Source organism: Glycine soja, chromosome 10 (genome assembly GCF_004193775.1).
Source record: "Glycine soja cultivar W05 chromosome 10, ASM419377v2, whole genome shotgun sequence".
Taxonomy (NCBI): Eukaryota; Viridiplantae; Streptophyta; class Magnoliopsida; order Fabales; family Fabaceae; genus Glycine; species Glycine soja.
In genome coordinates this window covers 40,336,499-40,399,214 of record NC_041011.1, presented here as the reverse complement: position 1 = coordinate 40,399,214, position 62,716 = coordinate 40,336,499, and the positions used below count along the sequence as shown (strand labels likewise).

General features: G+C 31.4%; 4 protein-coding genes and 1 pseudogene across 5 annotated transcripts; 3 read left to right on the top strand and 2 right to left on the bottom strand.

Moving 5' to 3' along the window:
* Positions 1 to 20,510: 20,510 nt before the first annotated feature.
* Positions 20,511 to 24,638, top strand: LOC114371019 (zinc finger protein GAI-ASSOCIATED FACTOR 1-like). The gene is made up of 3 exons (XM_028328420.1): positions 20,511 to 21,015; positions 22,333 to 22,729; positions 23,301 to 24,638. Exons 1-3 carry the CDS (start codon positions 20,799 to 20,801, stop codon positions 24,289 to 24,291), a joined length of 1,605 nt encoding a protein of 534 aa, XP_028184221.1. The 5' UTR covers positions 20,511 to 20,798; the 3' UTR covers positions 24,292 to 24,638.
* A 1,919-nt stretch (positions 24,639 to 26,557) lies between these two features.
* Positions 26,558 to 28,239, top strand: LOC114372355 (psbP domain-containing protein 7, chloroplastic). Its single transcript, XM_028329862.1, has 3 exons — positions 26,558 to 27,105; positions 27,207 to 27,417; positions 27,714 to 28,239. Exons 1-3 carry the CDS (start codon positions 26,802 to 26,804, stop codon positions 28,024 to 28,026), a joined length of 828 nt encoding a protein of 275 aa, XP_028185663.1. The 5' UTR covers positions 26,558 to 26,801; the 3' UTR covers positions 28,027 to 28,239.
* A 13-nt stretch (positions 28,240 to 28,252) lies between these two features.
* On the bottom strand, positions 28,253 to 37,101 carry LOC114372354 (lysine-specific demethylase JMJ25-like). Of its 2 annotated transcripts, none has more exons than XM_028329860.1 (13): positions 36,272 to 37,101; positions 36,038 to 36,186; positions 35,841 to 35,940; positions 35,372 to 35,504; positions 35,209 to 35,263; positions 34,449 to 35,088; positions 33,981 to 34,310; positions 33,071 to 33,493; positions 32,889 to 32,961; positions 31,369 to 31,454; positions 29,139 to 29,258; positions 28,921 to 28,991; positions 28,253 to 28,591 (listed from the first exon to the last, which is right to left on the bottom strand). In XM_028329860.1, exons 1-13 carry the CDS (start codon positions 36,815 to 36,817, stop codon positions 28,492 to 28,494), a joined length of 2,826 nt encoding a protein of 941 aa, XP_028185661.1. In that variant the 5' UTR covers positions 36,818 to 37,101; the 3' UTR covers positions 28,253 to 28,491. The 2 variants fall into 2 exon arrangements, with proteins under 2 accessions (XP_028185661.1, XP_028185662.1); XM_028329861.1 differs by having other exon boundaries at positions 29,139 to 29,246.
* A 3,448-nt stretch (positions 37,102 to 40,549) lies between these two features.
* On the bottom strand, positions 40,550 to 47,853 carry LOC114372385 (DEAD-box ATP-dependent RNA helicase 16). Its single transcript, XM_028329903.1, has 15 exons — positions 47,528 to 47,853; positions 47,285 to 47,443; positions 47,116 to 47,205; positions 46,816 to 46,944; positions 46,442 to 46,542; positions 45,212 to 45,326; positions 44,620 to 44,751; positions 43,088 to 43,153; positions 42,721 to 42,900; positions 42,416 to 42,511; positions 42,102 to 42,239; positions 41,637 to 41,719; positions 41,501 to 41,538; positions 41,186 to 41,394; positions 40,550 to 40,916 (listed from the first exon to the last, which is right to left on the bottom strand). Exons 1-15 carry the CDS (start codon positions 47,696 to 47,698, stop codon positions 40,818 to 40,820), a joined length of 1,806 nt encoding a protein of 601 aa, XP_028185704.1. The 5' UTR covers positions 47,699 to 47,853; the 3' UTR covers positions 40,550 to 40,817.
* Positions 47,854 to 49,911: 2,058 nt separating this feature from the next.
* Positions 49,912 to 59,992, top strand: LOC114371752 (annotated as a pseudogene).
* Positions 59,993 to 62,716: the final 2,724 nt, after the last annotated feature.

Genomic DNA, 62,716 nt, shown 5'->3' with positions numbered 1-62,716 from the left:
GACTTCAGATATATTTTTTATAGGCTTTTTCTAAATTTTATGTAGATTTATTATGTGCAATAAATCTATACTCCAAAAGAAAATACAACGTTGCATCTGCCTAGCTATATAACTACTGTAAAGTGTAAATCACTAAATCCCCCAAAAAAGCTTTTGTAATGGATGACACTAAAAATGATTTCGCCATTCATTATGCCATTGTTTTTTACACAAACATGTTGGTCCAAAGTTGAAACTAGTAAAGAGTCAACAAAAGTTTATTCAAGTAATAAGATTAGATTGATATTTTATAAGAACGCACTTGAGATTAAACTTTCTTGTCAATGTGAGGTTTTATTGGTAAATAATATGCAAGTGTTTTTGTTATTCTTTAAACCTAGCTTAAGGTCTATTCTAACTTTAATGTGCATTGGTAAATAATATGTAACTCAACTCACTTAATATTTAGTTCCACGCTCTATCATGCAAGCTAATTTTGTATGATAATTATGCATTTTTTTACATCAATTTAAAATTTCAAATTACGTTTCAATTTCCATTAAACATTGATAACTTTGAATATTCAAGTCTGATCTGCTTCCTGTTAACTCCTTTTTCTTTGTGTAACTAGGAGTTGTATGGTTGCACGCCCCTAAAATGTACTTTTCATTGAGTGTAATTTGATGGGCCTGCAAAGTTTCAAATCAAAATGATTTTAAGTTAGTTGCAGATAGAGACAAGTATCTTAATGAAGCCAAGTGGACATCAAAATCATGTAACTAATCCTATTCAAAAACCATTCTTAGAAACAACAAAGTAAAACATTTCGTGGAAATTTCACACACTAGGTTCCCGCCCTAATATCTCACTTTCAAGATTCAAGTGTGAAGTGAAGGACATGCATCATGGGCTCCACCTGGCAATTTCGTTTGGGCCCCATGTCCTACATCTACTGACCTTCACGGGTCCAATATCATTCGAGGTTTTACCAACAAGGGAATCTATTCGGATTATCTCCTCTTCCATTATTAGTTTCTTTTTATTATTTATCGAAATTTTAGAATTAAGAAATTTGTGTGTGAAGATGCAACCCTTTTACTATTACCTTTTTCATTGATATATTTATGAAACACGTGAATGACATAAAGAAGGATTTTTGTTATTAGATTCTGTGGGATAACAAGTATAGCTGAAAGTTTGCTACCCCTTTTCTTTTTGTACGTACCAGAACTTTACATAGGCGCTTATATAATCTTTTAGCTAATATTTCAAAAGCTTTAAAATTTTATTATAATAACAATAATTAGTTAGGTGATAAATTAAAATTGAAAGCAAAATGTCGGACATAGAAGACAAGTATATCATGAATCATATCCAAAAGATAAAAAAGGATGACTCAGATGACGTGAACTTTGATAAATTATTGAAAGTAGTTTAATCAATAATATTTTACATACTTATAATTAAATTTATAAAATATAAAAGACACACCCTAGTTTAGGGGTTGCTGCGTAGGAAATGATGAGGAAATTTAATTTACTAAATTTATCTTATTAGTAAAATGCTCATTGTTCATTACATAGTCGGTATTTGTTTTTAGTTCCGTATAGCGTGCAAAATGCATCCCGTTGTAGCTTTTGAATAGCAACAATCGAAGTATAAAAATCGAAGACTTTGTCGTTGTCCATTGCATGTGTTTCATGCGAATGGAATTAATGTAACATTAGCAGTCAGAAAACATCTTACAACATCATTTAACGGTAGAATGTACTATAGTAGTTGGCTTTTAAGTGGGCTCACTTTTTTCTTTAAGGATACACAAGAGCGTTTCTTAAATTCTTAAATTTGGCTTCCATCTCACACTAAACCAATTTTGCAACTTAATTATAATAGCAATATATGGAATAATTAATAAGATGCTCTTTAGAGCTTAAATGCTAATACTCTTGAAGCATGATTCAGATATAGCAGGTATAATGAAATTTGTAAAAATGCCAACCTGGCATGCTTGTGAGTTGATGTATGTTTGCGGCAAATTGACCCCAGAGAGTTAGTTTTACAAACTAATTCTCAAAGTGGATATCTTTCTGGGGGTCTATTATTTACAAAGGGTTTCGCTATTGTCATTAGCGAAATGTGTGTGACGGTGTAAAACTAATTAATTTAACTTGTAAACTTTAAACGGGTGTAACTTTTGATAGAAATATCTGTTTGAGGCCCATAATATGTCAAAATGTTCGAAATTGAACGAGAAATTTTTTGGCAAAAATATCACACGCTAGTTATTTTTGTTCAAGTTTTTTATTCTCTAATAATGGAAAAATTTTGTGGTTAAATCTTAAATCCTATTTTTCAGCTACTTAGAGACGTTTTTTGGAAAAATGAATTGACCACATCCTTGGGGATTTTTTTTTGGGAAAAATGTAAATTATATTAAATCCAAAATGATACAACAATAAACGGGGCATATCCCGCAGCTAGAGAAAATCAAAAGCCTCCCTAATACAAGAAGGCCTATATCAAGATGCTAAAACAAATACAACATGTGCGCTTGTCTATACATAAGAACCTTAATCTTGCTAAAACAAAATTGATAATCTTCAAAAATCAGCTTGTTCCTAGACAGCCAGATGCAGTAGACTGTAATTGTTATAGCCAGACAACGTAATTTTCCTTGAACACCTGATGTGGATCTGCCCCTAATTAAAGAGTCAGTAATGCGCTGTAAAGAAGTGAAACGTCTGCGGAAAGGAACCAAATCACGAATGTGAGCCCAAACTTGGAGAGATTTCCTACAAGAAAAGAACAAATGAGCATTTGGCTTAGCCTCATTTGAACATAAAGGGCAGAGGGAACCCTTGTTCAAAAAAGCAACTTTGATCTCAATGACAAAGATGTTTAAGAATGCTAAAACTGTAACTAGATAGATTATGCAGAGTTGGGACTCGTATATGAATGATTGAAGAGAGATGATGAAAGTATTATAACATCCTTGGGGATTTGCCAGGGCATTTCATGTTCAATTTTGAGCATTTTTCCAGGGGATTCCTCATTCAATTTTGAGCATTTTGACATATTACGGGTCTCAAACGAATATTTCTATCAAAAGTTACACTCGTTTAAAGTTTACAAGTTAAATTAACTTTCCGTACATGCATGTATCGCCAGTCAAAATGGCAAAAACACCACCTATTTCACCAGTGACAATGGCGAAACGCCACGTATCCGCGTCAACACCACCTATTTCACCATTGAAAGTGATGAAACGCCACGTGTCCGTGTCACATGCATTTCATCAATGGCAATGGAACCCTTTATAAATAATAAACCCCCTCCATGATTTGTTTTGAAAGAGACTCAGTTTGTGAATTAATTTGTATAACTAATCCTTTGCGGTCAATTTGCCTATGTTTGCAATAGTACACTCATCCACTCCACGTACTACAGAAATCCACGTTAGCATTTGAAAGGTCCACTCAGAGTTGTTTGTAATAATCAGTGTACTGAAAGCATTTGCTCGCTGAATATATATATATATAGTAAGACTGATCGTGACCAGATTGGATTGGGTTGATCTTGTTAAAAGAATAAAAGTTGAACTGATTAAATTTAGTTTAGTTGAGTTTGATTTTTTTTTTTAACTTAGATGATCGACTCGGATAGGGTGATCCTATTATGAAAAGAAACCAAAATGGGTGTTGGTCTTTATATTAATTTTTCAAACAACTAAAATAATAGTATTATTTTATATTAATTAAAACTTCAAAATAAATATAATATATTAATACTTTTAGTACAGACATATAGTAGGTTAATGTAATCAATATAATCTTTTAATTTTATATTTTGCTAAAGTATTGTGTATAATTACGTGATGCTTATGACTTAAAAGGGTTAAATCACATTTTACTTGATTTTTAATTACAATCTTTCAAGTTAAGCTATTTGATTTCAGTTATACTAAGTTTCTCCTTTTATGAATAAATAAATTTAATTTATGATTTTCATAATCCCAAGATAGAAGCTCTTTTAATTTGACTCGCTCATAAAATTCATTAATGTTTAGCGTCATGGAAATAGAAATTGATGATTAACTAATTATTAGCTTAGGATTTTCAAGCGTTTGTATCAATTATCACATATGTAATTGGGTTTTGTCCTTCCCACACCAAAATATTTTCCATACACATGATCAAAGACTGACTACCTTTCTCCTAAAAAAACAAACAAAAAACTGACCACATTAAAGAATTTGTCATGTAAAATAAAACGTGATCATAGATATGATAGGTTACAACTTCAAGGTCTTACTCATTTTCTTTTTAATTTGAAATATAGTAAATGTAAGTATTCCAAAAGTTTTTTTTTATAGTTAGAGATTTTTTATTTATTTTAAACAAACAGAAATTACATCTCATCCTTTAAATTTTTTAGTTACCATTTTAGTAGAAGAGATTTTGTGTTGTGTTCAATGTTCTCACAATCATATTGGTCATTGAACTTTGAAGATACTAATTCAAGAATCAATGATTCAATCCAGATCAAGCTAATTTTAATAATATATATATTTTTCTAATATTTTAATATAATATCCTAGTAATATTGAACAAAAAATAATATAATATGCATAAATTAATAATAATAAAAAGTAAACTTCACTTAAAATTATTATAAGTTATAATATTTCTTTTTTAAAAAACCAAAATAACGTCATTTTGAATTATTTTTTTTAAAAACAATTTTAAGCGAAACCAATTAATCCATCGAGTTTATCGATTTCGACCGATTTAGCGGTTTTGAACCGAGTTAAGGACACACCAATTTTCAAGGAGTGTTGGACCAAACACATGATTGGTTCCTGTTCGAATTGATCGGTCCATTATGGGTTTCAAAACAATCGGAGTCAACCCAATGTATTTAGAGGCCAAAAGCGAATTTTAAAATGAGGTCTTTTTTAGTCTAATAATTTTTTTTGAACAAAAATTAATATTTTTACTAAATATTTATATTTTAATTGAAAATTTATTTTTCAAGCTTTTAAGGATGGAAATTATTTATTAATTTATTATAATCTATTTTCTTTAATATTTTTTTTCAATCAATATTAAAGCTAATTCATTCAATCTTTCACTACTAGATATTATAGATTTAACATCGCTAAGTTAACATTGGTTTTAGATAAAAACCGATGTTAACAAAAACACGATGACATTCTTGTAAATAAGATGAGTTTATTAACATCGGTTTTGTCAAAACCGATGTTAACGAGGTCATGTTAACATCAGTTTTTTGGAAAACCAATGTTAACATTAGTTACTTAACATCAGTTTTTTGAAAAACCAATGTTAAAAACATGACCTCGTTAACATCGGTTTCTAATAAATCGATGTTAACATGACCTCGTTAAAAAAACAGATGTTGTGTTTTTACTTAAATTAAAGATTCAAAAACTATTTTTTGCCCGTGCTTAGTCTCGCAAACCCACCCTCATCGCGACTCTAACCTCCTCAGTGTCGTCACTACCATCATCTCTGACCCCCATGTTCGCCTCACGCTCACCATTGTGTCCGTTGTCACGCTCATTGCCGTGTTTTGGCTAAGTTGTGTTGAACGAAGTTCAACTGCAAGTGAAGGTCTACGAGTTCAAGGAGATACAGTTGAAGTTCGAACGTCACTATTGGTCTACGAGGTGAGGTCATTTTTTGCACTGCTTCCATAATATCCATTGATAGTTGCTTGCTTAAAAAAATCATATTTGCATATATATGCTCTTTAAAAATGCATTGTTTAAGTGATTGGTTTGGGGTCTGAATCACGTTCGTTGCTGATCCTTTAATTTAAATATTTTCTGTAGGTGTTTATTGTGGCTTTCCTTACAACCATTCCACTGGTACCAAAGCATCTTTCTCATAGGGCTTATCAGCTTTGTTTTTTGGGCACTCTTTGTTCTTCTTTGTACTCATTGTACTCGCAATATGGAGTAAGATTTTGTTGTGATTTTACAATAAACATTATCTTCTGAATGTTTTGATTCTTCCATCTCTAATACACTGTTACTTTGTCTTGTGCTATTGCAGAAGCCAAGAGCATGGAATTTGAAGGCCTTGCAAGTTTACTTTCAGTCAATAATTGCTTCAAAGGATTTTATATACTTCATTTACTGCCTTACATTTGTTACATCTCATCTTTGCCTTAAATGTGTGTATTCCTTTGTCAGTTAATCCCATATATTCTTGTTTGCTTCTTCTTAAAGGGAATTTATATTACCATTCCTTTATGTCACTTCCATGTCCTATCTTTTTAATCTGTTTTTGTTATGTTGCAGTTGCTTTGATCCCCATCTTGTGTTGGTCCTTTGAACGTGTTGCCAAGTTCCATAGACGTAATTTAAGTCGCTCTACCTTGTACAGGTGAATGATCTTTGAAAAGTTTGTTAGATTTTCAGTAACATACAAAGAAAATAGTATTCCTAGAAGAAATAACATTGCTCTCATTAAACATGGACTAGTACTGTCTGAAAACAGACTGAAAATTATATGATGTGATTCTACTTTTAAATTTGTAGGTTAATTTGGGATAATTAAAAAAAAATAGACAACACATTAAAAATAATCCAAAAATCAACATCGATTTTTACTAAAAACCGATGTTGATGTTTACAAACAACATTGATTTTCACAAAAACCGATGTTAAGTTGCACTCACAATATCAGTTTCTATAAAATTGATGTTATTATTGAACATATAACATCAGTTTTTACCAAAAACCAATGTTGGTTATCAAACAAAAACATCATTTTTTGTTGTTGGATGACAACTAACATCGGTTTTTACAAAAACTGATGTTGTATGTATAAGTTAACATCAGTTTTGGTAAAAATTGATGTTGATGTGAATATATAACATTGATTTTGGTAAAAACCGATATTGATGTGAAGATATTTGATTTTTTTTTTTATAATTCTTACTATATAAAATCAGTTTTTTAAAAAATCAATGTTGTCATTTTTATGTTAACATCGGTTTTAGAAAATCGATGTTAACGGTATTACTTTCAATGTCGGTACTTTCAACATCGGTTAACCGATGTTGAAAGTCCTAAATAACCGATGTTAAAACTCTATTTTCTAATAGTTTTTCTTAAGACATTGTTGATCTTAAATAAGATTTAACTAATTTTAGTTTTGAAAAACTTCTTTTCATCGAAGCAGCACTTACCGAAATTGTTAACATTATTCTATAAACAATAAAAGCATTCAAAAAAGAATCAATTATTTTGATATAATTAAGTATGTCAATCGATGTATCATTTTCTACTTGTATAAATTTTCTTACAATTTTTAGTTCTGTAAATAAATCTAATCCACCAATATTTGAGTGATTATTATGTTTTAATGAACGTTCAAGGTTAAGACAATAATCTTTTAAATTATTACTATCCAAAGACTTCAATTTCTTAATGCTAAATAAAAAACAAAAAATATCTTTATATATTTTAAATTGTTCAAATCTATTTCTTAATGCAATAATTGTTTGATCTATTATATACAATAAGTAATTATTTTTAAATGATTCTTTAGGCGATTTTACAACTTCATTATCAATATTTTCATCAAATTGTTTTTTTCTACGAATAACATATTTTTCACGAAACTTAAGTTCTACATCCATTTCAGTAGCAATTTCTTTGATAGAAATTATAGCATTTTCAAATCCATCTTCTATATATTTTTCAAACAAAAGAATAAGACCTTTTAATTGTTCTAAAGCAACATTCATACCCATATCTTTTAATTGTAACTTTTTATTAATGGAGTTTACAACAAATAATATATCATATCAAATAGTCATACTTAACAAAAACTCAAAATTTTCAAGTTCATAAGTTTTACCTAATTTTAATAAAACATCTCTTAATTATGGAGTTCGAAATCTTAAAATTTTTATACTTTCAATATGACTTTCTTATCGTGTTTGTGACAATGGTTTGAGAGTTAGGCTAGGAATATATGATCTTGTAAAAAAAGAAATTCAATACGACTTTCTCACCTTAATGTTTTCCTTTCATATTTGATCCATTATCATAACCTTGTCCTCTTAAATTACTAATATCAAGTTCAATATTATTTATTTTGTTCATAATATCATCAAAAAGGCATTTTCCAGTTGTATCATCCACTTTTAAAAATTCTAAAAAATATTTAAAAACTTATATTTGAGTTGAACAAACATCTACACATTGTAATACAAAAGATATTTGTTCTTCATGACTTGCATTAGGAGTACAATTAAGTATGATTGAAAAATATTTTGCATTCTTAATATTTTTTATAATATTTGTTTTACTTTCACTTGCTAACAAATTTATCAATTCATATGTCCAAGGTAATGATTATGAATTTTATTATCTTTAATTCGACAAATATGTTCTTGTATTATATGATCAAATTCTACAATCATTTTAATTATACTTAAAAAGTTTTCATTACTTTCTTCGTAAATTCTTTCATTTGTTCCACAAAATGCTAAGTTATTTTTTGCAAGAGTTTTAATTTAACAGCCACAATAATTCTAAATAAAACATTTATCCAATGTTTTCTATCTTTATTTATTTGTTCTTGAACATGTTTGCTAATTGTTTCATTTTTTAGCAACTTTGTTTCTAAGTCAATCCATAAACTCATATTAGCAATGTGCTCATTACTTATCTCATGATTCCTCAACTTATGATTAATATTTCTCCAATTCCTACTACCTTCATTGGTTAATTTAGTTGTACTAGGAACAAGATTAAACAATTTGCGACAGAAATAAAAGACTTTATCTAAATCTTGAGAATAAATTAACCATTTTTTTCATGTTGTTCACCATTAGACAACTTCTGAATGTAAAATGATGAAGAAAAATGCCTTGAGGTTCATCCTTAGGAAAATCTATATTAGTAATTTTAATAGGACCTCTTTTTAGTAATAAATCTCTCAAACTTGTGCTAATATTTGCTCATTGACTTGAATCATATATATTTTTAATAGTTATTTCTTTTAATTTATTAATTTTTTTTCATTTTGAGTTTGGTAATCAATATAATCTTGTTCATTAAATAGTAATTCTTGTTCATTATCTTTATTTTCATCAATTATTACATTGTTAACATGTTCATTAACTAATATTTCTTCTTTATTTTCATTTTCATCAATTTCTATATTGTTAACTTGTTCATTCAATGAGCAATTACTTATATTTTCAATTTTATTTTTATCTATTTTGATAAATCTATTTAGAGCCCCTTTTTGTGATTTAATTAAAGCATCAACTTTTTTAAAAAAGTTTTGAATAATCAAATTCAAATTTTTGAGTTGACATTTTGAAATAAAGCAACTAATGTATAAAAAAATAAATAAAAATTATAAATCAAGATTATGAAAAAAATGTTAGAACAACAAAACCTGATTGCCAACTTGCAAGTGGATTGTTTTATATACTTCTTTGAGTTGAGATACTTAAGTGCAATGCTCTTTGTACTTTGAAACTAATAAATGTAAAATAAAAATATTTTAGAATTTTAAGAAATTATACAAAAATAATATTAGAACTGAATTATATAAAAATATAAAAATTATAATCATATCTCAAAAAGCGAAAAAGAGTATAAAAGATTCAAATGATTTAGCCAAATGGATAGAAGAATTATTTAAAAAAACATGCTTAGTACCTTACATGTAAATCGGGATAGGAGCAACAAAGTCAAGCCACAAACCAAAAGCAAAACAAGGAATATTGAGGAAAAAAATCAATAAACATACTTAATCAAATGAAAGTAAATGAAGGAATAATCCGCACTAACAGAGAACCACATAAAGTATAAATGAGGATAAGAGTGATATTTAAGCTGATTTGGGAGAAAATAGAGAGTGATTTTTTGATTCATTTCGGTAATTAGAGAAAACAAGAAAAAAAATTAGATTAATTTTAATGAAAATTAATATATTCAGATTGAGAGACCTTTGATATAGTCAATCAAGAGACAAACTAATTAATGAGAATTATGATGAGTAATTAATTTTAAGTGGAAACTAACAATGAAATTATGAATTTTATAGGAAAATATGATTTTTATGGGTATTATAAGAAAATATGATCTTATAATTATTAGTACATAATTTTTTGGAGGCCTAAAGCAAAGACTTTAGTTGTTTTATCTTTAGGCCGATCCTAAATACATTGGTTGTATTAGAAAAAATATCTCCAATGTAAAAAAAAATTAAATAAAAGAGTCATTTTGACTTAATAATATCCAAAATCGTTTCCTAATAAATTAAATTTCTATACAAGTATTTAATTGCCTGATGATTTAAAATGTACATGTAGACCTTTTAAAGCCACTCAATTGTCCCAAATCGTCTGTTGAGAGGAGACAACATATATATATATATATATATATATAGAATCTAGGGTTCTGTTTAAAAGTATATCCGCTTTGCTTAATCATTCATTATTTTTTTTACCACTTTTATAATTGAAGTATGATCGATATGGAGGCCAGGGAAGGGGAAAAAAAAATTCAAATTTGAAATAACGAAGAACTAAAGAGAGTGTAAAAGGCTAAAAGCTTTAACCATCATTGCACATCCAACTCAACGCACCGGGGTTTCTTTTTATCATTATTTACCAAACGGCAACAAAAAGAACTCATACTCTCCATGTCATGTGGATCTACCATGGCATTCTAAGTTTGATCATATTTTGCAAAAGGAAAAAAAATCTGAAACATCTCTTCTCTTTCCCCCACACCCCATATACCAAAAGACAAGGGAAGAGAATGATTATCAAATTTATATATATGTAAAAAAGGAAAAGGAAAAAGCCTTGATGGAAAATGTTACTTTTAGCAGTTCAAACAAAGACGTATAAGCAGTTGCACATGACGAGGAGCATAGCATTGGGCAGATTCATATCATTTGCAACGAAGTCAGTCCCACTTGGGGAACAAAAAGAGCCTCAGAAAAGGTCACCAGCGCTATCTATACATTTTTAGTGATCAGTAGTGAGTGTTTTTACTCATCAACTTAACCCTAAATTATTTGGACCTTATTAGGGTTTGGGAATTATTTGCTTGCTCTTTGTCGGCAAATGCACCATCTAAATGATAAAATCATGAATTTAGTAGTTGTTTTTCTATAGTCATATCGTACAGGTTGATGTATGAGATTATATCAAAAAGAAGAAAAGATATGCATCTTCATAATTATAAAACCCGCTGTAAGCCATTCATGCATGTGATAATATATCACTTTTTGTCCCCCTTATGCGTATATATAAGTCCTTTAATTTGACCTTTTCTCTGACAATTATTTCATTTATTACTCTATACTTTTCTTTTGCTTTGAGCTTTCAAAAAATGACCCTATAAACCACTTGGTATCATTTTCTGAATAGCAGGTGCACAAGCCCAACAACAAACAAATTAAGAAAAACTAGTGAATTCCTCCGCTAACAGGGAAATCGATAAGAAATCAACAACTCAGGAGTAGGGTATTAACAAAACATGCTTGATTTGGGTAACTGTCAGGGGGGGACAAAAAAATAATTTAGGGCAGAAACAGCAATAACATTAAGTTGTTCAAGATTTTTACATGAACGGGAGTGACAACTTAAAAATGCATTTATAGATTTTGTTAATATTAGTCTTTAGGATTTGATTTTGAACTATACAAAAAAATGCCATTTATGAAGAATTTCATATATGTTAATATAACTTTTGTTTAACAAAAATTAAAATGTTAGTATTAATATTGTAAGTTTATACTAATATGATATATAATACTAATAAATAATTCTATAGAATATTAATGTATATTATCAATACATTAAACATTTATATATATAGCAAATCATAATATTAGAATAGATTTTCAAAATTTATATTAAAAATTTATTTTTTATTAAACAAAAATTATACTAATGAAAACATTTCTTACACTTGATAATTTTTAAAGTTTAATTTCTATGATAAGCATAACTTTTAAGAAGATTATTTAAAAATATATATATTAGTATGGACAAATATTAGTATAGACATTTCAGTGTAAAATAATAAATCATACTGTTAACTAAAAAAATATGATAAGTATAAATTTTAAGATGATTATTTTAAAAGTTAACAAATTTATTATATAAATTAGTTTGTAATTGATTGAGAGTGTAAATTTACACGGTTAGTATATATATAATTTTTCTTTAATTTTTTTTGTTAGTAAATGATATTCTTTTAGTAGTTTTAAGAAAAACATTGTTTAATATATATATATATATATATATATATATATATATATATATATATATATATATATATATTAAAAACATAAAGTGTAATAAATATTTTTAATAACATATTTTCATTTTTAATTATTTACAATAAATCTTTAATGGCTAATGATGTTAATAAAAGCTACTGTATATATATACACAGAATGTGATCTAGAGAGACAGATAGATCGAGGATGGTACACTGGCTTTAGACATGAATAAAGTTTATCTACATACAAAAAAGAAAATCTCCAGAATTACCCCATATCCCAGTGATACAACCAGACGAATGTCCCACATGTGCTAAGTGCAACTTCCTTCTCATAATTAAATTCTGCATGAGTGAAACTTTTGCTTAAAATGATTGATGAGGATCTTTCATCCCATAACACAAAGATTGCCTTTACAGAATTACAGTGCAAGCAGGATAAGAGCGCATTATACCCTGTACCCTCAACCGATGCACGTGAAAAAACAAAAAAGAAACAGTGACATCACAGTATATACATATTACTCATGCTTAATTTTAAGATAAAATTATAGCCATTTAATTATAACTAATAATATAATTAATTAACAGGACAACAAAATATTGTTAATTACCCTCTACATTAATTGAACAAAAGAATATAGGTAACTAATAATACAAACGGATTAAACACGCAATCTCCTAAGAGGGCACAGCAAGAGAGAAAAAACAAAGCTGCTGGTTTATTTGATACATGTCAAATGCCCTTCTTTGTATCATTGTATGAATTGTACGTGAATCGGAAGTTTCGTTTGGTCATTCTTCCTTTGAATTTATGTTATTGTTTGTATGCATTATATAGATTGAGTGTGCTATTCTATGTCTTCTTCTCTCGCCAGGCCAACGATCATTGATAATAACAAAGCCATGATTTGGAAATAATGACAAAGTATGCGAGCAATGAAACTACAAAATTGCCGTTACTGGTTTGGTATATATGTAGAGAGCTTGACCCCAACTTTTAGAGCTTACCCATTTCTCATCATTCCATTGTCTCATTCTCTCCCTTTTTTTATTTATTTTCTCCCTTTACCATATAAATAACTTGTCACTAGCTAGCTCAATACAATAATGCGCAACAATAGGTTGCGTCAATATTATATATATGAAGTCTGATCTATGCAAACGACAACAACATCGGCTACAGGCTTATAAGTAAATGTAGTCTCTTATATATATTATTGTTGCAAGTGGACGACACTAAAGTTTCAATCTTAATCAACGGGACCTGTTGTTCCAAGTTTATCAGAAATTAGTGGGGACCAATGGGTCATGCCATATGGCTAAATTACAGCAAATCACACCATCAATGGAGAAAATTTAAAAAATTCAATTTTTATTTTTATATAAAACTAAATTTTAATTTGTTTGGATAATAACTGCTAAAAGATCAACAAAATAATGTTTTTCATTAAAAAATAATAAGTTTACCATTGTAATAGTAGTCGTCGGAGTTGTTTTATTTCATTTAATCAATTTCAATCCCCGCCTTTTGCAATTACAATATTTTTTTACAACAAACTCAGAATTTCATTCATATTCAAATGAGCAATACATCGTGGAACTAAATAAAAAAAATTAGAGACTAAATATTAGCCTGCAAATTACTTCAAATTTTCATCATTAATGAGCCTAAGATAACTCATGAAAAATACTATTTATATATTAATTTTATTTAATTAACTTTTTCTTACAAAAAATATAAAGATAAATGATGTGATTAAAGAGATAAAAGTGGAAGTGTTATATAAAAACTACCTATGTTTTTTTATAACATAATCTCATTATATATGTATATTATATCTAATATAAGTCAAAGTAATTATTATTTAATATTCCAATTAAAGCAAGTTCTCTATTCATATAATATATATGGAAGAATTAGAGAAAATTAATTAAACAAGACAGCCATAGTCACTAATGAGTTGAATAGACGTAAAGGGTTTCATTTTGTCAACATATTTCAAGGAAAAGAAGGTTGAAAACAATCCTTCACCTTTTCATTTATTGATAGGAATATTTACTATGTACAATCCATATGTAAATGTCTGATATATTTACTATAAGTAGCTTCTACCCGAAAATCATAACAATAAATTAACGAAGTAGAGGGCACCCGTGGGAATTATAAAGTCATCGGATTGTAAGACGGAGAAAGACAGCAATCCAATGTTCATATATGCAGTTGTGGGCACATGGATGCAAGAAATTAGTGTATGCATATGCTTCAATTATTTGATAGTAGTACGAGCAAAAAGGTGTAATCATGGTTGTTGAGAAAATGTTTAGAAGTTAAGAAACCAATGCTTAATTAGACAGGCAAATCAAAGATTTTATGGGCATTAATTGTGACCGATGTCAATAGATCTGCACCTAAAATTTTGGTTTTGGTTGACTAGTTTCAATTGAACTACTTTTTATAATCAGTGCCATTAATTTTAAATAATATGTTAGCACATCTTATAAGTAATAACGTTTACATTCTATAACAACTTAAAAAGAGACAGTGAATGAAAGAGGTAGTGTTGTGTAATAATCTTTCCTTATTTTAATGAAAGAGAGAGTTTAACAAATTAATCCATTGCATATATTGTTTTAACCTAAAAAATTTGAATAAATAAGGACATTTTTAAAGAAAAAAATTAACGCAATAGACATCTTACTTTGGATCATATAAAAAAGATATAAATAAATTTCTCAAAAATTATACTTTGAAATTAAAGGATTTGAGTAAAATTTAAAATTAATTAATAAAAAACATGAATGAGTCGCTTTTGTTTAATTAATTTTTCTTGAAATTATTTATTTTATAATACATATAATATATTCATTTCATATTTGTTTAAGATGTTATTCAATTTATTTTCTATAATATTATGCTAATTTATTGCACAATGGTGACAATACCATACACACATCATATCATCGTCAATTTAATTATAATTACATAAATTAGTATTTTTCGATTATTCATAAGTATTTATTATCATCATGTCAATTTAATTATAATTCTTAGTCATGTCAGACTAGAGAAGCACAAATTAGTATTTTCAGTGCTTCAGTAAGCAATACAATTTTAATTTAAAACATTATATATGTTACTTATTTCACATGCAATCAAAGTTTAAAATTTTAGTCATTCACAAAAGTCCATAAATATTTCACTCCAACAACTTAGTGACCCAAATATTATATATTACATTGGTTATAATATTATATATATATATATATATATATATATATATATATATTTTATTTTATTTTTGCTTTTTTAGTATTTCTACTTTGGAAATTCAAAAACAGTTGTTTTCTTTTCTTTCAAATATCACTATATAATCATGATATGTACTCGCAAAACACGCATATGAAAAAAGAACGTAAAGGACGGAAGACAGCACGTTAGATGGAATAGTCACTTTCTTTCGTTATTTGAAAGTGCTATTATATGTATTTGTTGAATAAATTAGAATAGAATTTTGAAAATGCTTCAAATTTGTCACTTTCAAACAGAGAAGTGAAGATAGACACAAAAGCAGGAGCCAATAAGTGGTTCAATATTGTTCATCATGTACCAAAAAGGCGTACGTGACGATAATATATAGCAGACCTGCAGTTCCAAAGTCCCATCAATATGATATGATACATATTTTATTTACTTACTTAACAGTTAGCTCCTAAATCCTAAGTGAAAATACCCTCTTTAATCCAACAGTATCATGTATAAGGGGAGCAAAGTTATTGGCGAGTTTACACGTCAAAACTTTAAATAATTTTAATATTATAAAATAATATAACGATGATAAAAAATTGACAGAAAAAATTCAAGCAAAAGTATAAAATATTGTTGTTTTTCTTTTTTGTGTGTAGATAGACTTACGGTATTCTTTTTTAACTTTACAGTATTTCCTGTACCGTCGACAATTAATATATATGCAACGATGGTGTAAGAATTTTTTTAAAAAATGACGATATTATTATTAAATTTAAGTGAAAAGAAATATTCTTTACCCTCTTGCTTTTTTTTTAATTTTAAAATTGTGACAATGACAAATCGACAATACTCACTTAATTTAATAGATTAAATAATCAAACAAAAACACTCCAATTTGCGAACCCAAAAAGAAAATATCAAATTTAAAACGTATATTATTAAAAGTAACTGTAATAATTAAGGCCTTTGTTTTAATAATGATACTATTTTGAATTGATAGTTAGAAATTAATCTTTTCGAAATGAAAAATTATTTAAATATTTTTTCTTTTAGAACATTTTTCATACATAATTAAAAACCAAATTTCATTCACTGTACTTGAAAAAATAAAAAAAATAAAAACAATTAAGGATGCATTCAATTAGGATTTGAAAGGATTTTAATGAGATATTTAATTAATATTTTAAATAATAGAAATAAGTCATATGATATACAATCAAGATTATTATGATTTTTTAAATAATACAATAAAATTTGTTGGTATTCAATTAAGATTTTTACAATTCAAAAAAAGTCTTCTAATATTTAAAAGTATACAAATTTTGATGGATTCATTTTTTTAAGTTGAAGTTTAATGGATTTTGTAATACACCGTGTGAATCACACTGCAATGAGAGTGATCTAGATCTTGTGTAGGTATGGAACTGTACTGTTGAAAATGACTTAAAGAAATTAATTGGTGTTATCTATATAATAAAATGCATCTATTTTCGATAATTTATCACTTAAAAACTCTATAATTAAGTATGTTTGGCTTGAAATACTTATGAGATGAGTGACCTTCTGAAAAGTTTTTCAAAAAATGTGAGTGAGGACAAAACATGCTGAAAAATGTCTGTATTGGTCTGTGAGGACAATTATTGATCATGAAAGCAGCTGAAACAAATTGTTAAGATCTCAAAAAGAGCTACCTACAAAGGTTTTTGACCAATAAGAATATTGAGTAAAATGTCACCATGTGAAATGTCGTAATGTTTGAACCGCCGAGAAGTCGATAATCAGGGGCGTTACTTATTTCATGAAACTTTTTAGTAAAAAAATACACATCAAACAATCTTATTTAAACCCTGGAGATTTCATGAGACTTTATTTTTTATTTTTTTTGTTAATTGACATGTTTTTCTTTTTCATCATACATAATCCATTGTCTCTTTGTTGAAAGTGATAAACATTCATATTTTTTTTTTACTCTTTCAATCAATGGATAACATGGCACAAACGTGTGATATGAGAGATCTTTTCGATTTTTTGAATTCGTAATTGGGACATCTTGATTACGTACTTGTACATGAGAAATATATAATTTTAATGAACATGAATATATAAATAGGGTTTGAAATAATTGTTGGACATATTTTTTTGCTAATTATATGTAAGTGAACGTGAATATATATGAACATGAGAAATATATAATTTTAATAAACATAAATTTATATATAAGTGAACCTCAATATATATGAACATGAGAAATATATAATTTTAATGAATGTGAGAAGTTGGTTAATGTATAAGTAGATAAATATATAAATAGGGTTTGAAACAATTGTTGTACATGTTTTTAGTTTGGTGAGATCGCTATTGTAGAGGTAACTACAAATATCCATGTTACAATGTCAATGCTACTGGTGGACATTGCAGTATATATTTTTTCTAAAATTAACATAATGGATGATTGAAGGGGAATGTATTATTGTACTTGTAAATATGATAGGAGAAATTAGTTTGTTATGTAACGGGTTTAGAGTTCTTTGTATAGGATGAGTTTTATTTAAAGTGTTAAGTAAAAAAAAATCATGAATTTTTATTAATAATTTTAAATGTTTTTAAAAATTCACAAAATCCTTTAAAATCTTAAAAATTCATAATGTTAATTTGAATTCTGTGAATTCATATTTTATAAATTTATTAAAATTTAAACTACAAAATCCTTATCATAAAAATCTTTTAAAAAATATTAAAAATTATTACATTCTTACATAATCTTTTAAAATTAATAAAAAAAATTTACACTAAAATAATCTTTTAAAATCATAATCCTATACATTCCCGTTACGTACAACTTCGTTCATTCATGACGACGATGTTTGAAAATTATATATGGTCACTTGTGAATCTTGATTCTTGACTTTTGCCGTTCAAATAATATTTACATCTAACAATATAATGTTAAATAAATACATAAATTTTTGCATATAGTCAGTTAGCTTATATGAAAAATATAATATTTTGTGTATAATGATGATAATGAAATTTCAACTTAAAATCTCATAAATTATTCAAATCCTTTATTACTAGACTAATTCTAGTGAGTTGGAATATATAATATTGAATAACAATCGCTGAAAAAAAAACATATAAGGATAGTTAAAAATGAATAAACACAACCCAAATCTTTGATCAAATAATGTAAGTAAGCTATGGTTCCTGACATTTGTTTATTGGAATCCCCCACTTCAACTTTAGAAAAAAGATTTAGTTTCGCTAATTACGACTACTAAATAAATGAGTAGCTAATGACGTGAAATAACTCAAAGACTAATAGGAATTGAAATATTGAATATCCATTCATTTTATTAAGTTCCTCACTCAGCTTCAGTGAGAATAATATTATATTTACTCGTTTCATTTTAGTTTAGTTTCGCTCGCCAACGGTTTATAAAACAAAACGTTTTATATATAATGAGACTAAATATCATTCATAAATAATAGAAGAAAGAAAGAAATTAGAGGGACAAATTGCTAAGCATGCTTGAAGTTAGACCAAATTACAAAAGGGCTCTATGTTTGAATCTTAATTTCAAAGTTACCACGGAGTCTGACCCATCGGAAATTACCCCGAACACACGTGAACAGAAGAATTTTTGTATTATTATGGGGTCATTTTCGAGAATGATTCGATCAGAATCAACCCGTGACGGGGTAAGGTTAAATCGGTAACTACATGCTCTAGGCGGCTGAGTCTTCCTCATAGTAGCATTTTTGTGATTTCAATTAAAGGACAGGGGTGTTTTGGGAACAATATTATTCCCTTTAAAATATCCCCAGAAACAGACAAAGTTTCCAACTTGAAGCCCTCGTCCGCTAGCTTCGTCAAATAAATTAAACTTTTAAAAGACAACCACAACTGAAGTACCCATAATACCCTTCCTTAATCCTTATTAAGAAGGAATACTATTTGTTAATATTCTTTATCTTTCTTCTCATACAATTTTATACAATTAACTATTTCAACAAAACAAAAATTGAAGTGTGGGAATCAATTTATGTTCATTTCAGTCCTTTCATAGTATTTTTGGATAAAGTGAGCTTCACCATAGTAGCACACGTTTTCATACACTTTTTGACGATCAATTTTCCTTCTCTCCAATATATATGGTAACGTTGTTAAAATTTAAAAGAAAAAAGAACTTATTCGTTGATATAGTCAAAACAAGTTAGAAGTTGCTATATTTCTCTTTTTTCACAAACAACTAATCTCATTAACATATATTGCATTTAGGTGAGTTAAATTTTTATGCCCTAAATTTTATACTATCAACCAATTAAAGTCATAATAATATAATTTTTAAGATAATTATTATAAAAACCAGTAAATTTTTTATATACAATAATTAATTTTTAATTAAAATAACAAAATATAAATCATTTATACAATAAGTACATACACTGTTTACTCCTTAAGATTTAAATATGTGATTATGCTTGTACTTACACAGCATATTTATTTATGGCCAAGCCAATCTTTAATTTAAGAAAGATGTTGAATTAATGCCGAGTCTTGATCGACCCCCATTTTTCAAACACTTTGTGCGATAATTTATTTTAGGGAAATGTTTGTTGTAATTACACTTTTATTCTTTTTCTTACACGTATATATTTAAAAAAGAAAAATTGAAGCACATTAAAATGTTTATTTCTCCTGATTGATTTAAAAAAATATAAAATAATCTAACAAAACCGATATTAAAATTATTTTTTTTTATTATAACAATACAATGGTATTGCAATTGTCCTTTTTAATTACTTAATTAATTAATCGTAATGAGAATATATACTGTAAGCAGCTAATTTTATACCTGGAAAAATAAGTGAAGGGCTTTTTATTAAATACCAAGCATTGCTGGGGGCATATCTATAGCTACAAACAACAGTGCCTAAAAGAAGTATAATTGTATATTTTTTTTAATTACATTGCAAATCCAAGGCAAGGTTCTTGTATTCTTGTGCCAGCAAACACCCTCATCTCTACACCATAAAAGGAGGAGAGTTTCCTGGTTTTTGTCTTCCTCTAGTTGCACAAATCCCATCTTTTCTGTCTCAATTACCTCTCCTTTAATTTTTTTTTCCTTAGTTTTTTTCTGAACAAAATTCATCTTGCTGCAGCTATAGCAGCTTCAACAAGCTGAGTGAAACAAAACAAACAAACACTTGTTTGTAAAATTGAATAAAGGGAATATTTTCAACAGATTCTTCCCTTTTCTTTGGCTACCTTCAATGTCAAACATCACAAGTTGTGATAGTGGGAGCTTCTCTACAGAGAATACCAGAGAAGATGCAGCAGTTAAACAACAGCAATCTGAGATGCTTGGTCAGTTCCACAGTCCACATTCTCACACTTCAACTACAACAACAAATAATAGCAATGGTTCCAACACAAATTCACAACCACCTGCACCTGTTAAGAAGAAAAGGAGCCTACCAGGAAATCCAGGTAACTTTTCTAGCAACCATCTCAGAAAAAAGTTTACTCTTTTTCAGCCCCATTTACATATATATTGGTGAATATTCTTTGTTTTCTTCTTCTTCTTCTTCTTTTCTTGTCTTTGCTTTCTGAGCGTTACTAGTTTAAGTCACACTTTCTAATTATTGGACTTTCAAATATTTTTTTTCAGATTTAAAAAATGGATAGTCAAATTAAAGCTGCAGACATAGATGAATATTGTTACCCATGGCCAGCACATGCTAATTCCTAGAATATAATATAACAATATCTTTCAATTCATGGAAAAAAGTATATTCAATTTTCTTCACCCATCTCGTTGATTTTAAAAATGAAATAATGATGCATAGTTTGCTTGTATATTTACTAAAAAATGGGGTTTTGTATAATAAAATTAAGAAAATGATATCCCACAAAAGGTCTACATTAAATTTCTGGATGATGACATGCTTAATTAATTTGAGCACATTTAATTAAGATATTTATGTATAGGCTCCATGAAATTAAGAGGATAGGGCCTTGATCTGGTTAGAAGTCATCATCTTTCAAACGGAGACAAGGATCTGGGTAGTTTTTAAGCCAGAATTAGATAGCAAAAATGATGAATTATTGGGGAGTATAGTAACTAGTAGTAGAAGAGGCTCAATTATTGCCATGAAGGGCTTTACAATCATTGCTATTCACTGTTGACTTTGCTTGACTGCTAGTTCTCCTCCTGTTTCCTTTGTTTTTTGTTTCACAACTGTTTCAGGATAAAAGGACCATATGCTTTTATATATGAAATACCCTCTTGCTCTTTATGCGGTGTCTGTTGAGTATTCTTATGTCTTTGTTTCCTTGTGTCTGTATCTGGATATGTGTCAAAAAAAAATATGATCGAAAGGGTTTGTGGAAGAAGAGACAAAGAGAGAGAAAGAAGTCTTGGAGTTTGGCTATAATTTAAATATAAATATTCTATCTTTCTCTCTTTTCATTCTTCTTATCTTGGTGGCTGAAGTGTGAACAAAGAATCAGATAGCACCCATTTTTTCTTCTTCTTCTTGTTGCTCCTTCTATCTCCATTGTTATTATTATTACAATTATACATATTCACTTTCTATGTTTTGTCACTTTCTTCCTTTCCATAATTAATTAAATATCCATTGAAACAACTTGAAATAATAACAAGTATTATCCTTGGTTTGGGTGCATATATATATATATATATATATATATTATTGCACATTAATAATTAATGGTGAAGGAACTAGCTAGAACTATATGCATAGTTTAATTTAATTACTTGTTTTGGCACTCACGTGTGTGCAGATCCAAGTGCTGAAGTTATTGCTCTATCACCGACCACACTAATGGCCACAAACAGGTTCATATGTGAAATCTGCAACAAAGGGTTTCAAAGAGACCAGAACCTTCAGTTGCACCGGCGAGGCCACAACTTGCCGTGGAAGCTGAAGCAGAGAACAAGCACGGAAATTCGAAAGAGGGTTTACGTGTGTCCAGAACCTTCGTGCGTCCACCACAACCCAGCAAGAGCACTCGGAGATCTCACTGGCATCAAAAAGCACTTCTGCAGAAAGCACGGCGAGAAGAAGTGGAAATGTGATAAGTGCTCAAAGAAATACGCTGTTCAATCTGACTGGAAAGCCCACTCAAAAATATGTGGTACAAGGGAATACAAGTGTGACTGTGGTACCATCTTTTCCAGGTTGATACATAGTTACACACATGTATCTAAATTTCTACGTCATATCTTATATATATATATATATATATATCAAATTTGACTCATCAATCTATATTCATCCATGGTTTCCGAGCATAAGTGGCACGCAGCACTTGTCCTTTTATAATTAAAATGTTACATGGGGTCTTTCCTTGACCACACAGCCTTGTTGACTTAAAAAAAAATATGAATTACTTCTCATCTTTGAATTTATTTTCGTATATATACCTTTAAGTTAGCTTATCTGTTTTGAAAATTTTTCTCTAGTTTTCATAAACCTTTCTTTATCATATGCGAAGATAATCAAGGGTATACGCAACCCTCGATTAATAATCAACACATGCAATTAAGCAAGTAGCATCTATATATTAGGCTCAGTCAAAGATTCCACCACTTTTTATTTGATGATAATAATACCCATCATGGTCCTCATGAACAACTATATTGGCATTATTTATATGCAGTTCCCCAAACTCCTATCTCTTTTTTTTGCTTAATGCATGCATCATTATTACTTACTGAATGCTTCATATATATTGATTTAACTTTGCAGAAGAGACAGCTTCATTACGCACAGAGCTTTCTGTGACGCACTAGCTGAGGAGAACAACAAAGCCAACGAAGGACAATTGCCAAAGATAGGTCCAAACTTGCAATGTCAACAAATCCCAAACCTCGTTTCATCATTACCAATCAACACCAACAGCATTGTTCCCAACCCTGCACAAATGGGTGGCACCACCTCGGAGTTCAACCATGCTGATCACAAGCACCCACTATCACTCCCACACGAGCTCATGCCAATGCCTGCACAAAAACCCTTCAACAACAACATGGCTGCAGGAACAGTGTTCACGAGAAGCCTGTCATCAACCTCTTCTCCCTCTCTTCAACTAAGCTCAAACATGTTCGATGAAAACGGGCTCCACCTTGCTGCAGGGTCGCCACACATGTCAGCCACTGCGTTGTTGCAAAAAGCTGCGCAAATGGGAGCAACACTGACCGAAAAAAGTACTTTTGCAACAAACATGGCACCACCATCGTTTGGTGTGCTGCAACAGCATCATCATCATCAACAACCAAATGGGCAACCCTTCACGAACCAGTACATGCACAGTGGCCACCACCACCAACAACAAGAGGTTAACATTTCTACTCAGTATAGTTTCGGTAGTGCAAATGGGATGGGTGGAGGGAGCGTTGGGATGAACGGTGTGGACATGTTCAACGCTATTTTGGACCAAAGCAAGGCTTTGTCGAAGATCATAGAGCAAAACAACAATAGAAGCAGTAGTGGAGGAACAACAAATGGAGGTTCGAGTAGTGCTATTAATAACGTTGCTGGAAGTAAAGGAAGTGGGGATGTTATGACTCTTGACTTTTTGGGAATAGGAGGTGGAGGAAGTGGTAGTGGTGGGGGTGCACATGGAAATTTCTATGGTGGTGCTCAACAAGGGGAAACTGGTGCACCGGATGAGGTTTGGAGAAACTGGTCTAGTAAGAACGCAGGCTTTGAATCATTTTCAACAACGAGCAGCATTTGAAAAAGATCACCCGACAAGGAATAAAAGTCAACTTTTTTAGAGGGTGGAATTTTCAGCTGATTTGGTCGTTATGTGCTTCTTTTTCTTTAACTAATTAATCCTCCCTTTCGGCCACATATATAGAATAGAAATCGTGCGACAAACGACTGAACGTGTCTTTCTAAAGAGGAAGACGCATTGAGTCGTCGACAGTGTGGTCGAGTTTCGCAGCACCAGCCAGTGCAACAGTGTAGACCCATATCCTTAGAGGATCTCATAAATTTGTGTTCAAATGTTAAAATTAAGGATAATGTCAATTTCTGAAACACTTTTTTATAGTTCATTTTTTTAATCTCTCTTTTAATTTAGCACATTCCTCTCAATATATATTGTCTTTTTATCTCTCCACAAAATATATTGCGAATACGAATTATGTGATAGGAAAATAGTAAACATATATCTACCCCCATCTTGGGATGGAATGAGTGGAAAAAGAGAGAAATAGGAAAAAAGAAAAAGAAAAAAAGAGAGATAGAGAACAATAACTAGGATAAATTATGCGATGAGAAAGATAGAGAGATAAAAAAAAGTAAATATATATTTATAATTATTCTCTGTTTCAAACTCTACCATGTTATTAGCTTTAAGAGGTTTTGGAGTGGGCTTTTCTTTCAGACTTCTCATGTTTCTTTAGACTGGATTCTCCTATCTTTAGGGCTAGGGGATCCTTCATTTTGAGCTTGTCCCGTTTTTGAAGATGCACCTCATGAACCTTATGAACTCCCAACAACTTGTCCAACATCAAGGTTTTCATATCATGACCTTCTTGGATGACTGTGCTACTTGGTTCACACACCTTGGGAAGACTATCTAGGATCTTTAGATTGTTTTGAGCCTTCCACACCATTTGAGTTTGAAATCTTCTAAACATTTATCAATGGTTTTGCCCTCCTTCGTGGTAAACATCTCATAGTGCCTCATCAAGGTGATAACTTTTCTCAACTAATCAACATCTCCAGTCCCCTTCATAAGTAATTAATTTGAATGGCACACATCTCCTTTGTGGACTTACAACTACTAAATCTTGTTAGATTCAGATCAAGATAAAGCACAAGTGATAATATACCTTTATCTAGCATAAGCTGAAGGTTGTTGAAGTTGTCTTGAGTATACTATTCTTTAGGTTTGGTGACTAGCTATGGCATCTCCATGGGTGATGATCTTCCAAATATTTTATTGGGTAGACTTTATGTACATCTCCATACATCAAAGTTATGTAATTCTCAGAATAAAAAAAAAAAAGTTATGTAAGTCTCAAGATGACTAAATACAACGCAGATTCAAGAATATTTTTCAGTGTATATACAACGTATTCTTAGTTTGGAAAAGTTAGCGATTACCAAGTCATCATGACACAAATATTCTTCAAAACGGGAGATTCTTGTGATAACTAATTGGAAAGTAAATAATAAATAATTATCATTTACAACCATTTTTTAAATAATAATTAAATTATTTGATAAGAATTAAGTTTAACAAAGCCATGAAGGAAATCAAATATGTACTATTTGAACTAACGAACCAATAATATATTTTACAGAGAGGAATAGAGGGAATAACAGTTATTGAATCTTAACTGCACGATTAAAATAGATAGCTAAAATTAAATATAGATAAAAAGAATTATATTTTCATTCGAGAATAATTTTTTTCATCGTCCACCGCCTTGATAATACATTCGCGACTCTATATAGGCCAAATCTTAAATGAAAGCACAAATTATTTGGGAATTCCTTGTTAAAGTTAAAACACACTTTAATTTTGTATTACGTATTAAAGTAAATTACACTTCTTGAAATTTTGTAAAATTACATAAATGGTGTTAGTGTATATTTTTAAAAATAAATAAAGGAAAGTCAGGGCAAGAATGGATAAAAGCAAGAGGGTGTTTGTATAAATTCATAAAACTTAAAGAATAATTAGTATAATTGACTATATTATAGAGATAGAGAGGTGAAACTTATCATGTGAAATCTGATTTTGACCGTATAAATTTGTGTTCAAATGTTAAAATTAATGGAAACGCATTAAGAATTCTCTATTCATAGGCACTTATTATTATTATTATTATTATTATTATTATAGAGAGGAGAAGCTTATCACGTGAAAGAATTAGATTTTACCATATAACCAAGTTAAATTATCAAAATTGATATGTCTGACATTTCATGTATAATAAAAAAATCTTCACAAATGAAGGCAAGAATTAAAAACTAAGTTTATGCCGTGGCTCTTGATTACCCGAAGGAATGAGAACCACATGAAGCAGATAAGAGCTATCCCATTCCTATAATGAGGAGCCACAAGAATGCCAGCATGGACGACCAACTCAACCAGAATCCACCACTAGATTATTGTGTCTCGGACTTGGATTGCATCCCTTCTCGTGATTGGAACCAAAAGGAAGACGTAAATTAAATTTTGCATCCATATAACACGACAAACAAGTGCCCTGTTATGTAGAACAGCACATGGGTATGGCAGTGCAAGCCAGGTTAGGGGCATGCAACCCAATTCGAATACCACAATGTTCCGGTGATCGTGACGATGGAGGGCGGCCTCCGGCGGAGGAATTTGCACCATTAGCCACCAAATTTCAGAGGCGGCTTCTTGTGGGGGTTGGGTCAGCTTCACTAGTGGCTGTGGGTGCAAACTTTGGTGGCATCACCAGTTTTCTTCTCGGTTTGTCGCCACAAAGTGGGCGTAATCTCAAGCTGGACGTGCTTTATCCCATTGGAGGTTACAGCCGCTGCGTTGACACAAAGGAAGGATTCGGTAATTTGCCTTGAAAATTCATTATATTATTAAGAACCAATGTATAAAAGTAAAGAAAAAAAAAATCATTTTTTTATATATATTTGGATTTGGATTATCAGAATTCATATACCCAGCAAATTGGGTGGGAGATCAGACGCTGCTGTATCGAGCTGCTAAGAAAAGAGAGATGGAACGATCATTGGATCCTCCTCCGCTGAATGAACGGCGGCGTTCTAACATCAATGAACCGGTTGTTGCATTTGGTCCTCCCGGTTCCACTGGAGAACTCAATGTTAGTGTCATTGTTTCATCTGTTGCTCCAGAATTCTCGTGAGTATGAATGAGCTCTGGTAACTAGTAAATTTCTTCAGAGATTCACTTCACTTTATTAGTTATTACCAACCAAATGGCCGACTAAAAGAATTATTATATATATTAATAATAATAAATAAATAAAAAAGATAACTTTTTACTTTTTCCTTTCAGTGCAAAGTGTTGGGTCCAAAAACAGCATTAAAAAAATAAATGAATAATTATAACTAGTTTGTCAATCAATGTCTCATTTGATACTAATTATTAAGAAAAGAAAGATTGACAGCTTGTATATCTAACCTTTTTTTCACTAGGATTGAAGCATTTGGGGGGCCAGATGAGGTGGGTGAAGCAGTGGTTCGAAGCATAACAGGATCAGGGCAACGCCCTGACGTTAAGGGGACATTAATAAAATCAAGTTTGAGAGAGGATTCCGTTACAAATGTCAAATACTACGAACTGGAGTTCAGAGTTGGGAGTCCCTCGTTTAGGCGACACAACGTTTCCGTTTGCTGCGCTCGTGATGGCAGGCTTTTTACATTAAATGCTCAGGCACCTGAATCAGAGTGGCCAGGATTGAAGTCAGAATTCTATAGGATTGCTAATTCATTTAGCCTCACAATTTAAGTGGTTCAAAACGAAGCTTCATTGCCAAATAAGGTCACAAGCCAAGACCCAAAAAAAAGGCTTCTCTTAGGTCGACCTTGTAACTCCTTGGTTTCCGAAGCTATGTTTTTGAATTGCATGGCTAGAGAATGTCCTCTAAACCGAACCAATTTCAATTTTTTGGGTGCGTCTGTTACCATTTCAATGAAAAATAAGGTCACAAGCATTTCTTAACTTAAAGGGCAGCAGACACAAATTTTTAGCTTTGTATATATTACATTGTTTCTTTTCCACATTTTGAAATAAAATCAGATTTGAAGTTGGTCATTACATGATTCTCTAACGTAACTATTATACACATTTAAATGATTACCTAGGTATTTGATCAAAACTACACTGAAAATACCAACCCATAAAATATTGCTCAAATACAACTAATGTACACAATCCCCCCTCTTTCCGGATTCAATGACCGAGTGTGGAAGTTCAAGCACAAGTAATCTGCCTCCGCTTAACCATCTTCTCATAATTCTCGGAAACCATTGCAGTCAAATTAGGATCTCCATAACCGATCTGGGCGCCAAGTCTGACAAAACAACAGTTAAACCGTTTCACTATTTTAGGTAGCAGTAAGAAGATGTTGACATTGGGACAATTATTTATCACAAAAAATCAATAAGGAAACATGACATTTCTGTCAATGGTAACCTTGCAGGACCTAACAGGACAACAGACCAATTCCAAATACCATGTATAATAAAACTCAAAGCCTAGGGATAACTTATCCCGGATAAGAACCATTAGTCAAGCAAAACAATTTATTTTCCATTTTTAAGGACAAGGACATTGGGAGATAGAGAGAGAGAGAGAGAGAGAACTAATGCAATTGCCAAGACAAGTCTGAAATTTGCATACTTTGGGTCAAGTACAAGTTTTTGAACTTCTTTGATGGCTGAACTTGCTGCATAAAGGGAGATCTTCCCAACCTGCATAAATGCCCAAGAAGCATATATCAACACGCTAACAAAAATATTTTTAAAACACAAGCATTTTAAAAGGACAAAATAGGGAGGGACAGGCAAGTGGCAACAAAAAAGGAAGCTTAATTAAATGTAACTCTTCTCTCTTCTGACCTCCAAAACTTGAAGCTTTGCTTCATGTTCATTAGGTACACAGCGAATTTCCTCTGCCAATCTTACAGCATCACCCACGCTTTCCGGAGATAAGAAATCAAGGCCTAACTGAACATTGGACTGAAATATCGAGTGAGCAATCACACATTATGACAAATTTGACCATATTGTTTCCATTAAACAAAAAAATCCACTTATAAAAAGATTATAGTTCAGAAAGAAGTGCAATATATTAATTAAAGAAGCTTATAAAAACATTTCTAATAACTTCCAAAATGTTGATTCTTTAGTTAAGAGAGTTCGTTCAGAAAATTTAGATTAAGGGAGGTGTGTATTGAATTAAGATTTTAAAAGACTATTTTGACATAAAAAAATCTTGTGAATTTCAATCAAAAGACTTTGTAACAACATAATGACTTTAAAGATTTTTTTAAGAGACTTTTATGATTAGGATTTTGTAATTCAGATTTTGATGGATTTACAAAATATGAATTCATAAGATTTGAAAGGACATTATGAATTGTTAAGATTTTAAAGGACTCTGCGAATTTTTAAAAAACATTTAAAATTATTGATAAAAATCCATGAATTTTGTCCACCTAACACTTTTAATAGAACTCATCTTATACAAAGAACCATAAACCTGTTACATCACAAATCAATTTTCCCTAGCATATTTACAAGCACAATACGTTCATTCCTCTTCAATCATCAATCATGTTAATTGTATAAAAACTATATACCACAATGTTTGTCAGTGGTATGGATACTTGTAATTATTCTCACAATAACAATCCCACCAAACAAAAAACATACACGTTTCAAACCTTATTTATATATTTATGTATTTATACGTGAGTCAATTTCTCGCGTTCATTAAAATTATATATTTCTCATGTGAATATATCATATATATTCACGTTTATTTACATGTATAAGCACGTAGTCAAGATATCCACCAAATTCAAAGAATTGAAAAAATCTCTCATATCACGCGTTTTAAGGCATGTTGACCATTGGTCAAAAGAGAACAAAAAATTATGGATATCTACTGCTTTCAACAAAGAGACGGGGGATTATGTGCGATGAAAACAAAAACATGTCAATTTACATGAAAAGAAAGAAAGCCTCATGAAATCTCAAGAGTTTGAATGAGAATGTTTAATGGGTATTTTATCATAAAAAGTCTCATGAAATCCATCTTAAAAGAAAGAAAACATTGAAATTTGTATACTTTTAAATACTAGAAGACTTTTTTAAGTGGTAAAAAATCTTAATTGAATACCAATGGACATAATTTAATTTCTTAAAAATTCCTAATAGTCTTGATTGAATACCACAAGACTTATTTCTATTATTTAAAAATCTTGATCGAATACCTCAAGACTTTTTAACAAAAAAAAAAGTCTTTTAAAATCCTAATTGAATAGACCCCTAAGTTACATTATTTTGACCTCCATATCACATTTAACTCACTTCTTGTTAGTAAGGCAGGTTGGTGTTATTTCTAATTTTATACATCAAAAGGGTGGGTAAGCGTAATTTGGGAAAATGTTAGGAACGTCAGTGTAATTGCTCTAAGAATATCCCAGCTCCTGACAAACCAAAGCCTAGAACTGCCACTACACAGCATTATACTAGAAGCACAGGGTCTTAAGTCTTAACCTGAGATTATAGAGTTCTTCCAATTGATGGGTGGGGGGAGTAACATTAACTTTGGAAAGGAGGGGTCCACAAAACAAAAAACAGCTATTAATGCTAGCAAAGGACTCAAATTCAATATACTCGATAGATTAACAACAGACCAAAGCTCAATAGGAAATGTGCAATTTAACTTTAGATAGTTAGATATTAATAGATAGGAACGTCTGTTTCACTCAAGTAGCAAAAAATACAGCAAAAATCGACAAAAATAAAAAAGAAGGTGCAGTCGGTTACATGGATCAATAAATGTCATATGTTTTGTCATAAATCAGCTCAAATAGGAAACAAACAATGAAGCAATGAAATTGTTTACCATATAATTCAAAATTTCAAAATCACCCGAGTTATATTAGTATCAGCTCTAGAATAAGACCTTAGTAACTCAGTACGTTAAATATTCATAAAAACTAAAGGGATTATATTAATAATGGGTAGACACTATCAGATCAAAATTCCTTTGTGTGGAAAGCGGATATAAAACTATGATGGTCATCAACTAAGCAATTAGTATATGAAATGAACTCACCTGAACATTCCTTGCTTGGAAAGGGCAACCAGCAGGAACAAAAATAGCTTCCCCCAAATTCTGTTCAAATGACCAAGGCTCCACTCCTATTTAGGAAGGATAATAATCACATTAAAAAGGAAGAAGATAAATAAAATTAATTGTTTCAGAAATTCTTAGGGCTACCCACAATTTAGCACATCAGTACTAAGATTCCAATAATAAATAGTACACATGAGAAAATTGGTCTCAGTCTCTCAGATACCTACAATTAGGCCTTATACAAGTACTCACTTATCTTTTCTTATACCAGCAAATTTAAAAGAAAAAAGGCTGTAAGCGTAAAATTTCAATATGCAAAACTAACAAAAAAAATTAAGTAACTGAATGTTTTTTTATATACAAGGCAAAGCTACCCCGCCATCCTCAATTCAAAAAGGGAAAAATAAGAGTTGTTTTGGGCAATATTGGGATGGGAGGTAAGGAAGAAGGGAATGGAAAATTGTTTTCTTAGAATTTGGGCTTAGGGGCCTAACTTTATCCCACAAAACCGGTTTGTATGGTGAGGATTGCCCAAACTTTATAAGCACTACTAAGGCCTTATCTCTAGTTAATGTGAGATCTCAACCCCCTTAAGAGTTGACGTCTCAGTGATTGCACACTACGACGGTTCACTCAGCCTTTCTAGTCAGTCCCTTCTTAGGTAGTCTTTTCCAAGACATTGGCAATCAACTCTCATATGCTGCAATTAAGGAGGGTTAGGGGTGACTGCAATTAAGGCAGCTGTCCAACACCCCTCCTAACACCTAGGGTTATGGGCCTAGAGCAAGGCAATGTTGGTGCCCAAACAATGTACCATTTTAGATTTAGGGTTTAGGGCCTAACTAAACCCCACAAAACTGTCTCATATGGTAAGAATTGCCCAAGCTTTATAAGTACTACTTACGCCTTATCTCTAATCGACGAGGGACCTCAACCCCCGAAAAGTCATTTTAGTGGCTGCACACTACGACACTTCACTCAAGATATTGGCAACCAACTCTAATAGGCAAGCTAGGGGTAACAGCAATAAAAGTGGCTTTCCAACAAATTGACTTATACCTTTGTAGAAAAAAGTTTGACGAAGGAAAAGCAATTAACCCCTTCTTATTCCATTTATACTTCCAAAACTAGGATAAGAACTCCACTCATTTCTGTTACTTAAAGCTTCCAAACAATAATTTTTTACCATTCCTCCCTTCCGCATCAATCAAAAGCTTCCAAACATAGCTCTAGGGGATCGAGAAGGAATTGTCCTCCTTATATTCACTTCCCTTCAAAAATTCTTAAACTCGCAAAAAAGGGGGGAATTATGTTTCCCCATCACACTCATTACCATCATTGAAGGAACTCTACAAGATTTTGTCAACTTATGGGGGTGATGGAGTTCCCAAGGGCAAGGCAAGGACCTATGTAATTCCACCATGTCAAACTAACTTATACCACTTATCTATCTAGCTCTTGAAGAATTCAAAGAAAGAAAGAAAAACATAAGATCTTACCAAATTCTTCCTTCAACTTTCTTTTATGGTGTTTGTCAAGAAAAATAGCTCCATCATAAAGAGGCCATTCAACCTTGAATCCAGAGAGTACCATCAGCAATAATAAAAAAACAAAACTAGTTAGTTAACCAATAAAAAGGGGGAAGCAATGTAAAATTTTAAATGCTTTCTTAAAGACTTACAAATTCATTTCCAAGATCATCTGACTTCCCAAATTCCTTCCAATGTATTTTCAAATATTTAGTCAATATTGGAACATCCTGCCGACGAAAAACATCCCAAAGAACTCCAGGATGTGTTTTCTCAGAGACGTCTCCATTTTGATTGAATGGAAGTTTACAATTGGCCGTATTACCTTCAGCACTAGAATAAATTTCAAACCCTTGATCCATAATTGACTTATTCTGGTTTGAGTCTATTTCCAGTCCACTACTTTTTGTACCAAGTGAGGAATCAGGTGAACTCCCCCTTGAAGATATTTGAGGATCCCCATGTGATTCTTTTGCCTCAAATTCCTTATTAGCTTTAGCTTTTTGCATCATTTCAATTTTAGTTCTCTGCCAGTCCTTCAGCTTTACTTCATTTGTATGAACCAAAAGGTACACCTGTTGAAACTCGGTAAATTAACTATTTGTTACTTACTCATAGCCCCCTTTCTTTCCTTTTCTTCAAATAAATCAAAATTCCATTATTTCACTCTAGACAAGATAACAGGGAAGAGAGAGAGAACTTTAAAATATTAAACACAAATGCACAGTATGTAGCAGAGTTTGGGTAAACATCTGACATTTGAATATGCATAGCACTTATTATTGACAATTGGTAATGAGGTACAAATATCAACCTGCATATATTAATATGGGAAGAACATGATAAATACATAAGCAAACATAAATTAACAATGAAGCATCAAATTGATATTGTTAAGACACTTGAAATTGGAACACAGATTATAAAGAAGTGCAGTCTGTCTAGGAACCCAGATTACCATAAAGTGGCTGTAAATAATAACTTGTATCTGTTCAAACTATAAAAGACCAAAAAAAAAGACCATTTATCATCTCACGGGTTAATGAGGATTAAGTAATATACCATGTCACGCATATTGAAGTGGAGATTTGTCACTGAATCACCTCTACCAAGTTCATCACTAATCCCATAAGATATATATATCTTGGGTCCTACATCATTCTGCAAGGAGTAATGAGGCAATTTAGCTGCAACATTGAGAAGGCCCCACTTGGAGTGAATATACTGAAGTAAAGGTAGTTTGCTGATAAACTCAGGTCTTTGGTACAACAGAAATTCTTCAGAAGCACTAGGTGAAGGCCAATCTTTCAATTTCAATAACTGTGGCCAACCATTTTCAAGAATAAGCCCTTCAAAGTATCCTTTCATGAACTGAGCAAGCTCAATATCAATCTGTCAATATAAAAGTAACAAAAATGCAGCCATAATGCAGAGTAATTTAGCATAAATGATGAACCAAAAACAGTGCAATAGATAAAACCAATACAATTTCAATCACCAAAAAGAGAAGAGGTATAGATATGGTTGTACCTCAGACCCATCTAAGCAATCTATGGCCTTAACCATCCGGTTTTCATCTTTCGCTTTCTCATCTATTGTCTCTAGAATCCCTCTCCATATGACCATTGGATCCCAGCTTGAAATGGATGACCCATCAAATACTTGCTTAACAATAATGGGCTCACCAGTTTTCCAATGCTTTCTAAAATTGTCAATCCCATCAGTTTTGATATCGTCGGATGCTGGGCAATAAAGATAATTATCATCACTGGCTTCTCTGTGAGAATATTGGCAAAGTTTCAGATCATTCAGCCCGGTTTCCGGTGGACCATCGGCATTACTAATTCTGCAGCCACTAACCATTTCCTCTACATTTTTCACCAACTTTGCAACCCAGTTCATCTTGAAAATCCGGCTTAAATTTAGTGAAGAATAACCACAGCCACCACACTCCTTAGGGGGACATGGAATACTTCCATTGTCATTGGATCTCCAATGAGGAAATTTACTTAATATATTTCGATCAGAAGTTTTTGCTTGCTCTGTTTGGGGTTCTTTATTGTGATCTGCAGTTGCTTCTCGAAGATCTCGACAGCAACTAAGGCACAAATCATATGAACAACTTGGACAGCGTCGATGATAATCAGTAATAGGTATCCTACAGAAATTGCTGCAAGAAAACAAATCAAAATAATAATGAACCTTATACTGTCTAAGAATAAGGAACAGGTGCATGATGCTTCAGCGCCCACTAAAACCAACAATTCTACAAAATTTGTTACAAATATACCAGCACATCTGCTCATCTGAGTTCAATTTTATCCTTGGAAGATCTATTTCAGCACCTGAGAGAGAAACCATTTTTACAACATCATCAACTACTTATTCACCACACAAAAAGAAAAACAACGTAGACAACCACAAAACTACAAGCAAACCCAAATAAACCTTACCACGCAACTTCTTTTCAAGTTCAACTTCAAAACTCTGTTCACAGTGGATCTGCTTTACCACAGGTAGCACAGACGACAGCAGCACATGGAGATACTGTAACTTATCTAGAACAGGTATCTCGCGTATCCGAACCTTAAACCCAGCAAAACCAGAAAATTCACCAACAAGAAAAGAAATTACACATGCTAAACTTCAAAGGCATGCCTCATCAAATTTTAAGGCCATCTTTGGATAAACTTCTCCATTAACACTTATAGGAGAAGGAAATAAAAAAAGGTAACTCGAATTGAGCTTCTCCCATGTGCTAAAACTAACCTATGCACTTACCTTTGTAGAAAGTCTTGCATTTAACTTCTCCAAAAGCTATAGCACATAAGCTCATTTTAGCTTATGGAAGAAACTCAATTCATTTTAAGTACCTACGTAGAAGTTCATCTCAACAGGCTAAGTCCATATCAATCAAAATACCTTAATTGAATTATCACTTCGCAAACAAGTCTTGCAATTACATATACCCCGGCAAGCAGGACATATCCTCTGAATTTCATCCAATGAAATGTCCGAGTACCTAAAAACAAGTAAACCATAACTAACTAACTAACATAACAGCCACAACCCAACTGCAAGAATTACCATTTATCATGAGTAAAATTCCAAAAGCTCACCATGTTGATAAACAGCTATCACAATATCCCCTCCTATCACACCGTTGACACCAAGTAACTCGGTCGCGGTCATTCCTCCGGCACTGGTGACAAGTCTGCCCGCCGGTGTCCTCGTCGGAAGAACCGGCGGAGGTTCCGTCCGAATATTCCTGCCACACAACACAACCTTCCAAATTCATCACATTACACTACACTCACATCAAAATCAAAATCAAAACTCAAACACCAACTCACAGTGGTAGCATTAGCTTCCAAGCTCCTCCGCGACCTCTTGCGCGAAGAATCCGGCGGCGAGTCACAGGAGACCCAATTCTCTTCCTCATAGAGCGCCACATCAGCATCCGCATCCCCATCCACGTCGTCGTCATCGTCATCATCATCATCGTCGTTGAGGTTCGAAGAGCGTCTCGCGGACGAGCCTCTTCGCGGCGCGTCGCGCTCCGGCTCGTAGCGGAACTGGTTCTTGGAGAGCTTCTTCTGAGAGAGGCCAATGGAGGAGAGAGGAACATCGAAATCGTCGCTCTTGCTCTCCATATAAACATTATCGGACTCGTTCAGCGACAGCGACTGCGACTTCCTCTTCGCTTTCTTGAGATTCGCTCTCATAGCGGAATTCGCGGCGCGCTTCTTTGCCTGGATGTAGTGCTTCTCGCAGACGGTCTTGTCCGGCATCGACATCGCCGTGCACCGCCACTGCTTCCCGTCGGACCTCTTGCACCGCAAATCGTCCGGGATTCCCGCCGCATTCTCCTCGCCGTTCGCTGATCGGGCGTTATCCATCTGAGGAAGAAACCCTAACCGAAGCAAACCCTATTTTACTAACAGTTGGAATGTAGTAGAAGATAAGCGCGGAGAGACAGGAATTGAAATTTGAAGCAAGTGAGTTGTTCGGAGATTGAGGTTACGGCGGCGGCGGCGGCGGCGGCGGCGCGCGTCGGTTAGTGCGGGAATGGAGACAGTTGTGTTGTGAAAGATAAGAATTCGAAAAGGCTTACATTACATACAGTAAACGATGGCCTGAGAGGGGTGGGGTGATCCCTTCTGCGCCTGCAACTCGAACGGTGAAAAAAGATAATTTAATTAATTAATTCATTGATTTTTAAAATAAAATAAAAAATAGTCATTTTTGTCTATATGAACGTGTTCATATAAGCAAAAGTTTTAGAAAAACTATATCACTCTAGTAAATACATGTTTTCCTTATATAATTTTAAAGCTATTAATACAGGAAAATAAATAAATTTTACCGTAAAATAATAAAAAAATTATTATTTCTATTTAATCAAACATTATTTATTTAATTATTTTTTCATAATAAAATATGGATGTCTATTAGTATATATAACGACATCAAATTATAAATTATAATAAAAGTTTCTTGATTTTTAAATTAATTTTTTTAAAATATACACAATTATTTTTTTAATTGACTGATCATTATCATTGTAATTTTTTCTAAAAATTATTCATGAATCTAATTTAATTATAATGCTTTACAATAAGTATTTTTTTTACTTAAATATTTCATTAAGTATGGGAGTGTAAAAAAATTATTTACAAATTTATAAAATAAGTATTTTTTTTCTTTTAAATTCAATTTAATTTACGAGTTTTTATCATTAATTTAAAGTTAATAAAACAAATACAAAATAATTATTTATTATATTTTTTCTTATTTAAACTTTTTTTTTACTTTCACTTCTTTAACTTTAATTCTATAATATGAGTTTTCAGTTACCAATCAAATTGAAATTTTAAACATACAGTTGGGATGAGTTAAGTTAAAAAAAAAATATTAAAGTACTAATTCGATCATTTTAGTGTAATCATTATAAATTTTTTCTAACATCCGAATATATTTATAGTATTTTTTACACTTGAGAACACTTGAGAACTAAATTTTCAATGACATATTTGTAAACAAATTACACGTTCGGAAATAAGAGTCATTATACAAAAAACATATACAAGAGGGGGACTATGGATTGATAAGAAACTGTGTTAATTTTTTTAAGTGTGATTATTTTAAATAATTACTATTACAAAGTTAATAAATTTAATATATAGGTAATTTATAAATTGAATAATAATGTAAAATTTATTTATTTTAGTTAATCTTTTCTGCAAAATCTTCCAATGAATTTTAATAGTTTAAATTTGATCTTACACAATATTTGTTAAGTTAGTTGGGATTGTAATCTTCTTATCATTTATTAATAACAGTGACAACTTGTCTATGATTGCTCCATAAATAATCACGTATAATTAAATTATAAGTTTTTTTTGTTTTTTTAATGAAAATACTTTTACTTTGTTAATTAATCATAAATCATCTTAAATATATTTTTATTTTAAAAATAAATAAACTTATTATGTATAATGTGGTAAGAGTTTAATGCTTACATATGTTTATACTATCATCCAATAATAAATTATCATTTAATTATTTTAAAATAATTATTTTAAAAATTAATAAATTTATTATACATAATAAGTTTTATTTGATTATTTTAAAATAATTATTTTAAAAATTAACAAATTTATTATACATGATTGATTAGGATTTAGGATTGAATAACTATGTAACTATACTTTCAATGTATAATCCCTTTTTCTCATGTGATAATATGTATTTTTTTTTCTATCACTTTATCATCTTTCATAGAGAATTCCAATTCAAGATATAATTGAATACTAAACATAAATACTTTTCTCACCGAATATTCAAATTTTAGTTCATCATATTCATGAGTTTCTTATACTAAACATAACCTTTCATAATAATTATATGTCAGTATAAAAGTTGTCAATACATTTTTATCAAATTCTTGTATTATTTAAAAATATATTTTTTAAAAATCAATTATATCTTTAAATTTGAAAACTGAAACAAGTTTATTTATAGTGGATATGAGAATAACCATTTTTAAAAATAACTCTTTTAGAGCAAATTTATTTTTAAAATGAGTAATTAAGTAAGGATATATTTGGTTTTAAATTAACAATATCTAACTAAGATTTGTGATATTTAATTAATATTTTTATAAAATTAACTAGACTTAATTTAAAAGTATTTTAAAAACTTTATTGAATATCATAACATTTTTTTATCTTTTTAAAAAAATCTTAATTAAATATCACAAGACTTTTTTTTTTATTAAAAAGAAGACTTTTAAAATCTTTCCAAATCCTAATTAATAAAAAAACTTGTAATGGGTTGTATTCAATAAGGATTTTAAAAGTGTTTTTTTCTTTTTGCATGACTATTCTTATGGTTTTTAATAGATTTTGTAGGAAGGTAATTGCTATTAATATTTTTTTAAAATATTTTTATCATTATTATTTTATAGTTTGTTTCTCAATAAATTTATAAAGTATGAATTTATAAGATTTAAAAGAATTTTTATAGATTTATAAGATTTTAAAGTACTTCTTGATTTTCTAGAAAACCTTTAAAATTACATGAGTCAATGAGAAAGATGACAAATAAATCATAAGGTTTGGATAAAAAAAAATAACTAATGTAAAATTTTCAATATTTAATAGCTAATGGATTCTAGTTTCTTGTCCTCCTATATAGAAAATTTTCACATATCTAAAGCTATATAAGCTAGTCTTTCATGCATTAGTTTCTTCTTGCTCCTGCTCATTAAGAGATGGTCAAAATTTTCATAATCCTAACTTGAAGTTTATAAAAGATAAGCTTTCGTCTAGTGACATCTATATAGCATTTCAAACATTACTATTCCTTTCTCTATCTTTTTTCTTCAGTAAGTTAGATATTTTTTCAAAATTGCCTGCAATAGTCTTGGTGCCAATAGAAAGGTCTTTTAATACTTTGACTTTATCGTTGGTCCCGACCCAGCTAGAACTCCCTTCATGCTCAGATCTATTCCTTTATGATGGCTTGGTTTTTAGCTAGAACCTCCGAACCTAATGGGAAATGGAATTATGGACTACATTGATTAGGTGATGTAGGCTTATACGATAGATTGTAGTGACTTCGTGATATGAACGCATCATTATTAGGATCATATGAAAAGCGTGTAAGATTGAAAGAAAGAGATGGCCAATTACTCTACCAACGTTATGGCCTTTAAGGAAGAAAGAAAGGTATGTGATGGAAAAAAGAAAAGGTCTGAAATGGGAGAGTAAAAAACTCTTTTGGTATAAAATAAAATTATTTTTTTCAAAGTAATTGATTATAAAGTTTTTATAATACTTTCCCATTTCGCACCTAAACTTTATTTCACAAATAAAAGATAGATTAAATTAATTAGTTGCTAAATTATTTAAAAAAAAACAATTAGAGAATTTAAAAGGTTATCTAACTTGTTTTTTTTAATATACTTGTTTTTTTCTTTTTATTATTTTAAACTTCAACACTGTTTTCTTACAAAACAATAAACTTAATAATTTGTATAAGTTTCGTAAGACATTTTTAAATTATAAACAGCTTTTAATAATTGTAAAAATAAAACCGACTAAGCCACAACAACTGCAGTAACGTTCTTGGAATGGCAAGGGAAGACATTCTAGTGTCACCAATATGATCTTCCGCATGCCACATGCCATGCGAGACAAGAGACATGGACGAAAGCGAAATTCTAGTTTCAATTAGCATAATTTAACTTAGTAATGAGCAATAACTTCAGGCCCTACGCGGTATAAAGGAAACAACAATTCCAATACTGTACTGTTTTTCGTTTTACGATATTTGGACCTAAATTACAACAAAATTGAGCCTGTTATAAGGCTTTGTAGGAAACGGGCAAATCAATCAAATACCCTTATTCTTTTTGTGTTTATGCCTATCACTGCTATTTAGGCTATCGCTTCCACCAGTCTTCCTAGCTTTGTGCGGTCTTTTTGATGACGCCTGACAAAAACGTATAAAAGTCAAACAGAATACAGAAATAGTATAACAAAAAAGTAACAACTAATGACACTCTTCGCCATTATCTTTAGATCTGTGCAACATTGTATGTATTTGTACTTCATATTTTATAAGCTTCCATTCATAATTTTTTTAGGCATCCCTTATTTTCCCTCCTCTACACACTACACAGGTTCCTTCTCTTAACCTTCATGATTAAAGATTCAAAATTGGCATAAAAGGTAAAGTCGATGGGTAAAGGTTAATCATACCGTAGCATAGATAGCCTTCAGAGGGTCTCCTTCTTTTCTTAATTTTCTCTTGGATCCCTTGCGGCGATTATTATTTCCCATTGCATCCCTTGCAAGCTTGACCATTTCCCTTGCCTCTTTCGTTGGTTTGTCTAATAGGTACTCAGGCACATCCCGTAGGTGAGGAGGTGGGGCATTCTTGCTCAAAATTTTGTCATGCTTCAGTAGATCTGTTCAATTACAATTTCAATCCTTTAAATTTAACTTCAAACATAAAATTTTAAATAAAATAAATGACAATGGTATTTTAACAATAATATCAACCTATTACATTACCTAGGTCTTTTGGATTAGTTTCGAAGTGGGCTTTCAACCTAAAATAAAAGCACAGTTGTGCACAAATGAATTAGAAAGGGAATGAACTTAGATCATAGTTACAGTTCTCATACCAAATGCAATACCGGGCACTCACTTTTCAGAGTTCAAAATTTCATTCCTCAGATCCTGGGCTCGTGACTCTCGGACAGCAATTCTAGTCACACTCTTTGCAACATCCTGCAAGAAAAAGTCAATCATCATTATTATTTACAAAAGCAGCTAGATACACCAAATCTACTTAGGCACGATAGCATATCCACCTAAAGGCAGAAAAGAGCAGAAGGTGCAAAATATATTCTATACATTATTCATTTAAGAAAAGAAAAACAGATGATAATATGTGCAAGATGCTGACACAAATGACAAGATCACAAAAGGATGTTTCTCATTTTTGTGGTCACAAACTTTGAAAAAAAAAATTGACACATAAGAGAATTAATTAATTCGAATCCTGAAGGGAAAAATATACCAAGTCAACCAAAAAGGCTCTCGTAGATTTGATGCATCAATGGAATCCTATTTTAGTTTTTCATCAAGAGTAAAGGAAATAATACATTACCTCAGCCCTGTACCGTAAAGATTCAACTGCATTCTTGGTGAGGAGGGGAAACTCAGCAATGGAATTTGTGCCTTTGTTTTCATCATCCCCAACAAAAGATCTTATTTCTTCTAAAGTATCCATTTCATCCGTGGAAACCTGAGATGAAACAAACAAATATCTAAGTGACACAGCATTATGCAGTTTGGGCCTTGGTGCCACCTAGGATAGAATACCCAATGGACCAAGACAGGCTAGAGAGCAAAATGCAACTAATAATGCATTTTGGAATTTATGTAATGGGAAAAGGGGGATTTGTTGTCCAAGAAACTCACCAGAGAGACAGAAGCACCAGAATTGTATGCTCTTCCTGTACGTCCAATTCGATGTACATATCCTGCAACACTCTGAGGCATTTCAAAGTTTATAACCTGTTCATCAACAAGAGAAAGCATTAACTAACTGGTTTTGGTGAACAGGCACTCTCCCCATGAAACATGGATATAAACCAGAAGATGAAAATTACCAATTAACATAGTATACAACTCTTACTAAAAATAGCATATGTAGAGCAAAATTTTCATACATATCAACGTTAAATTCAAACATAACAGAAAGATATAAGAGAAGACTTGCGTACCGTGTATACATTTTTAAAGTCAATTCCCCTTACAACTCCAAATTCAGAATCTAATTTTATTTTAGCATGTTTTCTAGACTTCCGTGATCCAACAATACTTTCCTTAGGCACTTCATCCTTTTCCTTTGACTGGCTAAGATCTGTTGCAATTAGATAATCAAACAGGCCCGCATTGAATTCCTGATAAAAATAGGTTTGTCAAAATCATGTGAGAAAATGAAGATCCAAAAATTATAATGAATTGATAATAAATCACTTTTTGAAGAAAACTTGAATTTCTTATGCTTAGTTGGCAAGAAATGCTGTAGCACCAGGTTAAGTAGAAAAGTCTTAGCAATGAAAGAAGGAACTGGATAACATTGCATACCTCAAGAATATGGAGACGAGAATTCTGAGGCAACTCGGGATTTAAAACAGCAGATCTGATTCCAAACTACAAGGATAAAGTGGGGAAATGAGAGAGAGGAAGAAATAATGACTACAAAATAATCCCACTGCAACTATAATAGCCTAGAAGCATAGCAGTAGAAAAAAAAATTAGCTAAAAAATTCAACCTACTTCAGGATATTCCAAAGTTGATTTAAATCTTAATCCAAACATTTGAGCAAATAAATTAAGAGGGAGGGGCGGGGGGGGATTCAAAGCATAGAAGTGTATTATCCATTAAACTGATACAGTATGAAAATCAATACAAATCAAAATATAAAAAAAATCACACTTTTGCTAATTTTGATGTATGTATTGAGTATGACACATTGAAATGCCTTGTTTCACTTAGTGAACTAGGTATTGAAAAAAAGGAAAGAAAAAGAGGAAGCTTATTTTTACAGGAATAAGCCCGCATGGAGGCCAAATATCAACTTTGCATTTGCATTTTCTTTCATCAATTTTTCCTTCACTTCTTACTTTCTGACCCCAAATCTTTGCTTCCATGAGAAGTAAAGGTCAGTAGTTGTTGCTTTGAGTAGTAGAAAGTTAAACCTACAACTCATTTGGAATTCTTATAGGAACTTGCCTATTTGGAATTCTTTGAGATAAGCCTACAACTCATTTGTATTGGAAATTCATTTTATCGAATGCATGGGTAGTGAGTGTGGTTATTGAGTAGTAGAAAGTTAAATCCTAGATTTTATGTGTTTCTTCAAAATTCTAGGAGTTAACTTTCTAGATTTTATAAGTTCTTCCGTACAACTAAATAAATTAGTCCCTAAACTTTGCAACTTAATGTCAAATTAGTCCTTGAACATTAAAGCTTAATAACAAAATGGTCCATGAAAACTTAACAAATTGCCACACTTTTTACACATTTGATTTAGAGACTAAATTAAAAATTTTGTTCTTTTAAGGACTGAATTGTCACTGCTTAAAACTTCTAGGGACGAAAGTAGTCATTTACCCTTTAATAATTCTTCCATTAAATTTCTTCTACTATGAAATTCTATATTTCAAAGTGGTAGTGGTGATGATTTTGTGTACGATTTGAGCAAATATTGATTTTACTTTTAAATTGTGATGACATTGAACTTAATGATGAAAGATTTGAGATAGAATAATAAAATATAGCCTTGATAGACTGATGTAATTTTACTTCTCATGGTATATTTGATTGCGTTTTCATTATGGATTCTATAATGGGACCCAACATTGTGTGCTGAAACAAAGAGAGAATGCAACTTACGAGCTAGATGCCCGTAATCCTATTGATATCGTTTGCCATAACAAAAAGATAATACAGTTTATATGATGAAATACCAGGCTTATGCGTATAGCATGATTAGATATTGAATGAGACATGGACCCTAACATGTAATATACATAAAAAGCTATATATCTAACACATACCTAAAGCTGAAAATCTATCAAGTGAATGTTCATGAATAGTTATATATCAAACATACCTTTTCCAAGAAAAGTTTCAACCTGAAACTCATGTCTATGGTATTTGTGAATATCAGAACTTTCTTTTGGACCAACCCCAATTTCAACACAGCAAGGATGTAAAGTAACTTATCACTGGCAGGACATGAGATCTGACACAAAAATATTTAATGAAAACAGTTAAAACCTGATCAATTCCACAGAAAAAAAATGTTGACTCAGAAAGATACAAGCATAAATGAAAAAAAAAATAACGGAAGAAAAACACGACCTAAAATCTATTGTGCAAAGTGATAGCTTTCAAACATGCTCTAGGGAGAAACGTAACAATATCAAATATTTTAAATTCATAGAAACAAACTTTTTTTAAGATCACTAAACTGAATGACATTTTTATCTTTTAAGTGTTAAACCCTTCTCCCTCTAAATCAAACTTTAGCCAGAATGGTTCATTTCCTTTTAGTATCAATGAAAAAGACAGATTCCAAATATAAAAATGCAGTAACCCTTCCCCCCTCTATAGAGAGAAATTATGCAATATTTTTTAAGATACAATGAACAACTAACTTAATGCAGTTAACTTCATAATGTAAAGCAGGTAGCATTTATTACCCAGAATTGCTGAACATTTTTAGGAATGACCTCATCCTTATGATTTCCCACTTCAGGCAAAGTCAAAATAAAGGGGTTGTGCAGAATCAACTTCTTTAGTTTGTCCACATCAGCACTGCAGACAGTATATTAGAAAAAAATAAATTTATAATAGATGAGAGGTTAAACAAATGGACATAATATATGTAATCCTAATCCTAAAATAATGCCACAGAATGGTCAATGACCATACATGGGAAAACACTTGGCCAGCAAAACTTTACAGAGACAATATTTCATTTTGTCGTTAGCTAGCATAGAATATACTCTTCAAATGTGCAAGTAAAATCGTCATGTTTGTTCTCAGTTTCATATTATCTAATATGAAGAAACAACAAGGCACATTCTAAGAGGACGAAAATGAATTGGTTCACACTAGTGTAAATTTTTTTTAAGCAAGAGCAAAACAGTAGTGAAATGCATCCTAACCAGGTTAGCACCCCAAACAATACCAAGCTCTGCATCACACCAAGAATATATTAAAATAGAAGAACCAATTACAAAAGCATGGGGGGACAAGGGCCAAACCCATGAAGAGAAAACTACCTGAATCTATAACTGGGAATACCCATTCTATTCCTAGAAAAATCACCAGAAAGAAAAGTAGGAATAAGATCCCACCACAAAAAACCCTGTATGTAAGCACCGTAAGAGGCTACCTATGTGCACAAGTGTTGCCCTCACGATAAATGTGACCCACTACAAAATGCAAACTTTTCAGGAAACTATATAAAAATTTTCATCTATTCCTAATATCCCAAGGAACAATGTTATCAGAAGAAAACACTTTAACCACCAGCAGAGAATCACACTCCAACCACAACTTTGGCCAACCATTGTTGAAGGCAAATTCAATAGCCATCATAGCCCCAACTAATTCAGCATAAAGTGTGTGTTAATGCCAAGATTAGCAGAAAAACAACCAAGCATGGCAGCACTACTATCCCTAGTTTAAGTTACACTCACACACCATTTAATAACTTTTTTACTAGATCATTTTATCCCAAGACTCCACCAGATTAAATTATTTTATCATATGGATCATATGTGCAAAATTTTAGATTAATCCAAAGTTATTTGATATCTCATTTAAACACATCAAAATTAACATAATAAATATTTCTTAAAATTTGAGAATGACAGAAAACATGAAAATATCATAAGTGGAAGTAAACACCAGAAATAACACACCTTGATGTTGCAGACATAAGAAGACACTGGCAACTTCTGGGTACGTGAGGTGTTAAAGCTTTAATATCATTTTCATACCCATATGATAATAGAAGATCTGCCTGAAACATTATTTTGAATATCAATCACATCCCAAATGCAAACAAGAAGTAGTATCAAGGATTGTTCAATAGCTACCAAAACGTGAAAATAGCAAATCAATGGCCCAACAATATTTTGGATACCAAGTGGTGTTAGTGCTATTGACACATCTGTAAAATGAAATTGCTCTGGATATAACTCAACATGAATAAAACACTATGATAGTTGTTTCAGAAATAGACAGTAAAATAAATATAGATTTTAAACAAACAATTCACAATATCTGATTTCACCTCATCAAGAACAAGAGTTTCAAGCGATGCATTAATGGATGCCGCCTGAAGTACGCCACAGGACAAACACTTCGCAACACAAGCAGGAGTGGAGATCAAAATATCAGGAGGTCCAGCCAATGCTGCCCGCTGCAAAAAAAAAAAAAACACAATTCAGAGACAATTACAACAATGCACATTCTAAAACAAAAACAAAACAGAAATAAAAACGTTCAAGCGTGTATCAGGTGCAGAAATTAACTTTAACTTCCTCCTAAAATAATGACAACAAACAAACGAGAATTTGGAACAATAACCAACCAAGTCATTAGCAAGCATGTTACTATTCAACTGCACAACTTTCAGCTGAACTCTGCATAATTCAACCAGAGACTTCACTTCCGCATATACCTGAAATAACACGAAATCAATTTCTATCCAAATTAAATTTTAAAAAAATAATAATAGAAATTGAAACAAGTAAATGCACCTGTTGACTTAGTTCGCGAGTAGGAACAAGAACAAAAGCATTTGGCGCGAGTTTCTTCCGATCAGAGTTAGCAGTAAACAGTTTCTGAAGCAACGGGAGAAGGTACGCGAGTGTCTTTCCCGAACCTGTTTTGGCGCGTGCAACCACGTCCTTACCTTCCTGAAAACAGCAAGTGAACTAGTTTAGCGAAAGTGAAGCTGAACGGTGAATAGAGATTGTTGAAGTTGGAAAAAAAAGTGTTACCAGAATGAGTGGAATCGCGACGCGCTGAATTGGAGTAGGTTTCTCGATTCTTTTCTTGATTAGGGCGCGAAGGAGACGAGCGTCCACGCCGAGCTCTTCGAAGCTTTGGTCCTCTTCTTCTTCTTCTTTGTGAACGGTTTCTTTCGGGGTGTCTTCGTGCGTTTCCGCCATCACCACTCGGGAACCGTCGGGGCTTGGAAGGGGTTAATGCGTCGGTGGCGGAAATTTGAATGCGGCGTCGTTTAGGGTAGTTCGAGTTTGGCGCACCTGCAGTGTGTGAATGTACATGAACTGCTTGGCTTTTTGTTTAGGTCTTCGGAGCAGAGAAACAACTCCAAAAGTAATCGATATCGGGCATAGGTGGTGCAACGTGTGACCCGGCCCAAATTGTTGTGCCGCAACACCTGCGTTGAGTAGGGGTTGCTATTGCCCCCCCCCCCCCCACATTTTTTAGTTTCCAAAACTACCCTTTCCCATATTATACAACAAAATCGTACTTCTATTGTGCAGTTTTTTTTAACCCCTACAATGAAATGAAAACTCAATTCTATTTTATTGAATATTAAATAGGAATTGTATTTTCGTTGAGCACCTTTTCGCACCCCGACCCAAACAACACCTCCACTTCACCTAATGCCAGCACACTAGCACCGGCACCAACATTGATATTCATGCCTTCCGCCATGATCGAAAAGGAGAAGTGTCACGGTGGTGTTTGATAATGATGATGCAGGGGTGGTTTTGCGGTGGCCACGAGATTGGAGTCTAAAGTGGCGTTGGGTTCAAATCTAGTCGGTGAGGAGGTCCCACACAAATTTCACTAGTGTGGGGTGGTTTTGGTATTTGGTGAGTGGTGGTGGGGCATGGCATGGAGGAGACAAGGTAGGATGATGCGCAACACCAAGGAGGTCAACGATGAAGATGGCTACGTATGGAGGTGATGGGTTAGGAGAGAAGAAGGTAAAGGCAGGAGAAAAGGGTAAAAAAGTTGTTTGCTCATTATTGTAGAGGCCAATATCAATTCCCATGTTGAGTTTAGCCCTTGTTTGGTTGCATTTTACAAACAAAATATTTGGCCACAAAAAGATCAAAATCAACTAAGGTAAAATTGTTTTAATTTACTTAAGTTTTACCATTCATAATAATTCTATATATTTTTTTGTTTTTCATAATGATTCTATATAACTTAAGCAATATTGCCTCCAAAAATGTTATTGCATTCAAATAATTTATGAGATTGCATGAGTTCTTTTTTGACATAAAATAACAAGTTTAATCCTCATTTCTATCATAGCATTGAATTAAAAATAATAAAGGGAAAGAAAAAATACCACTCCTACTTACAAGATTATTTTTAAAGCATCTTCTGTGAGAGTACTTACATAAGTTATTTAACTTTAAATAACATTGCTTAACCTTTTTTTGCACTAGAACACATGATGTTGTTTATATAAAAATCGTTGCATAATAAAATTATATCATAAACAAAATATTTTTCAAAAAAAATATAAGACCCGCAAAATCAAGTTAATCTTACTCACTTCAACAACCTTAGTATTAGAGTATATTTCATATAGAGTATTCAAATCTATGTAGAATTGTAAGATCCATAAAATTATGATACACAACCCATCTAAACAACTATAAATTGTAGATGTTCTTACTAGTCTCCTACTTACAAGTTTTAACTTGCATTTATACATTTTCCCACTAATAAAAAAACAGTATTAACTTGCATGCATAAATTTTTGTTTTTTATTACTCATTTACTATGATTTTGCTTGCACCGACAGTTTCTTTCAATGAAAAAGCAAGTATCATTATATGGGGAAATTAATCTTGTACAATAAAATAATTATTACATGAGATATTACACTTTTAATAAATTCTATTAATAATTAATAATATATATTAAAATTAATGTTAAGAGAAAACGGTAAAATCATTATATTAGATCATGTGTAGTTTTTTTTTTTCTCCCTAAAGATGATCTATTGCCCACTATCAGGAAAGACATAATAAAAATGTAAAACCCTAAATATAAAGTGAGAAGTCAAAGTCATGTTTTTCTTGAGGAAGGGCCATATCAGACTTACAGACAAAAGAATTCGCATAAATGAAAAATTACAAGCGATCGAGGACCATAACAGTGTGCGGTTACTGAAACCTTGGGGGATTAATGCTGAATTTAGGCTCATTATGGCAGATTTGTGTAGCATACAACTGAGACGAGTTAATAATTACACCTTGCTCACGCCACAAAACGCCACTCCATTTGTGTTGTATTGTAATCTTGAGTAGCAAGGCAAGAAGAAAAACGAGGCATCACATTGATATTGATTATTGATAAAGTGTAGGAGGATCTGAGAATTGAATCGGAGTGAATGAAGATGGCGAGAGCAAGCTCGGGTCTGCAATACCCAGAGCGGTTCTACGCTGCGGCCTCTTACGTTGGATTCGACGGATTCACCTCTCCCTCCAACTTTATCACTTCCAAGTTCTCCAACTCCACCGCTCTCCTCTACAACCTCTATCAGCAGGTACCTACTCGATCTCGTCAATTCTCTTTTGCCGCGCAATTTCACAACTCCAATTCACGTCAATATGTATGGGTTTAATTTTGCATTTTTATTCTTGCATGGAGTGAATTAGCGTAACAGTAATAATAATGTAAAGAATTTACAGGACTTAATTAATTGTCTTATTATATGCCTAGCCTGCAATTCCATAGGTTATGATGAAATGCAGCAAATCAACATAAGTGGATTTTAAAATTAAAACACCTAGGAATGAAATGTTGATTTGCCAATGCCGTGATCCATCCATCCCACCGTTTATGTGGATTTAGCTCCCTCGTATCAAATATGTTTTTGTTGTTTTATTTGATGTACTATTAATATTATATGGGGTTGAAGTAGGGATTTGTTTGTGAGGATTTCGTGTAAATTTAGGAGTATTGAATCAGGATTTTAAAAGATTATCTTTTAAAGATTAGGTAAGAAAAATATAATTTATGAATTTTTTTATAAAATTTTTATGTTAGTTTGAATTTTAATGAATTTATATTATAGGAATTTGGTTTAATTTATTGTTTTAGTTCTTAAATTTAGATTGTGTTTTTTTTCCTTGAAATTTAAAAATATTTCTTTTAGTTTCTGAATTTTGACAAATTATTTTTTTAGTCAATAATATAATAAATTGACACTTTATGTTAATTTTTAATATTTTGTGATGATTTCTTAATATTTTATGATAATTTTAAAATTTAAATTCAAAATGAACCACCATGATGATTTAATTTGAAAAATCAATCCATTTTCTTACCAAACTAGTTTTAACAAATTTTAAAATAAGTATAAAAATTGATCTTTGCCATCAAAACTAGTTTTAAACAAGATTTAATTACTGTTTTAGTTTTTGAATTTGGGATGTGTGCTTTGTTTAGTTTCTAAAAATTAAAATTACTTTTTTTTGTTCTTGAATTTTGACAAATTGCTCTTTTTAGTGTCAAGTATAATAAATTAATATTTTGTGACCATTTTTAGACTTCATAAATTAGTTTTTATTTATTATTTAACCGTTTGAACTTGCATTTTAAAACTATCATAGTGTTAAAAAACCGTCACAGTCATAAAGTGTTAATTTATTGTGTCAAGAACTAAAAAAAAGTAATTCGTCAAAATTCAAAGACTAAAAAAAATATTTTTAAATTTCAAGGACTAAGAAAACATACCCCCAAACCCAGAGATTAAAATATTAATTAAGCCAAAGAATTTAAAGGATTTCATAGGACTTTATAGATTTTTATAAGATTTGAAAGAATTTTGTGAATTTTTAAAAAGATATTTAAAATTACAAGAGTTGGTGAAAAAAAATAATAAGAAATGATGTGGTTTATATCAAAGAAAGTGAAATCAATATAATTTTTTTAATCCTCCTATACTAATATTTCTTACAATAGCATCTTCTCATTCTCATTTTTGGATTTGAATAATGGATTTAAAATTATATGTTGGTTTTCTAATTTTTTTATTATTATAATTATTTCATGATAAATCTAATGACATGTTTAAATGAGTGCAATAACAAGCATGTACTAGAAAGGAGTAGTGAAGATGAAAAATGGGTAGGAAGGTCACTAAGATATATAAATGACAGTCACAAAAATATTGTGTCGAGCATATGACAAACATAGTCAGTGTAAGAAAAACATGATTAGTTTTAGCACATAAGACAAACAATAATTTATAATTTAAAAAACAAAGGAAAAATTCAGAGAAAAGGAGTATATTTGACATTTTTTTAATTCCAAATTAATAGAAAAAATATATATGACACACGCATCTTGAAGAATATTAAAGAGAAAATAGAGTGTGTGATGAGAAAAAAGAAAATTGGTTAAACAATAAAAAATTGCAAAAATACAAGGATTTGAGTGAGATTGTTTAATAGATATTTTATACTAAAAATTCTGATAAAATTCATCGAAATCTTTCTTAAAAAATAATCCATCAAAATTTATATATTTTTTTATACCAAAAGACTTTTATAAGTTATAAAAAATACTAATGAAATACCACTGAATTTTGTTGTCTATCTTAAAAAATCTTAAAAGTCTTAATTAAATACAATAAGACTTATTTATATTATTTAAAAATCTTGATCAAATATTACAAAACTTTTTTATAAATTTCTTTTTTTTTTTAAATTCTTTGAAATCTTAATCCAAAACATTCCCTTAATGCTTCATTTGCTAGGCTAGTATAAGACCTTGTAGCATCCCTGAACCCAGCTCATGGAAACTTGTGGAGCGTAGCAAATGGGCCAGGTTTGTGTGCTTTTAACATTCAAGCTTCCTTTGCTTTCTCTAGTCTCTATAAGTTTTTATATATATATCAACTTATGCACAATGCAAATTTTACCATGCTTCTTTATGCCATATACATTATGCTGATATTTTGTTATTTATACTACATTAGTTTTTATCAACGCTTCATTTTATATTATTCTTGTACTACTGCAAAACAGACATTTAACGACGGTTAATAGAAACATTTAACGATAATTACCAATTATCTTTATATCAAACGTCGCTGAAAGTTGAGACTTTTAACGACAGTTATAAAACAACTGTCGTAGAAAAGTCAAAATTTCTAAAACGATTGTTTGCTAACAACCGTTTTAGGAAGGATACTTTCTAAGATGGTCTTTACCTGAGACCGTCTTAGAAAGTCTTAGATAGACAACTTTTTAAGACGGTTGTTTGTTAACAATCATCTTAGAAAATATCTCTTTTAAGACAGTTCATATCTCAGACCGTCTTAGAAATGATACTTTTTAATATGGTTATTAGCAAACAACCGTCTTAGAAAGTTGTATATCTAAGACTTTTTAAGACGATCTCAGGTAAGGACTGTCTTAGAAAGTGTACACTTTCTAAGACAGTGTAGATGTATCCTGTATATGGTGTAGATGAAGGTTAGTCCAAGATAACACCTATGTAATGGCTTGGACAGGTTAACATGGGTGAAATATATTTTGTCACCAATTCACAAGAAAGACCAGGATCACAATCCAACAAACAACCCATAAGTTGTTCAACAAGTGAGACATTAACATTTATAGCCGCTAGAGTTGAATTTTGTACATCTTGAGTTTCACTAGCGAGCATGTAAAGGGTTTGGGCAATGAGAGAAGCAACAACAACTATAGTTGATGAATTTACATTTGTTGCATTATTTATGCAAAAATAAGAATGCATGTGACATAAGAGGCAACAATTAAGGATAAGACGAGCAAGAAAAAGACAATAATGCTAAGAGCATAGAGTAGCTCACATAAATCATCAAGATGCTATGGTAGAACTTATTGACAAAGACAGAGTCAAAATCTTCTAAGACAACACCAGAGATTGCAGGATTCTTATCAAAAAGAGGGAAAGAACGAAAGAAAAAGATTAATAACCAATGGATTTTTTTAATCATATGCCAATATACAGATGAGGTTATTCAACACAGTACATTCACAAAAACAGTCAATTTATGCCAATAAGAATGACATGAGATTTATTAATAAGAAAATGATTTGATACAACATGGCATATTAAAAATAGGGTAAATAACATCTTCTGCCTAACTTATTGAAGTAGTTGTAGAGTTCTCATAACCTTTTTTTATTAGAGCATGTAATTGTAATCTGTCCACAATACTAGCCCACCATTTAAATATGGGGTTAACACTTACTAATACTACTCAAAATGTAATGCTCAAATGTCTAATATCATGCACATGACTATATTGAGTGCCCAGGTATCCAAATAAGCACAATCTGTGATATTAATATCAAATTAATTTCAACAAAATGTGCAGGAATCTTGCTATATGAATGTTACAAATAGAAAAACATCACTCAATGACACTTAATGATCTCTAATGTAAGAAAGAATAAATAAGAACCATGAGATCAAGAAGGCTCCTTAAGAACTTCTGAAACACTATATTCATAAACTTAGCTCAATTAACCATGTCCTTTCCTTATGAAGAATTTCACCATTGTATAGTCTAAACTTTTAAAATGTTCATTTTAAGAAACCACCACTAGACACTAGTTACAGAGGATTAATATTCTGGTATATGTTTCTATGCTTCCTAGCCAACTCTTTTCACAATATCATTATTTAGGGGGAGAAAAAAAGAGTAATATCTATCCAGCATCTTTTCCAAAAAGGACATCAAAGAGGATGGAGGTATCCCAAGATTTGAGGCACTTGCAGATGCTATCTTTATGTTTTTAGACTCCTGTGCATGTTTCAGATATCAGGTTGATTACAAACCTGTGCTCGAGAAAAAGACAAGGAAGAATGGCTTCAATCAATCTATCTATGCAAAGAAACAACAATATAAATTCAAAGGAACAATGAACAAACCTCAGAGGGTGATGACGCGAGGGAGGGCTTCACTGAATCAAAAGCGCTTCGACGAGTGACGCGCGCTGGAGTAGACATTTTCACTGCACGACGGGAGGCAGACTTCAAGAATCACTTTCACTGCACGTAGGCCGACCGGGAAAGTTGGAGAGATGTCGAGGTAGAGTACGGAGGTGCACGACAGAGTTCCAACTGGTTATAGGGCTTTTAATTTTTTTCAGTTGAATTAAGACAATTTTTTACCAAGGTGATTTTCAATAACCGTCTTAGAATGTGCATCATAAAAGACATTTTTCATTACAATAATTACAAAAATGCCACCAGCTCATTTTTTAAGGCGGTTCCACTAACAACTGTCGTAGAATAGGTGTCGTAAAAAATTATATTGCTAGTAGTGTTGCAATTTGTGTTGTTGCATTCCTTTTTATGTTTCATCATAAAGAATATCATTAAAAGTTGTAGTTGTTGATGCAACTGGAACCAACTTGGAAACATGTCTTGCACAGAAGCCATGCACCTTTTTGTTAAAATATCGAAGGTCATGCTATTAATTTTATTTCACTTTTTTTTACGTGTATAATGCATAGTGGTAGCTGATTTCTTTCATTCTTATTTTACTTTGTTGTGTAGGAGGAAGAAAATCCTGGTAGGTATTCAAGAGCATCTAACTCTGCTGTAGACCCTGTTGTTGATGTGCTAATGAATGTATGTATTACCAAGGCTATATATATATATATGATTCTTCTTTCTTTCACCCACCAGATGTGTCTTCTAGTCATTTGAATAATTTTATTGTAAATCATCTGTTAATTTATTCCTATAATCTTATAGCATTTAGGATTTGATATTTAGAGTTGATTTAATGTAAGAGACATGTCGTTTAGCAGTCACATAAAGAGAAATGCAAAAAGAAACATGTTTTCTTTACTTTTGCTGCTACTGTTAACATAATCTCTCCTCCTTCCACTATGTTGTGATGGTTTTACAGCACAATTCCAAAGTTGATCCAATCATTGAGAATGGAAACACGTATCCAGAGATAAAAACCATTTCCACTGAGAATGGAAGTCAAGTTAGAACTCAAGATAAAGATGTTGTTATTGAAAGCTTTGGTTCAGTCGGAGTCTATGACCAATGGATTACACCTCCAGTACCTGGTCAACGTCCAAAAGCCAGATTTGAGGTAAAAATATAAATTTTAGAAGTTGGGCTTGGTCTAAGATTGAAGCTTAGGTTGTTGAATCTGCTGACTCATCCTTAGTAACATTCCCTTGTGCTGGACATTCCCTGGTTTGTATTGAAGAAGTTTATTTCTCACTTGAAAACCTTGCTTCATCTTCTCTGCTACTTGTACTAATTCTGGAATATTTTGGATTTTAATGATTGAAATTTTGTTACCATAGATTCCATGGGAAAATAAGCTCCTATCAATTGTTGGGCATACAAAAGATCCTAATGAAAGTATACAAGGTATGCAAATGTTAATAATGTTGTATGTCTCATCATTCTGTTGGATGAAATTGATGTTGTGTAAGAAGTTTCCTGAAGCAACCTTTCTCTCTCAATTTCTTTTTATTTTACCTTTTTTTTGTTGGGTGGGGGTGGGTATGGAAGTTTTAATTGATATGTTGGGAGATGTTAATGTTTTAAGGGTGTAAACCAAAAAAAAATTCACAGGTGCAAATTGAAGTTTGACTTTGTTTTCCAACTTACGTTTTTGCTTATGCCAAAAGCTGGTTTTGATGCATGGTAATTATGTTACTCATTTTCATGAGTGTCGAATATGCTATATATTGGTTTTGTATTCCTATATAGAGATGAAAGAATGAAAAAGGAAGCATGTTAATGCTTGATGCTAAAGAAGTCTTAATTGGTAGTGGGGTGCCTCCTTCTCCAAGGTCCGATTATGTTGCGACTGTTCATGTGGAGCAATACTTGCTTATCTTCGGTGGGGGTTCACATGCAACTTGCTACATTGACTTACATGTTCTCGATATGCAAACTTTAAGACCATAGCCTTTTATATTAAGTTGTGAACCAGAAAAATCATCTTCATCTAATCATTTATGTGAACTACACAGATGGAATGGTCTCGACCAACACAATTGGGTGATAGTAGGGGAGAACTGGTTCATTGTTGGCGGAGGTGACAATAAGAGTGGTATGACTTTTTTGCAATTCACATAGTACACATGTCTATTCTTTTAGAGGTCAAATTAAATAAATAAATAAAACTAGTTTTCTGATGGTGGTGTTGCAAAGTTAACTGGTTGGGCATGCCTTCAAACATACAAACATGCTTGTGTTCATGTTTGAGTGTGTCTGTGTGTGTAATAAACCAATTAAACTAGTTTAATCAAATAAATACATTTGGTGTGATTAATTGTGACCTTAGATAAATACTTTATAATGCATTGTTTAATCTGTAAATCTATTAACTTTAAGAAAATGACAAATCAATGAATTACTCCATATGCATTCTCTGGTAAAAACTAACCTTTTATCCAAACATCCCTCCCCTAGGACCCCAACAGAATCTATTACTTGGACAGTTAGAGTAGAGAGTAAATTCAAACAAGCACTTATTTTACAAGATGACTTACTTCTGTTTGCATCTATCTCCCCTAATTCCATAGATGAAGGAGGTTAGTTGCCAATTTTTGTTGTCTTGATCCTTATAACAGATTTTGGAGTTACAGTAACAGGTATAAATTCATGACTTTAAAAAGGGAAGTAAAAATTATAAAGGACTAATCTATCATTTGATTATGAATTGAAGTAACAATAGAAGTGCTTATTTGTGGAAAATTTTAATGCTTATTGTTCATTGTGAAAGAGAGTTTACGAGTAAAAACATTATTGTTTCATTTGGATCATTGTGAACTGTGAAGGGAAACAAAACAACTTCTATTGTAGTTATGACAGAAACCCAATATCTTAGTACAAATAATAAGGAAAATCTTTCCTTCTTACATCATTGTAGAACTTTGAGGGTCTACACCTCCCAATGCTGAAAGGTCTTGATTTTCTCTCAAATGACAAAATGCCTCTCCTTCTCAATCCTTCTTATTTATAGGCAACGACGTACCCTGTATCTTCTGATTAACCCGGTCCAACTAACTCACTCCAATGCCAACATATACCTAATAAGTTATGCATCCATATGGCTTTATCACCTAGGTTGTTGCAAATTTATTGTTGATTTTAGATTTAAGGATATTATAGCTATACATGCCCCGTTTCAAATTATATTCCTTGCTATTCAACAGGGGTCTCGGAGACTGTTGTGGTAACTTCTGTTCAAGGGCGTGTTCCTGTTGCTAGTGAGGTAACTTTAATTGTGTAGGGACATTTTATCATGGGAGAATTCCAAATAATGAATTCTTGTTAAAAATATTAGCCATGTAGAGAAAATAACCGCTTGAACGGATTATTATGTATAATATATTAGTTTAAATAACCCTCTAAGTGGTTATTGTCCCGTGATGTATAAATGTTTTTATCAAGAGTTCTATTTTTTAACTTCTCCCTTTTGTTATATGCTTTTTTATAGGATTGTTTGTGCCATAAATTCTAATTAAATGTTCCTTGTTAACTCAATGCTATCATCATTCATCAGGAAGATACCCATACTTTTCACATAGTTTTTTGTGCTTTATGCTTAAGATATGGCAAAATTTTAGTTTCCCATTGTAGGGCTCGAGTTTGGTTGTAAGCTCATATGATGGTGAAGACACCCTTTTATCATTTAGAGGATACAATGGACGTTACAATAATGAGGTGAAGAACAAAAGATTATTTCAAAATCTTGGCCTTTTCTGCTTTGTTTTGGTGTTTTATTTTTCTCTCTCCCCTGATGTAGTTTGTTGCATTTAGGTCTATGTCCTTAAATCAAGCCACATATCAACCTTGCAATCAAAACTAATAGAAAACTCCATCCCAAATAGTGTTTATGGTGTGCATAATGCCACAAATGCTACCCGAAATCTGGAGTCTGAAACAGGCCACAAATGGATTAAGGAACTTGCCGTGGACAATGTTGATTCAATAGTATGTATCATTGTAACCATGTCCTATTTCACTTGGCTAACTAGACCAGCACATCTAGCCAACGTTGTTGGGCAGATTGTGTGATATTTCACTTCTTGTTGATCTTAAGACCAATGCTAAAATAGTTATGAAAAATCATTTGGAAGCTCATAAGAAACTCCAAACCTATACACTGTACATGCATTTGTAGATAGTGGATTCCTATTTTACTGTTCAACTACTGCAAATTTCGTGTGGATTATTCTAATTACATCATAATTCATATCTTGTATTTGGCGCATTTCATTTCAATACTTACTAGTCACCACTTTCCCATTTTATTTTTTTGTATATTGCTGAAATCAAAAAGTGATCTTATAATTGTCCTAAAGGCTGAGAAAGAAGAATTGAAATCATCGCTCCACAAGGACAAGTTGCAAACTCTTCAACTAAAGCAAGAGCTATCAGAAGCTGAAACTCGTAACTCTGACCTTTGCAAAGTAACTACTTTAATTGTTGAAGCTCCTTTTTTATTTTTGAAACAGATGAAATGGGCTATTATGTTTTTTTTTGGGGATCAGGGGGCTATTATGTTATTGGTACACATTGAATATAATGCATGGGTGAAGTATTAGTAAATGATGGTGTTAAAGTCTAATAATTTCAATATGGCATGACAACTCCCTTATTTATGTAGGGCTAAGAAAGGACTTAAGTTATATGGTGAAAATAGTGTTTCTAATAATACATTAATAAATATAAGTAGAATGCATGAGATCTATAAAGAAAATTTCTATATTATCCTATAATGATATCAAGGTGTCCTCACTTTTATCGCACTGAGAGTGCAGGAACTCCAATCAATACATGGTTAACTTGCTTCTGAACAGTCAAAGTGTTTCAAACTTGAGGTAATCATTAATGCTTCTGACAACCATCCTCTGTTAATCATCATGAAAAAGTGTCTATGAACATTCACTATCATTACATTGAGAAGTGAAACTATGAATAATGAAAGTACATGATGTCTAAAAAGTTAGCCTGATCTCTCCAGTGGACCCAACTCACAGTATGATGTATTGTTGGAGAAAAAGTCATGATGAAATAACTTATGTCTCCTAAATGAAAAATGGAATAGGTTGTGTGGGGTGGGAGTACTTTTGATGTAGAGAGTATTTGGTGATGCATACTTGCACGGGAGAATCTTTGTTATTTATGGTCTAGTTTGTCTATTTAAGGTTGCTTTAGAAGTTTGGTGTTTGTCCCCTTTTATTATTGATGAAAGAATTTGATTATTTATTTTTTCCGCTGAAAGATAGTATTTGGGATGATAGGAGGAGGTTGTTGAATTAAGTCAGAAGCTCCAAACAATTGGGACGCTACAAAAAGAACTTGAACTCCTCCAGCGACAAAAAAATGCATCTGAGCAGGCTGCCTTGAATGCAAAGCAAAAGCAGGGTTCAGGTGGTGTATGGGGTTCAAGTGATCGCGTGATTGAACTAACCGGATAGCTAGCTATGTTCCATTTAGTTTCATTAGCCAGCTTTTATACTCAATACATTTTTTTATTCAATTCTTTTTTGGTGAAGGAAATAAAATTTAGCTTCTGTAATTCTTTCAAAACAGTGCATGTTGTTGTTCCCGCCATTTTTGGTGATTTGCATTGGATCTATTATTGAATGAAAACATAAATATTCTTTGGAAGTGATTTTTTTTTTACTTTTCTCCCACTACAACAATAAGATCAATAATTTGGTTGTTAACTATAAATGATTTCAACAGAGAAAAAAAAGAAGTGAAATTTTACTGTGTTGTGTTTAATTAAACACTATTTTATTTTATTTTTTTTTATAGAAAATATATGAATGTCTATTAGTATATGCAAATGACATTTAATTACAAATTGTAGTTGTTAATTCCTTGGCAAGTGTATCAATTCGTTTTAAGTAGTAAAAGATTCGGAAGTCCTAGTGTCGAATCCACATGGACTTTGGTTGTATTTGAAGTGATGCAAACCTAATTATTGAGAAACTAAAAGAAGTGGAAGAGACAAGAAATTGTAAGTGTGAAAATTGGGGTAAGAGGAAAAGAAAAAGATGACAAAAAAATAATAATTTAAATTCCGGTTTCCACCCACATCTACTAAGACACTTTATCTTTAGTTTGTTTTCCACATGAAGAGCCTAATTTGTTTATTCTTTTTTGCCAAATTTCTTTGCAAAGATAAAATAACAAATCGCATTAAGATTAGAGATGCATAAATTGAGCAAACCAAATATCAATCTATTTCTAGCAATTATTTTATTTAGATACTCTTCCCAAATTCTTTAGAAAAATAATCATTTTTCAATGTATTACCCCATAAACAATATATAAATGATTTACATTACAAGAGTTGGTCTACCAAACTCCCAAGAATGAAGTTTAGTCTCTCATAGTCATAAAAGACTTTACACTTTAGGGGTTAATATGGATGGATGAAGGACTTGGATGGATAAAAGAAAGAAAGAGACGAATGACTATAGAAGGAGGGTTTCCCCTATTAGAGGTGCTCAGGCTTTGGATTTCTTCACTAGAGAGCTCTAAGACTTTCTCTTTTGCTTTCTACTCCATTTTAGGTCCAATGTAGCTTACTTTTTCAGGCTGACTTCGCATTGGGTGCACACTCTTGGACTTACCAAGAATGGCGGTTTAATCACAGACTTAGCACGGTGTTCGCACTAGGCACAACCTTGGGCTTTTTCGTGGGCCTTAGCTGACCGCTGAGCGAGCACACGCGCTGGGTTTGTTTCGTGCGCTAAGCGAGTTGTCAACTTTTTCCTACTTTTCTTTAAGGTTTCTTCTTTTAGTTTTTACATCAATTTTCCTTCAAAGCATTTGAAATCTTTTTCTTTTGACTTCTGCTAGTAAAAAATTACAAAGATATTAATTTCTTCATTATTTCATTAAAAACAACAATAATGTGAAGAAATTATAGTTATTCTTAGCCAAAATTGACTATCAAATTAACTCAAATTTTGTAGTTATCAGTAGTATAATAAGTTTGTTGATTTTTAAATTAATTTTTGAAAAAATCATATACAATTATTTTTTATTGATTAATGACGTAAAATTTCATAACCTTAAAAATAAAATAATAGAGAGCATCATAGTATTATTATCATTCAGCAAAAAAATCACGGTATTTTTATAAAAATTTGAAAATAATGATAGTGAAATACCAATAAAAAATAGGAAAAATTACACTTACTTTCCTCAAAGGTATTCTCAAATGATACTTACATATTTTCTAGTTTTTAAATAAACATTCAAATCCTTATTTGTTTGATCAAGTGACACAAATCCTTATTTGTTTGATCAAGTGAAACACATCCTTATTTGTTTGACAAAGTGTTGCGCACCCCATGCAAGATAGGTGACATTACTTTGGTAACTAGAGGAGACACCTCATGGCTTCTTTCATAGCTCAACACTCAATTTTTTAGAAGGCAAAAACAATTGTATGTTGCAAAAATAAAGATACATTGTATTATCCTATATTAGTAGCAATTCCACCATGCATTATTAGTAAAGTTTGTGCTTTTTTATGTGTGTTTTTTTGTTATTTTGGATAGAAAGAATAGTATTCAAATCATGTACAGATGAAGAAAAATACAATAATTTTAAAAAGATTTTTTTGTTATTTTTTTATAGAAAGATTAGTATTCAAATTATGTATAGATGAAGAAGAATACAATAATTTTAAAGAGTTACTATATGATGTCACTTCAAAGGAGGTGAATGTTTTTTACAAATTAAGGATTAATGTCATCGTAATTGTAATTTTTCCTAAAAATTATTCATGGATCTAATTTAACTATAATGCTATTAAGGAAGTCTAACTCAATTGGTTTAATAGGATAAATAAGTTATTGCAAATCTCCATATACATTTTTCAATTCTTACATATGTTTTTTTTTAACTATAATGCTTTACAACAAACATTTTTTTACTTGATCTTTACATCAAGCTTTGGAGTTAAAAAAAATGAATTATGAGTTTATAAAATGAGTATTCCTTTTCGAGTTTTTCACATTAATTTAAAGTTGATAAAAAATAATTATTGATTATATTATTTTTCATATTTAAAAATATATTTACTTTCACCTCTTTAACCTTAAATCTATAATCTGAATTTTAGTTAACATAAATCAAAATTTTAAATGTATATTAACTTTTTTTTTATTTGAGATGAG

Excerpts from the sequence above, each read along its gene's own strand:
- LOC114372354 (XM_028329860.1), bottom strand. The coding sequence starts at position 36,817 with ATGGATAACGCCCGATCAGCGAACGGCGAGGAGAATGCGGCGGGAATC. Across the intron at positions 34,311-34,448 it reads ATTGCTTAGATGGGTCTGAG|ATTGATATTGAGCTTGCTCA; the intron begins GTACAACCATAT and ends TTATATTGACAG. Across the intron at positions 31,455-32,888 it reads AAAGTTGAAGGAAGAATTTG|GAGTGGAGCCTTGGTCATTT; the intron begins GTAAGATCTTAT and ends CTTCCTAAATAG.
- LOC114371019 (XM_028328420.1), top strand. The coding sequence starts at position 20,799 with ATGTCAAACATCACAAGTTGTGATAGTGGGAGCTTCTCTACAGAGAAT. Across the intron at positions 21,016-22,332 it reads GAGCCTACCAGGAAATCCAG|ATCCAAGTGCTGAAGTTATT; the intron begins GTAACTTTTCTA and ends ACGTGTGTGCAG. Across the intron at positions 22,730-23,300 it reads TGTGGTACCATCTTTTCCAG|AAGAGACAGCTTCATTACGC; the intron begins GTTGATACATAG and ends TTAACTTTGCAG.
- LOC114372355 (XM_028329862.1), top strand. The coding sequence starts at position 26,802 with ATGGGTATGGCAGTGCAAGCCAGGTTAGGGGCATGCAACCCAATTCGA. Across the intron at positions 27,106-27,206 it reads TGACACAAAGGAAGGATTCG|AATTCATATACCCAGCAAAT; the intron begins GTAATTTGCCTT and ends TTGGATTATCAG. Across the intron at positions 27,418-27,713 it reads TCTGTTGCTCCAGAATTCTC|GATTGAAGCATTTGGGGGGC; the intron begins GTGAGTATGAAT and ends TTTTTTCACTAG.
- LOC114372385 (XM_028329903.1), bottom strand. The coding sequence starts at position 47,698 with ATGGCGGAAACGCACGAAGACACCCCGAAAGAAACCGTTCACAAAGAA. Across the intron at positions 47,206-47,284 it reads CTCGCGAACTAAGTCAACAG|GTATATGCGGAAGTGAAGTC; the intron begins GTGCATTTACTT and ends GTGTTATTTCAG. Across the intron at positions 44,752-45,211 it reads AAAATGTTCAGCAATTCTGG|ATCTCATGTCCTGCCAGTGA; the intron begins GTAATAAATGCT and ends TTTTTGTGTCAG.